The 53,399-nt window shown below is 32.3% G+C and overlaps 4 protein-coding genes across 5 annotated transcripts; 3 read left to right on the plus strand and 1 right to left on the minus strand.

Annotated features, from left to right (window-relative positions):
- Nucleotides 1–167: 167 nt before the first annotated feature.
- LOC134236163 (von Willebrand factor D and EGF domain-containing protein-like) lies at nucleotides 168–6,580 on the plus strand (the record flags this gene model as incomplete). The annotated part of the gene is made up of 13 exons (XM_062718339.1): nucleotides 168–554; nucleotides 640–725; nucleotides 1,965–2,028; nucleotides 2,141–2,326; nucleotides 2,537–2,757; nucleotides 2,928–3,183; nucleotides 3,267–3,428; nucleotides 3,514–3,682; nucleotides 3,964–4,154; nucleotides 4,361–4,600; nucleotides 4,787–4,901; nucleotides 5,521–5,656; nucleotides 5,868–6,580. Coding segments are annotated over 13 exons (2,313 nt in total), but the record flags the coding sequence as incomplete, so codon positions are not given.
- A 7,265-nt stretch (nucleotides 6,581–13,845) lies between these two features.
- LOC134236164 (cysteine dioxygenase type 1-like) lies at nucleotides 13,846–25,621 on the plus strand. The gene is made up of 3 exons (XM_062718340.1): nucleotides 13,846–14,018; nucleotides 14,614–14,864; nucleotides 25,185–25,621. Exons 1-3 carry the CDS (start codon nucleotides 13,861–13,863, stop codon nucleotides 25,373–25,375), a joined length of 600 nt encoding a protein of 199 aa, XP_062574324.1. The 5' UTR covers nucleotides 13,846–13,860; the 3' UTR covers nucleotides 25,376–25,621.
- A 3,248-nt stretch (nucleotides 25,622–28,869) lies between these two features.
- On the plus strand, nucleotides 28,870–36,349 carry LOC134236165 (cysteine dioxygenase type 1-like). Its single transcript, XM_062718341.1, has 3 exons — nucleotides 28,870–29,069; nucleotides 35,190–35,428; nucleotides 35,921–36,349. Exons 1-3 carry the CDS (start codon nucleotides 28,912–28,914, stop codon nucleotides 36,094–36,096), a joined length of 573 nt encoding a protein of 190 aa, XP_062574325.1. The 5' UTR covers nucleotides 28,870–28,911; the 3' UTR covers nucleotides 36,097–36,349.
- A 7,067-nt stretch (nucleotides 36,350–43,416) lies between these two features.
- LOC134236166 (uncharacterized) lies at nucleotides 43,417–44,646 on the minus strand. 2 transcript variants are annotated; one of them, XM_062718342.1, is made up of 2 exons: nucleotides 44,499–44,646; nucleotides 43,417–43,924 (listed from the first exon to the last, which is right to left on the minus strand). In XM_062718342.1, the coding sequence occupies exons 1-2, from the start codon at nucleotides 44,576–44,578 to the stop codon at nucleotides 43,687–43,689; spliced, it is 318 nt and encodes a 105-aa protein (XP_062574326.1). In that variant the 5' UTR covers nucleotides 44,579–44,646; the 3' UTR covers nucleotides 43,417–43,686. The 2 variants fall into 2 exon arrangements, with proteins under 2 accessions (XP_062574326.1, XP_062574327.1); XM_062718343.1 differs by having other exon boundaries at nucleotides 44,457–44,509.
- Between the last annotated feature and the right edge of the window lie 8,753 nt (nucleotides 44,647–53,399).

The following is a 53,399-nucleotide window of genomic DNA, read 5'->3' on the forward strand; positions in this document are numbered from 1 at the left end:
AAATACATGTCTAATATCAAATTATTTTGTTTTAAATTGTAGGGATAAACGAAATTTGATGATGAAAGAATGATCATTTACATATTAATCAGCAATTCATGAATCTGTATTTAAATGCCTTAAACTCGAACAAGTGCAACATTTGATCCTAATTTTCTTTTTTACAGATGAATGAAACTAAAGTTAGTCTTCCCAGGAAAGGCAAAGCTCAGATCGGTTTTTATTTGACCGTTCCGTTTGTGACACAAATAATTATTTTAAATGATACCCTTAAGGCGCTCCACCCCTTGATGATTCACAGTAACATTATTTCTATGTCAGAGAATAGCTGTAAAGGCTCTATAGGTGTTGATCAGTGTACTCTAGAAATCAAGGCGTATTCCTATGACGACAAGACCAAGTATGAATTAGATGATTGGCGAAAAACTCACTATATCACGGTCTATCACATTGACTCAGATGGATATAACTTCGACAAAACAGCGACACTTTCCTTAAAAACAAGTGAAATTCAAGATGGATTTTTTCATCATATGTCTTTAGACAATACCTCTGTAAGTAAAACCAGAAACCCTTTAGTTTATCAAAGATTTAAACATAAATATTTATCATATTGGAAAACTTTTGTTTTTTTTACAGATAGAAATTTTTGAAGCGGAAGAAAGGTGGAAAGGGAAATCTTGCGGTTCAAAAACTGATCCTCATCTATATACATTTGATGGAGTGTAAGAAATGAATCTCTTAAAGAATTTAATTGACTTTTAAATCATTTAATTTCTATAAAATACTTGATTCTGATTGGATAAAAAATTATTTTGATAACTGCATCAATAAAATCTAGAGTTCGCTTGCACTAAACAGCCGAAACTACTTTGGCAGTCTTTGCCTGTATATATTCCCGCCTCCAGATTACTTTTTGAAGGAATACCGTAATTAAATACTTTTACTTAAATAAATATTTTCCTGAATTTCGAAACTTGTCCGTTAGTTTCTGACTTATTTTCTACTTTCGTTTCTTTTTTGAATTATCCCCCTTTGCTAAACAAATCACATCGTCTGCATAACAACAATACAGTTTTGGGAGAGAAGAAATGAAATCGGCATACTTTTGTTAAATATTTGACTTTAAGATATCTGGTATGAACAACAGAACTCTGAAGAAATGTTTTTTTATGCTACCAAAGCGGGGAAGACCGTTTATCTGTTAATTCTTGGGAAACGAATGATCGCGAAAAACTACACTACATGAATGAAGAGTGGACGGAATTCTTTTAATCTTAAACAGTCGGCAGCAGACTCTTTCAGGTTTTACAGCATTTTGATACGTATCTATATGTTCGATTTGAAATTCAGGTGAAAAGATCCGCAAATGAAATCCAAAATTTCAGTGATCTAGAACCGTTAGGATATTTGAGTAGCTTCCCTTTGTTACATTCATGAACTTAGATAACTTACCGGGAAAAATATACCCATTGAGATAACACAACAGGTAAGTTTATTGTGTTAAAGAACTGTAAATTATCTCAGAGAATGCTAGTAATGACACAACATTATCTGAGAACGTTTTTTCGTTTGAGCCATTTTGAATTTCGGCAACGTCAACGTTGTTGTGATGTATTCGTGCGCACGGTTTTTGATGCGTAAATTTAACAGAAAAGTGAAAGAAAACTTCGTTTTATAGATTTAAAAACATAATTAAATGATAAGAAATGAATGTAATATTTTTTCTTTTGATCGATATATCAAAGAAAAAAATTGGACGGAAAACTTTTTTATCAATGCGCTACGCGCATTGATGAAGTTTTCCGTCCAATTTTTTCTTTGATACATTTATCAAAGGAAAAAATATCACATTCTTTTCTTAAGTCCAGGCATGGCATCTTTACATGTAACTCTACTCTTTTGGTTCCTGGATATTGTTTATATATCAAATTCATATAAGTAAATTTTACTTCAAATTTCAGGGCATTTGATAGCCACATTGCAGGAGAGTTTATCCTGTATCGTAATTGGAAATACAACCAAGAGGTAAGATATGTAGACAAATATTTGTATTTGTAAAGATTTCATTGAAAAAAAAAAAACATTAAATTTGGTGAATGGTGAATAAATATCTGAATGTTTTCTTTACTCTCTAAAGGTTCAAACTCGTCACGAGAAATGCCACGCAAAATACCCTTTCCCGCAGTGCACGTGTGCTGTTTCCATTCAGTCAGGAAAAGATGTGTTCATGATTGACATATGTGAAAACAACAATTTCATGGACTTTCTTATATGTCAAGATAACGTCATTGAAGTATACAAAATTACGGACAAAAACTATAAGGTCTGTTATCAACAGATGTATTATATCAAAACACCTTACAATGCAATATTACTGATGCTTGCGATGTTACAGTTACTTTATTAAAAATAGTTGCAATGTAAATTGTTATGTAATATGTTTGTATTTTTTATTAAAGCAAATATATTTTTATCACATGAGAAAAATGAACTCAATTAAAAGAAAGTAACAATCTTACACATGAATGTTTAGGTACTACTTCCTACTGGAACCTCTGTGTCTGTATCTTTGGTTGAATGGCCTGTTGAAGGATCATGGCAGATAGACCTAGATATCTACCCGTCCTTGGCTGATGTCAACAACACTGAGGGTCTCTGTGGAACGTTAGATGGAGATAGAGAGAACGAATTCACAAACAAAAGTGGAAGCAGTCTTAACTTGGATTATCCTGATGATTTTTCTAGATCATGGATGTAATAAATCTTTGAAAGCTTTTTATTAAGTTCTTTTTATACATTCTCTGACAAAAAAATGTTCTTTTCCATTCATAATTATGCAACGTTGAATAAATTTCATGTAAAATTACCTGACACACAAAATATGTATTTAAAATTATTAGATGCCATTTGATTTTTTGTCTCAGCGTCCAAAACCACGAAAGCATCTTAAACGGTGTACCATCAGATCGTCCTTCGATATCCAGTACTCTTGATAAAATTTGTACTTGTCCTATCAGCGGGGAGCAGTGTTCTTATCAGACATCCTCACAATGTTCCAAACCTAAAGGAAAGCAGTTCCATTGCACTCGAATAATAAATCAGGTGCAACCAACACGTAAAAAGAGGGCTGTTCAACTAAATAGTAATCTGGAATCTTCTGCTCAAGGAAATATCGCCATTGTGAGTACAATATAAAATATATTATAATTTATAGAATTATTAAATTCAAGATGATTACATATCATGTAATTAATTATTTATAGAGTCGACAAAAGCGGGAACTAACAATTTACGTGACAAACCAGACCATAGCTGAGGATGTCTGTAAATCTGCGTTTATCAGTTCAGCGCCATTCCGGACATGCGAGCAGTATGTCAGCGACATGACCAACTCCTCTCTATCGAACTGCATCATGGACGTCAGAGTAACTATCCTTTCATGGTCATTTTAGACATCGATTTATTAATGTTCTGGTGTAGAAGAATAATTTTGGTGAATTTAATTTTCAGTTGACTGGGGATGTAAACATTCCAGTTATCCATATTGAAGCAGCCTTTCAGCAGTGCATTCAATTTCTTGACCTGAACACCACACTAAAAACGGAGCAGCCTGATGTCACGTATCAACTCCAGTCTCTGTGTTCAAATAACTGTAGTGGTCATGGAGTCTGCACGGAAGGTTATACATATTTATAAATTATAACGATAATCATAACACACAGAAGCATGTAATCTGAAAAAAACAACTGTTGACTGTTGATTGTCTGAGAAAAGTATTAAGAAACATACTTTTTGTAAGCTGTGCAGTTCATGTTAATTTCTGAACCTGGTCCCAAAATGAATAAATTGAAGAATTTCATTTAGTTTTCAGCACAGTTTACAGACTGAAAGTATGTAAATCCTTGTTTGTTTGTGTCGACCTGGATAAATTTAAAATATTTAAAAACTAATACCCAACAGGTAACTGCACGTGTGATTCTGGGTTTGGAGGAAGTGACTGCTCTTTCAATGTCCGATCACCCCCCTCTATCCTTTACACTGCACCAAATAGAACTTGTGATTTATCTTCACGTACCTGTTCCGAGGTTCTCCTAGAAGGCAGATACTTCCTTGAGAATATTAAGAAAACATGTTTTATTAGAAGAGAGTTGGTAGGTACATGTATATAGAAGAACATTTTTATTAAAAGTTTTTAACTACAAATAATGTAATAATTTTTTGTTTTTAAATGCATTCCCTTCTTTCAAAAGCGAAGTAAGATGAGTCTTGAAATTTGGTTGGGAAAATACATCTTTTTTGACTTTTGAATATTTTTTTGAAATCCTAAACAATGTTACATTTTACCATTCTTATCTAGGTGCATCATAACAACACAATCGTGTATACCTCCGACACTGAAGAACCTCTAGATGACCGTACGTTATTTCAAGGAGCATGTCCTTTGCCTGAGGACAATAGGGTGACCTGGATTACGAAGTTTACATTCAAAATCTCCTACGATAGGAATCAATTCTCCCCGTCTTATTCGATATACAAATATCAATCTGAATGCCAGCAGATTTCTTATGTAAACGGTGCTGAACAGGTCAACCTTAAGGTAACCTTTATATAAATACACGTAAATATGATACAATGTTGAATACACTTCAATTTTAACTAAACACAAAAAAGAACACCTATTTATTATATAATGGTGGATGCTACATAAATAATTTATTAAAACCTATGAATTGCATTACAAGGAATAATAATAGGAACTGATTATTTCTTACCCCACATATAGGCAGATTATTGTTTTATTGACAACACATGTATAAGAAATGGAGCTTTCAAACCGGGAAACATCTGTGAGGTTTGCTATCCTTCAAGTCAGAAGTTTGAGTGGTCATTGCATGAAGGTAATTTTTTTTAAATACAAGATTGTTACTAAATTTTACATTTCATAAGAATTAAATCATATCTCATATCTGCTGTTTTCACTATCTATTGCACTATTGCATCAAAGCTGCCTTTAGGCATTAACTGGTGCGATTAAGAATTCTACTTTGATTAAAGATATCTTTATCAAACAAAAGACAAAAAAGAAAATACAATTGGTGACCACTAGTGGTGCTTAAGTAGTCATTAGATGTTTGATATCTTATTGCATGTAAATTTTGATAGCAAATTTAACAATTCAGAATTTAATCCAGCTGTTTTTTTTTATCACCCTTGACCGTTTTTGCAAAATCATTTTCCATTTTAACAATCCCTACAATGTGAATGTAAAATGAAATAAAGTATATGTTGCTTTAAGTGTTTCCTTCATGGCTGGTTTCATTTTGTATCTTTTTTTAACTTACACTGTTTTACTTTTGATTGAGTGAACTTAAATGGACCAATAAATATATATGAACTTTAATATTTTGTTTGTTTTTTTTAATAGAAACGGAAAGTTGTTCAAATAATAGATTTATAATCAAGAATCATGAACAGTTGTAGGAAATTTAGAAAATTAATTTTGAATATTATTTAAAGATTGTATTTTAACCACGTTGACGCCAACAACCAAGGATCCATTTACCAGTCTTGCTTTTATCATCACTGTTTCTGCAGCTTCCTCCATTGTTCTTGTGACATTACTTGTTGTCTTTCTTGTCTGTCGGTGTCGATCGTAAGTAATTTTTCCAATTAAACAATAAACATCAAACCTTTAATCACATGAAAAAAAAAACAAAACAAATATACACTTTTTTTATTTTAAGAAATTTTGAATAACCTTGAATACTAAGTATTACCAAACAAAAAAGTACACATTTGAAAAATATGATTTTTTAAATTTTGGACAAGATTAACCGACATTATAATTACCTTATTTACAACAGGTCTACTCGACGTGCCTTCAATGACTATGACTCGACGAGGGACATGAATGTCCCTGGGTGGAGAAGGCACCTTGACGTCGGAGAAAATTCCCAAAATTGAAACATTCCAAGAGGTCGGTGACACTCTGGTCAACGGGATTACAGGAATCGAGAAAACAATTATTAGTGCTAAGCTGACACTGAGCAGTTTTGGAGAGTTACTCAACTGTTGTCTTTCAATATTTAACATATCAACCGACATTTTTTGAAGTTCAATGTAGATCAAAGTGAAGATCCGTTGTTAAAAAATGAAAACGAAATATCATTGTAGCTATACATGACATCCTATTGTAGGTGTCAGTAAAAAAATGAAAGCATATTCAAAAGAGTGAAGTAAAGAATACCAGAACATTACAACGTGTAATAAATACATAAACGAAAAAAATTACATAAACTGTTTACACTATACTTTGCATGCTGTGATGATATTTTTTATTATTTATCTTTTTGTTGTATATTCTTATACTTTCACGATGTGCATTTTTTTTTGTTAAAGAGCATTTAATTGGCTTTGTACATGTGAAATGTATTTTTCTTAGCAATTCATGAAACCTGCATGATAATCGTAAAAATAATGCTACTTGTATTTAAAATCACATTTGTCATTATCACTCTTAAAATTTGTCATTTTATAATTTCATTGAATTGTTCGAAATAAAAAGCTTTACCATGAATGTATATTTAAAGAACCAAGTAAGCTTTTCTCATCAAAGAATGTGCAACCTCCGTATGTCTGTTCTGTTTATTCATTTTCTAAGAAAATATTTTTCATGTTGTCATGAACCATAGGGTGACAATTCAACCACATATGAAGCACCCTTGTGTTAGAAAAAGGCTTGTATATTAATATAAGCAACTTTTATAAAATTTCTAATTATTTTAAATGGACTTTTATTGTAAAGAATTCATGAAAAACATTCAACTACTTTTGAAGTTTATCTCTCAAACTTTCAGCAAGAATTTAACAAATCAAGATCAATCGAGAGCTTAGCTGAACACGTTAACACTATCATAATATTTGACTCAGCTACTCAAGTATTGGTTGTCAGTTGTTTATCTCTTCTCTTTGAATGACGACATTTCCATTTGGTTTCCAAGATCTTCCAACTCATTAGCAGCATCCCTTAAACTCCTGTCTTCTTTTAATCAGGATTTCATTTACTCATGCTGCTATGCTTCAGACTGCTAGCATCGTGTTCTTGAAATTGTTAGAGTCTAAGAACGGAAATTATTTATCTAACCCGAAGTGGTCCTGGTCATCAGTGGTTTTACGATGATCATACATCAAGATCTTCTGGCAAAGGGGAAATTAGACTGTACAAATAATATTCCTCTAGTACTAATATCTGGTAGCACTGGTCGTAAGCAGATGTGGTTTTCAATCACTTTTTCCTGTGTAGAAAATCTAGACTTTGGAGTACAAAATCTGTCGTCAGTGCATTTCTAGATAATTCAATAGCTCGTTTTATTTGCATAAATATGCACTGAACCTTTCCCAAGAAATATTTTACGGATTTCTGGTGTATATACATTAAAAGTATCATGACAGCTATTGAATAAAACAATGGATATAAATAAGACAAAGTTCTGATTCTTCGTTATGTAGAAAAAAAAGCCCAACGTTTCTTTCGACGACGCTATACGTTTTAAAAGAAAGATGCAAGACATGTCCTCTAAATTCTTATTTTTTTAAGTATTACAACTCGCAATTGACTCAACATCTTAGAATTCCGACAAACAAGTCCTTTTATAATTTTATTGTCATTATCGTCCGTGTTGCTTTCCTAAAAAAAAACATCATTTCAGGATGCTGTAGTGTTTTGAAGACACAACTGATTTTAAAGGTAAATTTTTGACTTAAATAAGACTGCGAAAAGCTATTATATAATTAATTATACACATGGTTTACATTGAGTCATACTTGATCTTCCATATTAAATAAATTTGATGAACTAAGCACTTTAAAGTTTATGGAATGTAAAGGTGATAGATTTAGTATACATTGATATCTCGCCACTGTTTATATATATATATATTTGTAACTTCTTCTTCAAACTTTTTGACAAACTTGCATACATGTAGCATGCACAGCAAGTATAATGTAGATGACATTGAATAAAGAAAGATTGGTCGATTGTATATTGTTTAACGTCCCTCTCGAGAATTTTTCACTCATATGGGAATAAATATTGCGAGATATTGCGATATTTTTAACTGTATTGCGATATGTATTGCAATATTTTCAATGTAATTTATATGGCATTTCCTTACTATATTTACTTTAATTAACATGCAGAATGTACATAACTATGATAAATAACCAACACAGAAAAAAATTCTTGTTGATTTCATTGAAGTTTTACTCTGAAATGTACCCACAAAACAACTTCTGTTTTACTGTTTGGCTTAATATCAAACTTTCATAATTCATTTTCATATTTAAGGACCCTTAATCTAAGTATATTGCCTATATATCGATATTACAAAATAGTATTGCGATACGACATTTTTTGTCATTGTATCGCAATGTATTGAAATATCGATATTATTGCCCAGCCCTACTTTTTACAATATATTTAAAAATTATGTACTGCCCAGAGACTTGAAAATTAAATTCAAGGTGCATTTAATTGGACTTAAATCAAAAATTTTGTGATTTCCTTTGGTGGAAAATTTTATGCAATAAATCTTAAAATTGCAACCATGGTCAAAAGATATCGCACAATTCTTATATTACGTACAAAATTTGGTAATAAGTTATTAAATACCTTCTATTTTTCCATAGAATGAATTGTATGTCCATTACACACAATATGAAAATCTTGAACATATGTAAGTTTCTTAATGCAAATAAAATACATTTAGTTTTCCACAGGTGTGGTAAATTATAATCATAAAATCAACAAGCCAAATTTAACACTGTTTAAAACAGTACAAAGTTTCTCTGTTATATAATCTGCATTATTATGAGAGATAAGGATATGTAGATAACGAGCATTATTCAATCTCAAAGTCCATTAAACAATACAAAATAAAAGCAGAGCAAACACGGACCTCCGAAACATCAGAGGTGGGATCAGGTGCCATGGAGGAGTGAGCATCTCCTGCTGACCGGTTACACTGGCCTGTGCTCCTTGTCGTAGTCAGGAAATAACGGAAAAATCTGTCGTCAATTCAGTGTACAAACAATAGTTTAACAATAAGTATAAAAATGTCAGTCAGCATTTGACGCAATGATAAATTGTATTTGCTGACATGGTCATTGTATCGACGATAGAACTTACAAAATGATGACTTTAAACGAGACTGCTGATATTCTTGTTTCATCAACTTGCTTGTCAATAATTTACCTCGTTTTAAAATCGTTCATAAGTAGAGCATGAGATTGCACTATTATCAGCATATAAAATAGGTTTGCAGTCAGGATCAATACTGGAAGCCATATCATTGACGTTGATTAAAAAAGGAAAAGAACCTAAAATACTGATTTTAGCGTTTATCTAAGGCTGTTCTGAAGTCATATTTATAAAAAAAGAAACTATACTCGTTGATAAATATATTCGTAGTAAATGTGGATAATTCAGATCGATATTTTTAAAGACAGGTTATGCAAATAATAATGCCGAAAACAGATTGTTATAAAAAAAGAAACTATACTCGTTGATAAATATATTCGTAGTAAATGTGGATAATGTCAGATCGATATTTTTAAAGACAGGTTATGCAAATAATGATGCCGAAAACAGATTGACACTTTTAATATGATAATGTAATTGCTCAAATATTGAATTTATTTTGTACATTCAGAATTGGTGAAAACACCAAATAAACAAGAGCAATCGCGGAAAATTCCATCAAAAATTGAACACAAGTACATGAATCAGACAGCTATTCTTTGTTAGATCTTTATGTATCCCGTCGTCTCCTTCTATATACTTCTGGGAGAGTAACCCCCTTGAGCCTGTAACACTTGTGCAAATATCTATTTAAAACAACATGAACTGCATTTTAAAGAATTTTATTTTGGCGATAAATTCAGTTTTATGTATTTTGATTTTTTTAAAATGTAAATTAAATTTTTATATTAAATTAGACTAAAATAAAGTATTTAACTGTTTCGGAAGAAAACCTTTTCGATCAATTATGTAGCATTGTTTAATTAAGAAATCAATTTTGTACAGGACGAAAATATTGCTATTTTGCTTCAACCTTAGTTTATTAAAACTTCTCTCGTTACAAATATGAACAACTCCAAATTATAAATATTCTTTATCTCTGTTTTGAAATAATTAATTAGAGTTTTGCGAAAAAAAAATTCCGACATCAAATTAAAGTTATAGCTCATATTGCTTTAACTAATAAATCCTTCTATTGAACCATTAAGCATTTGATGCAAAGAAAGCGATAATGAGGACGGAATACAAACATTCAAAGTCTTTACTTATATTTAAAAAAACAGGATTAAAATATTATTTAACATTTGAATAAAACATAATTTGATTTGAAACAACAGATTTAATAACCTAGAATTTTAAGAATGTCTTCAACATTAGAAAACTGTTTAAAATGATATGGCTGTCCTGTGTCATGAGTTTGACGATCTAAGTTTACAATGCTAAGATACATTTAACAAGCAATATAACAGTACACTGTCTCACAATATCCTACAGGTTACATGAAAATGAATTTCCATAATTACAAAAAAAAAACACAGCGCATCCTTTGACCAGTTGTTTCTGTCAGGTGACAAGTAAATGGTTTGTTTCTGAAGGTAAATTCTTTGTGTTCAAAAAGCGGAAATTTTAGTATACATGTACTGCGTTTGCTGACAACACTGTATTCATTACATTCAATGAAAAATTAATTTCATACCGATTATAATAATTTGAACTGAATATAACTTAAATTCTGTGGTCAAAACCCCCTTTACAAATGTACTTACATATAGACTTGCAAATATATTTGTTCTATATATTTTTAAAATGAGAAGACAAGATATTTAGCTGTTTATTTTATGAGTAAAATCTTCCAGTGTCAATTAATGTTTTTAAATGAAATGTCAAAGGTCAATAATATAAACTTGTATACCATGAAACTTTGGGTATATTAAATTAAACATCAATTAAAAACAATGGTACATGTATATATTTCAGTAATTTAAGTAATTCATGTTTCTCTTTTTTACTAATTACAGTGTTTACTATTAATGTATATAATTGAGGTAATTAGCAAGGTTTATAAAGTGTAAGGTCTTTTTAATTTAAGATGCATATAATGTCATATAATGGAGTAAGAATACCAAATATGTAGTCTCCATTTTAATGGATCAAAAGTTGTGGCGAAGGTTAAAGTTAACAACAGACAGATAGACAAACTTTCACCATATATTTTGAAATATGAAATATAGAGACTTTATATTTGGTATGCATATTACACTAATTAAGTTCCTTCAAATGACACAAAAGTCAATGACCTTGGCTGTGGCCTATAAGCTTAAAATAGGCTGTAGAACTTTGTTGCCGGAGGCGAGTGCACTATGTGTCAAACCCTGCCTTCTATTTAGACATAGTACATGCATAATGCAACACTATTGTTATTATTATGCTGACTGTTGTTATTATTTATGCGGCAATCCATTTGATTTTTTCCTGAAAATAATGGTGGTAACACAGCGCACTTGCAAAAACTCATTCAAAATCTTCATGCTAAAATTAGTTGCATGCTTAGTTATTTTGGTTACTAGTATTTTCTCTAAATAAGTCAGGATTTTCAATCCCAAAGATACTCATCTTTATTTTCTGTTTTGGTAGTAAAACTGATTTGTTTACAGACGTGGATTCTCATTGATAATTTTCTTATACATCCTTCAATCAAGCGCTATATAAAAAGCGTTTAATGACCCCATGATATCAATTCATCTAACGATCTGGATGTAATTAGTTTGAAACTTTGTTGTACACATTTATCTAAGATTCCTTAGAATAGATATAACTGTTTTCAAATAATATTTGTCTATTTTCTCCTTCTTCTGTCAAATGTATAAATTAAGTTTATATATTTAATAAAATTCTCCCAATCAGTGATCGCCTCTGTGGCGTAATCGATAAGGCATTTCATTTCCGACATTTCGTTATTTTATTTCCGACAATTACTCTTTTTTCCCGACATTTATTTCTTTTCATTTCCGGAATTTTTGCTAGGTACCTCTCCGGCAATTTAATGTTTAACAGGTACATGTACGTAGAAAAGGAATTTTGAAAAAAAAAAATTATTATACACAACATTTTTAATATAAAAATTTTGTATATATACAGCTGTACATGAAGCACTAAGTCTAGTTACATGTAACAGATTTTTTTCATTCATTTTGTTCCCTAAATTAAATGTCAAAGATTGCGCCGAACCTATGTCCAAGACATTTGATTTACTAAACAGTCTATAATTTATTCTTTAAAATTTTCCATTACCGAAATTTAAATCAATTGCGTTTCATGTATAGATATCAGAGATTTAAAACAATGACCGATTCTTATCGAATCGGAATTTAAATATCAGACACAGTTTTAATTCAATTAGTTTGAATTTAACTAATAGAAACGTCGGTATATTTAAGTTCAATATCGGTAAAAAATTTAATTTGAACATAAATATCAAATCTCATGTAAATCTACGCTTAATTTAGTATTTTTAATCTTTAGCTCAGATTATGATACGCCATATTTAGCTTTAAATATTCAAATAAAGACTATACGATTATACTTATTATAAAAGTAGCAGTTTTGAAGTGTACGAATGAATATTTGTTCCTTAGCATAATTTATTTAATTTAAAAACTTCAAATCTATTGATATATAAAGCTAACACATGACCATTAGGTTCACCGACCATTCGTTGACAGCGCCATCTGCCGCGGGCTCTACCTGTGGGTACCTGTCAGGTAAACAAATACGTCACACCCCATTGTTTTATTAGCTATACACACCGACAGATTTCACACCTTGAATCGTACTAATTTACACAAAGTAAATTCTAAGGAAAAAAACACTAGCACAATAATTGTGGCATTATTTTTAAAGAAATTATGGTCCTAAACTGCAATGCTCAAAGCACACTAAACGAGTAGATTCTTGTCTAGAGATACGTGTATGTTGTACAAAAAATAAAACACAATAGGGTAAACCCTTCTGATCATATAGTATAAACCGATTCTCTTTAATATCATATGTTAAAGTCAAGATTAAAACATTTTGCACCACCCGGACCTTAAAACGTAGGGGGACCTTTTCTTATACGGGCCGGACCTTTTCTTATAAAAGGCGGACCTAATATGTTATCGTATTTGGTCCGGCCGGACCTTTAAACGAGGCGGACCAAATATTATGCGACACCGGGCGCATCACAAACACATCCTGTTACAAAAGAAAAAGATCAACGAAAAGCTGTTTCCCTATCGTTCGTTACAGTATAACCAAACTAGGATGATATTGTAATGTTTGAAGAAAAAAATATTTTAAAATAATAAGCCCAACTCCCAACCTCCGAAACATGAACTAGAACACTTAATTATTTCTGTCTCCTTAACTTACATTTTGTCATGTCTAAGTATTTATTATTTCCTTTTCTCTATCTGGCTTTACTGCTTTTCAAAAACAATATTATGCTTAAATTATCAAATCAAGGAAATCAAACTTACTGAAGTACACAAGTATTTGACATTTATGTTCTTATTGTAAGATTTTAATCTTGTTGCCATGTCATAAAAGTTATTTTCCTTTTAATATAACCCGTTGTGAAACTTACAGAAAAACTTACCATCAGGTGATTTCGAAGAAAAAAATATTAATAAAATACCTCTGTGCATATATAAGGATCGGAACATCTCGTTAGTACCTTTATTGCATACAGAAATTCATTGTAGGCAGTTAAATTTCCACTTCAACAAATAACTCAAATTATGGCGCGATACGACTTGAAAGCTTTAAGATCTGATCTTTGTAAAGAGTTGGCGAACGGATTTCAGAAAGAGTCCGTAGAAATGGTAAATCAGCTACTGTCCAAGTACAAAAGTCACCCAGAGGACTGGGAGGGAATGGAAATCTGGAGCAAGGACAAGTACGTTATGGCTGTATGAGTTATTTTCATAAGTAGCATGGGTTTTTAATAAATAAAGGGGCGGTAATAAATAATTAGACACGCGTTGTATTCCCTTTCTATTTTGAACTTCCGATTTTCTTTTCAATGAACTCGAGTTCTGTTATTAAATCGCAACATAAATCTAAAATTAAAATAAGACCTGGGACATAACGCATTTTGTAAACATTTAATTCTTTTATTGTGTAGGTTATCAAATGCATTCTCTGTCTGAAACATTACTGTACATGTCATAGAACAGAATATCTCTTTAGTTAGAATTACGTTGAAGTTTCCAGAACATTTTTTACAGAATTTTTTTTAAAAATGTAATTATACAGATAAATTATTCCACCCAACGCCGGTGGAGATATCCAGATTTCTACACATATTTGGTTCGAGAAAAAAATATCTAGTTTAAAAAAAACAGATGTCTCTGCTGTGTTATAACAAAATTTAGATTTAAAAAAAAACTCCCCTCAGAAATAGATTTTGATTTGTGGATGATAAATATTTTTATTGATTAATTTGACAAAATTTCTGGGTTTTTTTCCTATAGCCAAGTTTTTTTGTATAGATATACCCGTACCTTATTAGACAAAGGGAATGGACATTACAACTTGATGATATTATTCTGGAATGCTACTCAGAAAAGCCCAATACATAATCATCTAAATTCCCACTGCTTCATGAAGACCCTAAAGGGAGAGGTGTTCGAAGAGCTGTATAAGAATCCGGATATGACGTCATGTGAAAGGTCTTGTGGATGTAAAATGGAGAAGATAAAGGACAGCATTTACAGTTTAAACGATGTGGCGCTGATCACTGGTATGTACATGTATATAAGTACACACAAGTTTGTAAAGGAAATATACCCTACATATTATGACACGTGTGAAAGGTATAAAAACGCTAAAAGGTGAAAATAAAAAAAAACTGTTCGGTGTCGAAAATTTTAAAACAAAAATATTAAGGAATGTAAAAAAGGGGGAATTCTAGAGGTACGATCAGATGCATAAGAAATGTTAAACTACTGTATTTGTGACGCGCCAAGCAAAAACCTCCCTTAAGTGAAAATTTTGACAATTTCAGTTTCTTATTGATTCTTAAAGAAACTTTTTCTTCTGATTCTAATGATATATAGCATAACATATATTTCTCAAAACGCATTAAAATAACTGTATGCTTTGACGTCAACTGCGCAAATAAAGTCTACAGAACTTTTCCTAAATGTATACTAGTATTAATGGGAAACATACTTCACTAACAATACATGTTCACTTCCTTATTTTGATTCAGTTGATTTCCGACAATAAATAATAATAATTAAAATATGAAATGGTGCAAGAAAAAAAAAGATTTTTTAAAATATACATTCTCTTTTAACAGTTTATACGTAATCGTATACATGTACAAATCACGATATTTAATATCACATGTAAGTTAACATTTCATAATAAAAGATCCTTTTAAAGGTTAATATTGTATCGCACAGGTTTTAATCAAAAGAAGTAATTTTGAACTGCCATTTTTCGTTCTTAATCGTGGGACAGGTCACATCTTTCCAAGGATTGGTTACGAAAGGTCGGATCCGGCTATAAAGGTATGCCTGCCTTTCTCGTGTCAGACCTCCTGGTGAAATCTCTGGAGGTCGTGCATCATGAGCAAAATGCCTTACATCAAACTTCAAAAGTCTCACAGGAATCTCCTCACCATCACTAGACTTTTTGCAAAGTACATACCCTGGACTGTCATGGCAAAATCGAAAGATTTGGAATCAGCGCAAATCATTGAGTGAAACAAAGTGCTCGGAGAAGAACTGCACCCAACCCGACCACATCAAAGATTCCTCCTCAGCATATACAACCGCATTGTTGGACAACGATAGATCTGTTCGAGGGAGTTGCAATCACTTCTCTTGTGGATGCGTTTAATATGTGCAAAATTTGAATCCACTAAGCATCATAAAAGATTTTTGAGTTATGTTATGAAATTATTAAAAATAATTCTGAATATAGTTCACATTCTCCAGCAGAAGTATGCCAACAAATATCGATTTTTATTTTGATCTTATGCTACAATTAAAATCAATATTATTTTTAAAGAAAAATCTTTATGATCGGATACCGGTATGAACTGAAAGATTAAGAACAGAATTACCTGCACAATTGTCCGCATGAACAATGCACTCGTTTTCACCTAATCCAAAGTTGTGTAAGCAGTGATGTAGCATTGATATTACAGCATTTAGTCCATGTGTCTTCGATCCATTTTCCCCTGAAAGTGTAATTCAACTTTATTAATTTACATAAAAAAGTAGTTTAATTTGAAAAAAAGTCTATTTTTTTATTGTGGGGTAAACGTCCATGTACATATTTTGGTATGCAAAAATAGTTGCATACCCATAGTTTCGTTTTCGTCAACCAGGTAGTTATACTGCCTTGAAAATCCATCTACTCTCACTCTGAAAAGTTAAACTTTGCGAGGAACCAGGAAGTTTAGTGGACCCATTTGTCTGGAGTGATGAGGCAAAAACATTTGCTGAGAAAAATCAAAAGTAAAGTGAACTTTAGTATAAGGCTTAGAAAATGGATCTAAAGGTCCGTATCCTCGGCCATTCATTCCTGAGTTTTAAAACATTTGCTGAGAAAAATCAAAAGTAAAGTGAACTTTAGTATAAGGCTTAGAAAATGGATCTAAAGGTCCGTATCCTCGGCCATTCATTCCTGAGTTTTAAATTTAAATCGGTCAAGTCACACAGGTTGTACATTATGTTTTTCTTTATCGTGTCATGAATAGTACAATTTTGCTTATTAATGATTGTAAATTTATCTATATTCACACACACAACAGATTAGCATTTTGTTGACATATTGTAACTGCATTAAATAAATTCTCGAAAGAATTTCATTTCTGAAGAAATTTAGAGTGAAGCCCCTTTGTTTACATTAGCAACAGCTTGGCAACAAAAGTTATTAAGATCGTTTTTATCCTGTCGAAATCAAATATTATGAATTTCATACATCCCTTTATAAACCACATTATAAAAGCATATCCACAGGAGTTCGCAATTTTATCAAACAAGTCAATAGAAATCACTCGATTGACAAAACCAGGAGCTCTGCGTAAATTATGCTTACGCAGAGCTTGTGATGAAGGCAATCAATCCTGTGCACCACTTCGATATAATGTAATGAAAATGCAAAGATTATATAATATGTATAATTTTTTGAAATATAAATACAACAATTCTCATTTGAAGTAAAAAAAAAAAGTTAAATAAATCCACACCTGCATGCATGCATGCGATCGAAAAAGTCGCATTTGCATGTACCGATATCCAATCAACATGACAGTATAGTGGTCCAACAAGTTTCTCACATATTTTTTTTCTCATTCGGATATATCTATCTTTAATTAAAAAAAATTATTAACTTAAATATTTTTTTGCGAATATATTATGGTGAAGTAAACTTCATTAAAACTCACCTGAAATTCCTCCATAACGTTTTTATTATTGCTTGAACAAGGAAGTTAAACACATGGCAGATGAGAATACAGGTTAACGTCCTAATGATACTTAGACGCGTTATGTCATAAGCAGAAGGATAAAACGTACGCTGAACTAGGACCTTAGGTCCCCTGCTCAGTTCACGACTATCGGGCCTGTTTACTCCTCTACAAAATGTAGTGCGTTGCATACGTAAAGTGAAAATAGAATAAATCGTAATACTGTGAAGCCTTTACAGTGTAAAACAAACAACTTTTTAAAAGGAATAACCATCTGATGGGTATTAGAAAAGATAGAGGGGGTGGAGGGTGGGTGCTGAGCAACATTAACTGCAATTTTATATGATATATAAGCGTTTAACATTTATGATTTACGTTAGGTGACCTGTGGTCTCCTCTATGATTTTATTCCATGTAAGGTTATAGTATCTATACTACACAGTGCCTAACCTCTGATCTTCTTACTAATGGTATGCGACTCAGAGTAAACGACATCAAGTCTCTGAATTCGCAGATCTCTAACAAGTAGGGGGAGGAGGAAGATGTTTTCCCTTACCACCCCGTACCTCTTAATTTCGCTCGGACTTTTCACCGATCCTTCAACATAATGGAATAATTATTTGTTAAATTATTTAATGTCTCCTTCTTCTTCCTTATGAGATCATGATTAAATGGGTGACCTCATCACTTTAACATTTTTTAGTAAACCTCTGATTTTATTTATTTTACAAAGAAGATGTACCCCCTGTATTTCGAAGTTTTGGGCTGCATCGAGTTCTCATCCCCTTTCCCTGGAATTAACACATCAAATTCATGAACTACATTAAAAAAAAGAAATAAAAATTTAAAAATGCACCAATCGTTATTTCTTTTCGGGATACATATACTGTATTTAAAGACAAGCAAGTTGACCAATCCTACATACATTTAGAGAACTCGGAGAAATTGTGCACTTTTTCCAATTTTCAAAAAATTAGTGTCGCAACTGTTTTTTGGAGAGGATTTAAAAAATAATTCTACACATACCCTGATTTTAAATTATTTAAATTTATTTATTTAAATGATTTTAAACTACGTACAACTTTCAGCAACATCGTAACAATGTACAAAATAAAATTACCTTTGTCTCATTCATATACTATAATTTGTGAAGTATGAAATCCTTATTGATGTACAATATAAGACTTCCGCTTGTTCCCATAATCTTTATGCTGATACCAGAGGTAACAAAAAATTAATAAGACCAGGTGTCATCTTCTGTTCTACATCATATGGGGATACAGAGGCCACCTTATATTGTACATCAGTAGGGGGACCAGAGGACACCTTAAATTGTACATCAGTAGGGGGACCAGAGGACACCTTTATATATTGTACATCAGTAGGAGGACCAGAGGACACCTAATATTGTACATCAGTAAGGGGACCAGTGTGTCACCTTATATAATACATCATTAGGTTGACCAGAAGTCACCTTATACTGTACATCAGAAGGGGACATCAGTAGGGGGACCAGAGGTCACCTTATATTGTACATCAGTAGGGGGACCAGAGGGCACCTTATACTGTACATCAGTAGGAGGACCAGAGGGAACCTTGAATTCTACATATGTAGGGGGACCAGAAGACACCTTATATTGTACATCAGTAGGGGGACCAGAGGTCACCTCATAGTGTGTATCAATAGGGGGACCAGGAGTCACCTTATATTGTACATCAGTTTGGGGACCAGAGGTAACCTTATATTGTACATTAGCTATAGTAGGGGGACCAGAGGTCACCTTATATTGTACATCAGTAGGGGGACCAGAGGACACCTTATATTGTACATCAGTAGGAGTACAAGAGGACACCTAATATTGTACATCAGTAGGGGGACTAGTGTGTCACCTTATATAAAACATCATTAGGTTGACCAGAAGTCACCTTATACTCTATATCATCAGTAGGGGGACCAGAGGGCACCTTATACTGTACATCAGTAGGGGGACCAGAGGGAACCTTATATTGTACATCAGTAGGGGGACCAGAGGACACCTTATATTGTACATCAGTAGGGGGACCAGAGGTAACCTTATATTGTACATCAGTAAGGGGACTAGGGGTCACCTTATATTATACATCAGTGGGGGGACTAGAGGACACCTTATATTGTACATCAGTAGGAGGACCAGAGGACACCTAATATTGTACATCAGTAGGGGGACCAGTGTGTCACCTTATATAAAACATCACTAGGTTGACCAGAAGTCACCTTATACTGTACATCAGAAGGGAACATCAGAAGGCGGACCAGAGGTCACCTTATATTGTACATCAGTAGGGGGACCAGAGGGAACCTTGAATTCTACATATGTAGGGGGACCAGAAGACACCTTATATTGTACATCAGTAGGGGACAACAGTAAGGGGACCAGAGAACACCTTATATTGTACATCAGTAGGAGAGGACTTATATAGGCCATGCCTGATGTCCAATCCAATAATGTAATCTTACTTTACATAATAAAATATTGATTAAATACATCAGTAGGGGGACCAGAGGTCACCTTATATTGTACATCAATAGGGGGACCAGAGGTCATCTTATATTGTACATAAGTAGTCACGTTAAATTGTACATCAGTAAGGGGACCAGGGGTCACCTTATATTGTACATCAGCAGGGGGACCAGAGGTCACCTTAAATTGTACATCAGTAGGGGAACCAGAGGTCATCTTATATTGTACATAAGTAGGGGGACCAGGGGTCACCTTATATTGTACATCAGTAGGGGAGCAGAGGTCAACTTATATTGTACTTCAGTAGGAGGACCAGAGGACACCTTATATTGTACATCAATAAGGGGACCAGAGGTCATCTTATATTGAAATCAGTAGGGGGTCCAGAGGTCATCTTATATTGTACATCAGTAGGGGGACCAGAGGTCACCTTATATTATACACCATAAGTTTACCTGAGGTCACCCTATATTGTACATCAGTAGGGGGACCAAAGGACACCTTATATAGCACTTTACATCAGAAGGTGAACAAGAGGTAGTAGTATTAGTAGTATTATACATCAGTAGGGGGACCAGTGGTCACCAGTGGTCATCTTGTTTTGTACATCAGTAGTGGGACCATGAGTCACCTTAAATTGTACATCAGTAGGGAGACCAGGGGTCACCTTATAATGTACATCAGTAGGGAGACCAGGGGTCACCTTATATTGTACATCAGTTGGGGAACTAGAGGTCACCTTATATTGTACATCAGTTTGGGTACAGAGCCTTCAGGTCAGTTTTAACGTTCTTCACTAGGTGGATCAGAGGTTAACTAATATTGTACATGAATAGGTGGACCAAAGGTCACCTTATATTTTATTTCATTATGGAGACTAAAGATCACCTTTAAATTGTATAACAGAAAAGGGACCAGAGGTCACCTTATACTGTTTCAGACTAGACGTCAGATTATATTGTACATCATAAGGGGAAACAGAGGTCACCTTCTACATCATAAGGTGGTCAGAGGTCACCCTATGTTGTAGATCATTATGGGGACCTAAGGGCACTTTATATTTTACAACACAAGGGGGGGGGGGGGGGGGGGGCAGATGTTACCTTATAATGTACATAAATAGGGACACCAGTGGTTCCCATTTTGTACATTTTTAAGGAAACCAGACATAAAATATAATTCATATGAAGGCGGACCCATCGTAACCAAGAGACATCTCAAAAGAACATTAGGATGGATCAGAGATTAGAGATAAAATGCATACTAACGGGATACCATGCAAAGGTTCTTTTATAAGAACACGACAAGAGGCCTATGGGTCTTATAGGTCATCTGAAGATCATGTAAAAACTTTAAACCGATTGAATTTGGTTTGCGCTTTGAACCAGTGGCCATGACATTCGCAATTTTGAAAAAAAGTACCATTGCGCATTATAACTATGTACTTAGCATACTTAATTTGGCTACATAATACCTATATAGAGCGTAGGGGAACAAAAAAAGTGCATTTCAAATAATCAGTAATAATTATCAATAATAAGTAGTGCCCACTGACCATAAAAACCCTCATTTTGGGGTCATACATTTCACAATTTTGGAAAAGGCACCCTTGTTCATAAAAAAAATTTGGTTTATACCAAAGAATAAATTTGAAAGCATTAATTCAATTACAGTATTTAATTAGAGCCCCCATCCCTCCATGGTACCCCTGAGCCAGGGACCTTGAAATTTATAATTATTTAATTATATCTATAATTATATCAGGTGACAGTTTAAGGTGACCTCTGGTCCCTGTAATGATGTATAAAATAAGGTGACCTCTGGTCACCATAATGATCTGCAATATAAGGTTACCTTTGATCCCTGTAAATATGTACAATATACCAGGCGATCTCTAGTCCCGGTAATTATGTACACTATATCAGGTGATCTATGGCTCCAGTTATCTTGTACAATATAAGGTGACCTCTGGTCCCAGGAATGATGTACACTATATCCGGTGATCTCTGGTTCCCGTAATGATGTACGATATAAGGTGACCTCTGGTCTCCGTAATGATATGTTATATAAAATTTACTGTGGTCCATCACTGATTACCTCTGGTCCTCCAATAATGTACAATGTAAGGTGACCTCTAGTCCCCATAATGATGTACACTTTTAGGTGAACTCTGGTCTCTGTAATGATGTACAATTCAAGATTACCTCTGGTCACTATAATGATGTACAATATAAGGTGACCTCTAGTCCCCTTTCTGGTATTAGATATAAGGTGTCCTCTGGTCCCGCTACAGGTGTACAGTACAATATTAGGTGACCACTAGTCCCCGTACAATATAAGGTGACCTGTTGTCATCCTTCTGATGTTAAATATAAGGTGACCTCTGGTCCCCCTACTGATGTACAATAAAAGGTGACCCTAGGTACCCCTGCTGATGTACATATGTGACCACTGGTCATCCTTCTAATGTTTAATAGAAGGTGACCTCTGGTCCCCCCTACTTATGTACAATATAAAGTGACCTCTGGTCCCCCTACTGATGTTCAATATAAGGTGAACTCTGTTCCTCCTACTGATGTACAATATAAGGTGACCTCAGGTCCCCCTACTGATGTACAATATCAGGTGTCCTCTGGTCCCCTACAGATGTATAGTATAAGGTGTCCTCTGGTCCTCTACTTATGTACAATATAAGATGACCTCTGGTCCCTTTACTGATGTACAGTACAATATTAGGTGACCACTAGTCCACGTATTAATGTAAAATATCGTGTGACCTCTGGTCCTCGTACTGATGTACAATATAGATGACCCCTGGTCCCCCTACCGATGTACAATATAAGGTGTCCTCTGGTCCCCCTACTGATGTACAATATAGATGACCCCTGGTCCCCCTACCGATGTACAATATAAGGTGTCAGCATTCGGTTAAATTCTTATTTTTAAGTGTCAAATATAGACTTTTTATTTATTTATTTATTTATTTATTTATTTATTTATGTTTAAAGATTTTTGACTTTAAATATTTGGTTATTTTTAATCTTCTGAAATTTCTTATGCTCTATTGTATGCAGTTTTCTCTTTTCGTGTTTTGATATCGTTTAATCATCATTTTGCAAAAATATTTTTAATTTTTAAAATGGTTATCAATACTAAATTTTATTTTCTTATGCTATTCAACAAAATTTTTATTCTTGATGTTGTATTTATGAATGTATTTTAACTATGTTGTACAGCGCTTTAGAGTAATTGTGTTTATTATATAAGGCGCTCTATAAATTTTGTATAATAATAATAATAATAATAGTCCTCTGGTCCCCCTACATAAGTATAATATAAGGTGTCCTCTGGTCCCCCTATTGATATACAAGAGATGACCTCAGGTCCTTCTGCTGTACAATATAAGATGACCTCTGGTCCTACTACTAATGTAAAATATAATGTGTCCTCTTGTCCCGCTACAGATGTACAGTACAATATTAGGTGACCACTAGTCCCCGTGCAATATAAAGTGACCTCTGGTCCTTCTGCTGATGTATAATATACGATGACTTCTGGTCCTACTACTGATGTACAATATAAGGTGACCCCTTGTCCCCCTACCGATGTACAATATAAGGTGTCCTCTGGTCCCCCCACAGATGTTTAGTATAAGGTGTCCCCTGGTCCCCCTATTGATATACAAGAGAGGACCTCAGGTCCTTCTGCTGATGTACAATATAAGATGACCTCTGGTCCTACTACTAATGTAAAATATAAGGTGTCCTCTGATCCCGCTACAGATGTACAGTACAATATTAGGTGACCACTAGTCCCCGTACAAAATAAAGTGACCTCTGGTCCTTCTGCTGATGTACAATATACGATGACTTCTGGTCCTACTACTGATGTACAATATAAGGTGACCTCTGGTCTCTCTACTAATGAACAGTACAATATTAAGTGACTACTAGTCCCCGTACTAATGTAAAATATCGGGTGACCTCTGGTCCCCGTACTGATGTACAGTATAAGGTGTCCTCTCGTCCCCCTACTGATGTACAATATAAGGTGACCTCTGCCCCCCTACTCATGTACAATATAAGGTGTCCTCTGGTCCCCCTACAGATGTATAGTATAAGGTGTCCTCTGGTCCCCCTACTGATGTACAGTACAATATAAGGTTACCTCTAGTCCCCCTACTGATGTATAATATTGGGTGACCTCTGGTCCCCCAAATGATGTACGATATAAGGTATCCCCAGGTCCCCCCTATTATGTGCAATAAAAGATTACCTTTGGACCCCTATTAATTTAAAATGTAAGGTGACCTATGATCCCTCTGATGATGTACAATATAAGGTGACCACTGGTCTCCCTAATGATGTTAAATATAAGGTGGCCTTTGGTTCCCCTACTGATGTACAGTGTGAGGTGATCTTTGGTCCCCCTATTGATGTACAATATGAGGTTACCTCTAGTCACCCTTTATTATTTTCACGTTTCTGCTAATATATATATTAGAAAGTTGATCTTTATAAAGTTATGAAAATGATTATTTTTGAGTAAGACAAAGAAAATTGTCTATCATATAAAATTCAGTTAATATATAAGGTGACCTGAGGTCTCCGTATTGATATCGATGAATTTACTTTTGTGCCTTTAATGCCTGGAGAGTTCCTAGAATGTTTTATTACTACGCAAAATGACGAACTATTTGCGGGGGACCCCAGGTCCTAGTTGAGCGTACGTTTTATCCTTCTGCATGTCATAATAGATATAAGGAAGGTTTTTGCTTGGCGCGTCACATATGTCACCAGTTTTAATCACCCTAACTATTACTGCGTTGCAAAGTATGGGATAATTCAAGTCAAACAATAACCAAAATCTGTTCTAAAATTCCAATCAACTGTTTTCTCTCGGAAATTCAAAAGTTCTACACTACATTGCATGAGGCTTTAACAAACTTTTGTCGAGATGGAGTAGCGTTTTTTTCCGTAGTACTTTGATAGCGTCCCTAGAATCATGTAGTTAAATCTAAAAATTGTTTGTATCTTAATTGGTGCTTCTATCAGCACCTTGTTACTTGTTAGGCATCTTCATGATATACTAGTATTTATAATTGTTTACTAATACGCTTGCCTTGTCTTGTATTTAGACGCAGAAGGTCTTCATAGAGTCGGGAACAAAAGTCAAACAGAAGGTGCTGTTACTTTACATCTTTATTCCCCGCCATTTGCCTCGTGTCGGACGTATGATGACGACACAGGCAAGTCAACAGAGGTCAAGATGGAGATCGACAAGGATTTCAGCCAACAATGCTGCGCAAGTTCCTGTTGTGGAGAATAATCGGCATTAAGAATGTATACTTTGAGAAAAATAACCAAAACGTACGAATTGTTATGACTATTAAATGATAATGTTACGATCTGGAATAAAGTATTTTTGAACTTATTTTAGATAACTGTGTAAATAACATGATCGGACTTTGTGTAGAATGATATCAAAACTTTGTATATTTTAGCAAGTGTGATAAATTTCATAAATTCCGCGCAGCCTTAATCTCTACGAAAGCACAGTCAGAGATAGACAGTTAATCCCTTTATTGATTTCTATTAATATATTACAAGTAGAGCTTTTCAAAAAAGCTTACCGTCTATAGCAACAATTATAAACAGTAAACAGATCTACACTTAACATGCCGTATAATTCTTTTGAATTATTTGATTTTGCATTTCTAAATTAGCTTTTTACGGGCATTAGCCCTACCACGGTTGTCGGTCGGTCATCTACGTAAACTTTGACTGGCCGAGAGCTTTCGGCAAACCTCGGCTGATTCCCATTCCTCTTCAAACAAGAATGGGGAAAAGAATAATAACAAATTGTAAAGCCTGCAAGCAATAACTATCAAATTTTATTGATAATGAAATTAAAGAGACCTTTACATTTATTGCTATAAAAAATATCATGTTATTAAGAAATAATTACTGCTGATTTTGTTGTTCGTTTTGTCATTTTTTAAAGATTGGAAATCTTGCAAAATTGTTAAGTCGTACGAAAAATAGATCATCAGAAAGTTATCTCCCTTGCCTTGAACAACATTTCAACCAATGAAATAATTGGAAATTTTCTCATCATGCAATTTCTACCAATCACAAAAGAGAGTAAGTGCATAGTCCGAAGACTGTAAAAAACTTCAACTTTACAATACCGTCTTCCAAGGCAGATGGTAGTTATTAACACTTATTCTTTCATCTGTTACAGTAATTCATTTATTTACATGCCGTTAAAATGTCACCATTCGTCCAAGAATTGATTGATACTTTATTTCTTGTCACTTTTTGTTAATCATTTTATTTGACTCTTTCCTTGTTTAGTATGTATGTTTTGTTGTAAAAATAATTATGGTCAGTTTGAATCAGACCTTCGGTGTTGATATATATACCAAACTTATGAAAAGATTATTTCATGCTAAAATGCCATATAAAACTACAAAATTTTCAATTCGTGTTTGTTTCATGAGGTTCTAAGAATCTTGGATAAACAATACCAGGAAAGCTTACGGTTGACCAATAAGTAGTATTTATTCCATTTATAACACTCTCAGTTGAGAAAAAATGCTGGAAAACGTATTTATTACATTAGTAAATTAAGCAAAACAAAATGTACAATGTATACGAAAAAGGTGTCATAACTAGACAGTTCATAAAGTTGTATTCAGGTTAATGCAAAAGACGAGAGAAAAGCCAAAGACGCTCCAATTTTCAGTATGATATCCTTAAAGCTTTATGATAGAAATAAGACCAGAGAAAGCTAATCTGATATAAAAATAAATCCTTTTATCACCGGCATGATTCCACAATACTATTAATGATTCTACAAATCAAACAATTGTTAAAATGCAAATTAAAATACCGAGTCAAAATGAAAACCGGTTTATATTAAGAAAAGAACTTAAAACAGCTTACATCAAGGACAAAAGCATCTAGGCGATATAAGTGTAACATCACGTGTAAATAAAAGTGGACTACCCAAAAGGCGGGGACGGGGCATGTTTACATTGTAAAACAAAAACTGAATCAATCTGAAGCATTTCATTCTTTTCTTAGATGTCATCGTCATATAACAGCACCTAGCTGTGCCGGCAACATTGAATGCCACGATGATTATTTGTCTGCTCGACTTGTGCTTTTTGGACCGACAACTTCCCAACAAAATCTTAAATTCAATTTACTAGAGTTTTAATTCAGGTTTTTCCAAAAGTAAAGACGTCCAATTTTTTTAACAATAAGTCTAATATTATTTGAGGAATAAAGTTAAAACTTTTACAGATTATAAATTTATTATTGATTAACAGATAGAAAGTAACCTGAAACAAATATTTCAAAAATAAATATTTAATTAATTAAATACATATTTTTAAAAAATTGTATATTTAAAACAAATGATTGCTTCACTGGAAAAAAATATCTGTTTATCAATGAAGGGCATGGGTTAAGGATGTATAAAAGCACATTTAATGTTTTTTTTGTCAGCTTATAAAACTAAGTGTTATTTAAAGAGGGGATATGAAGGAGATAATGATAGTTTAAGTTTTATGTTACACCTGGTACTTTGTACCTGTGACCTCTAAGACATGAACATTTTAAAGAGTGTTACTTTCCTCAATCTGATTGTATTAAAATTGCCGTCAAAGTGCTCACTCTTTAACAATGAGAATCACAATTATATAATCGAATATAATCAAATGAATTAATTTTTTTCAAAAACAGAATTCTGCAATGACTTATCTGTATTGCATCTGTCTCTTAATGACAATACCGGGTTAGACGGGCCTTTTGTAGATAGATACAAGTTATAGTTAACATTTTAACAAAGGCGCATAACTTCAAACAGCAATTTGAAGGAGAAGCGCCTGAATGACTTTTTATTGGTTCGTGTCAAGCTATATGGGAATTCTTATAAAGGCAGTTAAAGTAATTTTCTAGGAATTGCATTTTCCGAATAAAAAAATTAAAAATTTAATTTAAATTTAATTTGCAAGTTCAAACATTTAAAACCGACTGGGAAATGATGCAACCTTTTTTCTCCCTTTTCTGTACTGGTTTACTTTGGGAAATTTCTTTTATACATTTTTTAAGAGATACGAACAAGTCTATTTTACTCTCTCTCTCACTCTCTCTCTCTCTCTGTATGTTATTTTTATAGTTTATTTTCCGTGCTATTTATAGAGCAGAGTCCACTACGTTTATAATATCAACAAAAGTGATGGGTAAACAGCATCTTTAATTATTTAAATTTTTTCCTTTGGTGTAAATGCCTAGGTCATGAATTTTGGGAAAGAACACGGAAATATAAGAATAAATAGGTTTATATATCCCTATTTTGTGTGTAGGTATTTTACTACAGTTTGCAGTGATTAAATTTATGAAAAGAAGGCTGTAATTTTTTAAGTGACAGCATCTATAAGTAACTCAGTGGATACCGGCGAGTGATTTTTATTATTTTCATGGAAATTGTGACTCACGTGTATTTCCAATAAAGGTCTTGTTTGATCATTTTAAATGGGTATTTTGATTTACAATTTATGTTTCATATTCTCCAAAAACTGGGGGTTCTGTATTTAGATTATAGTTAATTGTTTTAACTTAATTTGAAGGTCAAAACAATGTTATCTAACTTATATTCATCATCTATGAAAAACCATATCTGAACATTCAAAGCATTTTCTAGAACAAAGTATTTTTAAAAACAAATAATCAAATAGCCCTGCTTTTCAGACTGCTATATAAGGATGTATTTTGCATAACTTGTACTTTATATTTTAATACATAAACTTGGTAGTCAGTCGGTAGTTCCAATACTTGAACAATTGGACAACGCAAATGGGCCGCTACGATCTTAAAGCTCTGCAGGAAGATTTGAAAAATGAACTGAAAAATGGAATAACAAAAGATTCCGTGGATAGGGTCAAACACCTAATGTCTCAATACAAGAGTTACCCCAAAGACTGGGAGGGGAAGGAATTCTGGAGTGATGAAAAGTAAGTTTGAATTCCATGATGAATACAATATATTTCAAAATAATAATGTTCCTCTTTTATTAATGCACGTATTCAACCATGACCTCTGCCTTGATACTTTAATCTCCTGCACTGCGTAATGCAAAAAAAAAACACACACACACACATCTTAAATCCTTGCTGTTTCTTATACCGTATACAATTTCACTTTTAACTGATATTAAAAGGGAAATTATACTTGACGATAAGAAATTTACTTTCTGAACAAAACTTAAGTTTTTATGTTCATTTTAAATTAAAGGATTTGAGAAATTAAATGTTTTAAAGTGGTATACCATATTAAAAATATACTTTGTCGATAAAAAGAATCTAAAGAAATCAAAACTGTATCATTATTCATTGTAACCAAATTTGAAATAAAACTTGGGTCTAAGTTTGTCTAAGCATTAAAGTAGTGAGACGACACTTGCTTCACTCACACACAAAAATATTTTTAAAATATGCCTTGAATCACACATGTCTATAATATGCTTTTAAAAATTAACTTTGATAATAAAAGACAGTAGTAATTGATTCATATATGAAATTTGTTAAAGTATAATCTGCTTTTTCGTTTTTTTATTTCTTGTTTTTACTTCTTCGTTTTAATATATGCAATTCTCTCCCAACCTCATACAATTATTTTGCTAAACCTGTCACACTTCCATTATTTCTTTGATTTTTTTTTTGCTTCAAGCCTTTCTTGTACATCCAACCTTTTTTTTGATATTATTAAATCAGAAGGAAAATAACTCCAATATATTTTTATTGTTTAAATGCCAAGGTAGTTTGTTCCACAATTTAGGATACTTCCAAGAAATCTGTCATTTCCTAAAATTAACTGAACTGTTGAGTTGTTTATAAATAAAGTTGTCATATCGGTAAAGTACAGGATAAAAGCTGTCCGTCACGGGGTATGAAATTTCAATTACTGAAGATACTTTGGTTTCGGTAGGTCATTAAATTTCCACCTGACGTGTTAGAATACCGTGGAATTATTTTTAAAAAGCTGAAAATTTACTTGTTTAATTCTCTATAACACTCAACAACATCGCTAACTTGCCTGTCGACATACGCTTGTTAATGAAAATTGGTACGCACAAAAAAGCCGATTAAAATAAATCATAAATATATAATTGTAATATAAAATGTATATGGAAAGGATGAAGCAATCATTAAGAAAAAAAATGGTTAACGAACGAGATGCCACTTTTATTTAGATATTCTTGTCTAGTACATGTAACTATTCATCTGCAAGAATAAAAGAGGAATTAAATGGAGGTTGAATAATTTCTCTCTGACACGATTTTTTTTCATTATTCATGATTTTTTTGGATAAGGAAATGTGGTCACTCTTTGGATCCAAATCAGAAATGTAGTAGCTATCTGCAGCAATTAGTTGCAATATTCGTCCGCTTTTATAATAGATTTATTGAATTCGAAAAAAAAGAAATATCAAGGATTATAGTTATCTTACATACGTTTGTATAACAGATAACACATAAAAATGAATAGTTGCTTTTTCTTACAAATACTTAATAACATTCACAGTTTGAAATAAATTTTTGTAACAAACGAAATGTGTTGTTGCTTCGCATTCGATCCTATTGTTCAATGATATTCAGGGAAACTGCTTGCCGGATTCGGAATTGACGTGCAGAATTAAATTCAAGCTTTTGTGTTCATTTAAAAGGGAGTGATTTGGGAAATTTAACATATTGTAAGGTGGGTATGTCATAAAAAATCGTCGATTAAAAAGGTCTGAAACATTATTATTGTATGACAATGGCCTATTTTAAATAAATGCAGATTTAAGTTTGTGTTGTTCTTTCTCTTTTGCATTGAAGAATGAGGAAGACACATGCAGCACTAAAATTAAAATACTTCCAAGAAATCTGTTATAGAAAATATGAGTGTTTCAGGGTTAAACCTCAAGTATCGTTTTCATTCCTTTTAAAAATAAAATGAACTGAATGGATGTGTTGTTTATAATTATAGGTGTTTAACATAAAGTCTGGGATTATAACTGTCACGGGTTATAACATTCTAATTACCGCAGATGATACCCTTGGTTTTTGTAGATCTTATTTCCATGGCGTGTGATTATTTTAAGGAAAAAAACTGAGGGTTTTCTTGCTCAATTCTTTACAACAAACACAACAACAACGCTACCTTACTTGTCGCCATCAGCTTGTTAATGACAATTGGTTCACTGCCTAAAAAAATTAAATATAAATAAATGTCATTTTAAATGTGTATGGGAAGGATGGAATATTCAGGAATAAATCCGACAACGGTTTTACGAACTGTATGCCGCTGTCATTCGGGTATTCATGTCTGATTACAATACTAAAGAAATTATTTTTTTAAAAAAGTTGAATAATTTCTGTGTCTGATTATTATCCCCTTGCATGCGTTTGTATAATGGACAAACAATAATGATTGCTTCTCCTAACAAATCATAATCTACAGTTTACTGTTTGCTTTAGATGACCTTTTATCTGATGTTGAAAAATATTATCTATCCTTCAGCCCTACAATTCTGTTAATTATATACATGTAGTAATAGTATTTAAGGTAGTAAAAAAACACTCCAACACAATCTGTTTTAACTTATTTCTTATACATACACTAAATAAAAAAAAGAATAATATCACTGTATTGTCAATTATCAATGATCTTTGGAAGGAAATTGGTAATTTTTGACACAATTTTAATTAAAAAGTAAAAAAAGTATCCTACATATATTGGTTAATTGAGAGCCTACATTTGTCATGTAGATGCGAAATGACAGTTTGTTATTAAATGCAAAGTAACTTTTGATCTATTTAAAATATACCTGTTATTTGAAAATATTTATTAGAAGTTTCCATTCCTTATTCATGATAAAGGTCAAGGTCATACTTAGAGGTCAAATATTGTGACATCACCTACTGATGATTAAGATCTTCCGTTCAACGGAAGGCTGTCTTATAATTCTGTTGTTTCTTTTCAACTTTTCTTATTATTATTCTTACCGATGTTGTGCAGGCGATTTCTCGTAAACGCGTCGATGGATTTTCATGAAACTTTCAGCATTGATGACAAATTAAATGAACTTGAGGTTTTTTTTTTAATTTGATGATCTCACTTCCGGTTCAGAGTTTTCTGCGATTTAGTGAGTTTTGGAGGGTCATTTTGTCCGACAGTTTTTCAATAATGGCTCAAGATAGAAACATGAAACTTTCAGGTATGATAAACCAAAGTGTATAGATATGTATAAAGTATTTCATTTTTATCGGAAGTGCCGCATGTCGGCGCTCGCTATGGTCCGAAAATAGTCGTATCCCGAATTTCAAAATTTTTAACACTTCCTTTACAATATCTTTTTAACTGGAAATATTCTGTTAAAACATATAGAATAAAAGAAGTGTAAAATTCCAAGACCTTTCAAATGATATCTTTTAAAAAGGGCTGGTCCTTACAATTAGGGGGGTAGAGGGGCCGACAGTTTTTTCTTTATAAATCAGAACGAATTGAGAATTAGTAATACGTCAAAGAAGAAAAGTTGTTCAAAATGTCATGCTTAATCTATTGAAGTCGTCAAAATACGCCCGGCGTCGTCAGTTCCAAACTGGAAGTAGATAGATATGGAGGGGGGGGGGTTATCATAATAAATATTTATATTAATTTCATTTTCATGATTTTTGCAATTCTCTGTACATATGAGGAAAAAATACCATACTTTTTTAAACTAACATAAGAACAAGATTACTTGTACATTTTTTTTATCTCCCAGAATTGTTCTTTACAAGTGTATAAATACGTTTTTTTTTAGGTTAAAAGGTCAAGGACATTGTTAAAAATGTCATAAGGCTTATTTATTTATGTTGTTTTATACACTTATCAATATATAAGTATGGCATAATCATACTAAAAGTGTTGAGAATGAAAAGTTATATTTGTGTGTCAGCAAACGGATACTAAAATTGGGGGTAGGGGTAGTAAATTCTTAATTACTGCAAAATATCCTGGTAAAAATATTTTATGTATTTTATTTTTGTATAACATTAATAAGAGTCATTTTCTATCAAAGAAATTTTTAGCCCATTCTTTTCTTTTTTTAATTAAAAAAAAGTTAAAAATTAATTGTTTTTATAAGAAATACACACTTAGCATTGAGTAACGTATTTTAATGTGGAAATTTTATTAATTGTAACTTTAAAAAAAAAGTCTTTTATTATGAAGCGTCTATGTTATTTTTCTCCATCTAACGTAAAATTAAAGTCTGAAAGTGAGTTTATTTCACAGAATTCCTTTTCTGGTATAACACACTCTTCACTGTTTCCGACAGTGGGGGTATGATTTGAAAATTCTACTTTTTTATGATATGTCTGGACAAAACTTTATGTAACTTTGGAATCAAAGCCTCAAAACACTAAAGATAAGGAAATATAAAGTAAAATTTCATTCTTCAACAATGCTTGTTATACATCTAATACCTTAATTTTGTATTAATTAACATAGCTTTAGAGGATTCAAACCATTTTTAGGCGTTATTTCTCATTTTTGTTAAAAATTAAAGCTACTTCCGGTCAAACATGACGGAAGACCTACTCGTTGCTTCGCAACGATCTCTGCTCTAGTCAATCTTATTTTTCTGTATTGAATATTTATTTACACAGTCAAAATTCCTTAATCTATCGGTTCAATATTCTTCATTTTAGCACATCTTAATCCAGGTTCTATATCAACCATTCTGTTGTTTCTTTGGTGAAAATTTAATTATACTTTTCTCTGTAATAAAGTAGTGTTGGATACTTGAACGTAAATTATCGATTCCTTGTCTAACTAGGTTCTATTCTTAACATTTAAAAAAATGTACCGGCATCACTGTAATTTAGGATAACATAAGGAGGTATTTATAAAATGCATTAAAAGCGGTAATTTTCAAAATGTAAAAATGCATATTCTGAAGTGCTGTGTCTGATTTCATAGTCTTCTTACAGGAGTCTTATAGGCCATGTTTCAAACCATGTTGGCAAAAGAATGTGCGAATTAATTTTCTTCAATATATATATATATATATATATATATATATATATATATATATATATATATATATATATATATATATATATATATTTATATATATATATATAAATATATATATAAAGCACATTTTACAACAACTCTTAAACTAACATAACTGCCCTAAGTGAAGAAATATTAATATAGAAAGCACAAAGAAATTCACTTTTACATGGATACCCACTTCCGCCCCAGCCCGGGGTTGAACTCTCGACCTTCGGAATCTGTCTCCTAGCAGTGCAGGAACAGCGCGCTAGACCGCTCGGCTATCTAGGCAAGTCAAAAAAACTTGCTTTCGATGCCGATGGAATTCTCGCGGCGCTGCCCTACACTACACAGTCATTGAGAATAGAAGTGAGATACAGTTATTTGGACATTAGTTTTAACAGAGGATTGTTACCAATACATGTTGTAATGAAATTAATTATTATCTATAAAGCACATTTTACAACAACTCTTAAACTAACATAACTGCCCTAAGTGAAGAAATATTAATATAGAAAGCACAAAGAAATTCACTTTTACATGGATACCCACTTCCGCCCCAGCCCGGGGTTGAACTCTCGACCTTCGGAATCTGTCTCCTAGCAGTGCAGGAACAGCGCGCTAGACCGCTCGGCTATCTAGGCAAGTAAAAAAAAACTTGCTTTCGATGCCGATGGAATTCTCGCGGCGCTGCCCTACACTACACAGTCATTGAGAATAGAAGTGAGATACAGTTATTTGGACATTAGTTTTAACAGAGGATTGTTACCAATACATGTTGTAATGAAATTAATTATGGTATCCATGTAAAAGTGAATTTCTTTGTGCTTTCTATATATATATATATATATATATATATATAAACTATATATAAACTTTTTTTTCAAAATACACATTAAGAGAAATTTAGTAAACTACAACAAAATTTCAAAGTTTTAAAAAAATTGACTTAGAGGAAAATTTGGCCTATCTATTTTGCATCATCTTATTTGATTTGAAAGAGTTGAGACAACCTTAATTTTTTTTATAAATTCATTTGCTGATCAGATACACAAGGACTTTGTTGGACAAAGGGAATGGACTGTACAACCTTATGATACTGTGTTGGAACAAAAACCAGAAAAGCCCCATACATAATCACGCCAACTCTCACTGCTTTATGAAGACACTGAAGGGTGAGGTATATGAGGAGATGTATAAACATCCGGATGTGACGTCATGTGGATGTAAAATGGAGAAGATAGCGGATAACGTATACAAAGTCAACGATGTAGCCCATATCACTGGCAAGTATTTTGATAACCAAGTCTTGGATTTGTGTAAGGTTTTCGGACTATTAGATGAAAAATGTTAAAGATAACGAACGCAGTTCGGCGAAAAAAAAATAATCGTAAACGCCTGGATTCAACGCATTTCTTGGCAAGGAATTACTGTAAACCAACTTTTATTCGCGTGCGAGTAATGTTCGCAAGAGCCTTTTTCTAATATTTCTTGCCGTGAACTTATGTCTCTATTTAGAGATCTAAGAAAAACTTCGTAGCGAAAATAAATTGTCACGACTTTGTTTTCCCCTGTAAATAGCGAAATAAACTGGCCGCTAATAAAAGTTGGTTTACAGTATAGCGAGCGAAGAAGTAAGGTCTTCTGACAATACCTTGAAAAAAAGAAAAGAAATCGCTAACTTAAAAACAAATCCCACGGGAAACATCTGTACATATAATTTTCATTCTAACATTGTTTTTTCTTATTTCAATGACAAGTACCATCTCTTCTCTTAGACGCAGACGGTCTTCATCGCGTTGGAAACAGAAGTCACGTGGAAGGCGCAGTGACCCTTCACCTTTATTTTCAACCCTTTTCTACCTGCCGTAAATACGAGGACAACACGGGCAGATACACAGAGGTGGCTATGAAGTTTGACCAGGATTTTAGCGACCAGTTTAGCTTTATATAAACTATGTTTGTGTTTTGCAAATCGTGATATTATTCTATTGACATTTCTTTTAAATGACATTATTCAGAAAATAAAACTGTGATGATATTTCATAAGATTACAGCGATCTTTTCGTATGAGTGCAGGTATAATTTATGTGACTTATAAATATCTGAAATTGTGTTTATATTTGCTTCTGAATGGAATTTGTTTTACGTAAAGCTGGATATCATTACAGTATACTGGGTTCATATTTTCTTGTTTAATATTATTTTATCCCATTTAATATTGCCTTAAAGTTTCTTCTTAAATAAAAAAAACATTTTGTCCATGTGTAGAATTGTTCTGACAAACGGTGGCATTAAAGCTTTTTTTTTAACTCTATTGGTCAAATAAAAATTTTCCCGTTGTACCTCCATACACATTCCATTCTCACAGTGTGATACCAGAGGTCATGAATTTACAAACCGTAAATGAACGAGATGACGCATGCTCAAATCATCATAAATAGTATCATAGAAAAAAAAATGATCCTGCGACACCAAGATTTCTGCATTGAATTTCAAGAAATTGAAAGCAGCAACTTCTTAACAGTCTTTTTATTTCTGGCAAAGTACGAATCTTGGCCTGTCTTGAGTTATAGTCTGGAAATGTTACAGTTCTAAAAGAAAGTAGAAGAATTCCTTTCAATCTGACCATATCAGTGTTTCCTCCTCCTATAAAGAACTGCGTTGTTCATATATCAGGATTTGCCTACGATGAAACGTAAATCTGCTTTACTCCTTTAATCTACACTCCTATGCATACGCTGGATGTTAGCTAAGTAAGAGTAAACTAGACATTCAAAGAGTTCATTAGTATCCATTTGTGTTAGAGAATAAATGAGAAATTCGTTGAATAATGGCATGATCTGGAATCTGCTCCAGAAGGGTAATCTGGTGATGTATTTCGAATAGAATATCCAGCAAAGTATTCTAACACATACCAATTCTTGTTCTGAAGAGTTTTATACCCGATACTGAGTACCATCACCATGTCTCAGTCATTTCTAGAGGTGAACGATACGCCTCTTTCATGATACAGTAAACTCATTCTTCGAAACCGCAGTAAAATGTGTGACAGAAGGGCTAAATTTTACAAGTTGTTAGAATTGTTTTTTTTTACATGTACGTGGGGCTATCAAAAATTATATGAAAATCATAAAATTAAAACCGCTTTAGGTACATGAATGAATTTTAAAATATCTAGTTTTCATCATCTTTTCTATCTATAGAATAAATTACAAATAATGAATTTTATTTTTCAATAAATTAGTAATGATTTTGTAAGCAATGGTATGTCCATGCGGCGCAACCCCGAAAATGACGTTTTTTTTCGATCTAAGTAGCAACTAAGAAAAACCATTGTGATATCCACATTTGACATCCCAAAATCCCGTTTATTAAGGTATGTGTTGGGACACTTTTGTTCCATAAAATATTAAATTTTTACCTCATTCTGGAATTTCTATGAAATTTTATCGTAAGTTTTACATGGAGTATCCAAACAAAAATTGCCTTGAAAATGACGTCAAAAGAGGGGAGAGGCTTCCTTTACCAACATTCTATAAAGTTTTGCACATAGAAAAAGTGATAAACACCCAGGAAATGTTTAAACTGGCTAAAAAGAAATAATCTGCATCCAGATTACTTGTTTTTAATGCCAAAATATATTCGAGAGAGAAAAGGAATGCACAGTTTACGTCGATTTGTAGTCAAGGTGTGAAAAATCAATCACGTCAAAAAATGACGTTGATAATGTGTTGTAAATATTGAACTCCAAAAAGCAAAATATGCTGGCACAATCAAGCGAGGATCTCTGCCATTATATAAATCCATTTGCAATAGTATTTGCATTGAAAGCCGCTGTTCGTGGCATTTTAAAGTCATATAAACAATACGAACTGAAGTCCTTACTCAGCTCCAGGAGATCTAATCAAAATAAGTGTATGAGGTAGAAGAAGCAGACATTGAAAAACAATAACGTTGTCGGAAGGCATTAAACTAAACGGCGACGGCGCCGGGTGCTGATATAATGTCGTTTTTAGTTTATAATAACTTGGGGAATGATGAACGTATCAAACTAAAATTTTCAACATTAATTTATTTTTTGTTGTTTTATGCTCCATATAAATTTTGTAAGCTCAGACTACATGGTACTAATTTTAAAGCCTCAGTACACGAACTTTTTGATAACCCCTCGTATACTGATAAAGTCACTTCACTTTCCTCTTGCAGAAAAATATTATTGAAAGATAATCCAAGATGTAGGAAAAGGGATACAATGTACAGTTTAATAAAATAAGCATGTTTTATGTACGGTAACTTGGTGTGATTGAAATTAAAGTAATTAAGCTACGAATTTTAAAACAAAACATAAAATCTGATGAAGTATTATGTTTGATGTATGTTCAATAGCGTTTGAATTTTGACTTAGTTATTATAAATCTGCTGTGTTACTGTAATACGCATGTCTACTAATTACAAAAATGGAATAAGCCAAAGTTGTATTAGTTCTTTACTTTAGACTCTTAGAAGAAGTAATCATGCAAGTAACATAGACACCAAATTCAGGATAACTGAATACAAACAAAATCAAAGAATTGTGGTCCCCCGCTTTTGATGTCTTTGTGGGTGAATTGTGATTTATAGTTTATGACATATTGTGTCTAATATGAACACCCTTTCATATGTCATTTATTTAGAAATTATCATTGAACTCCAAGGTCAAGATCAAAGGGTAAAAATTCTTGGTATCCAATAAAAAGTCTTTTCACAGGGATTACATATGTGAAGTATGAAAGCCCTAGCCCTTACCATTCAAAAGTTATGGTAAAAGTTAAAGTTATTTATAAGTATGAGAAATCTCCAAGGTCAAGGCCAAAAGGTCAAGGTTGTTGATATCATATGAGGTCTTGCCACAAAGAGTATATATGTGAAATATGAAAGTCCTCGTATCTACTGTTCAAAAGTTGTGGCCAAGGTCAAAGAATTTGAAAATTATGTCAAGTTCCAAGGTCAAGGTTAAAGGGTCAAAAGTTCTTGGTATCCAATGAAAGGCCTTCTCACAAGAATTATATATATGAAGTATGAAAACCCTACCCCTTACCGTTCAAAAGTTATGGTCAAGGTTATTTTTTTTGATAAGTACGGAAATCTCCAAGGTCAAAAGGTCAAAGTTGTCGCTATCAAATGAAAGGTCTTTCCACAAAGAATACATAGGTGAAATATGAAAGTCCTAGTGTCTAATGTTCAAAAGTTATTATTGTTCAAATATTGTACAAAAAATAACAGTCACTGGTATTTACTAGTAATCCACTAACTTTGATTTTATTTCCATAATATTACAGAATCTTAGTTATCAAATTTATAAAAGAGTTTTAAACTTTGGACTTTTGGGTGACAATCGGGGTCCTAGCACTTTTGTAACCGAGCGGAAAGGCTCCTAGCCTTCATCCTTTCTGGTTGGCCAAAAGTAAAGTCAAAATGTTTTGTCTTTGATCACAAAATTGAGAAGAAGTTCTTCTTCCTAGACTTATTTAATGTAAAAAAAAAAGTTACCGGGTATGCATCTTTTCAAAACTCTTAGAAAAAGGTTGAGGGATGATATAAGAGAAAAAAAACATCCAATGTGATTAGAAAACTGTACAATGTTAAATAAAGTTTTGATCTCTAAATATGGACTGTTTAATTCAATCAATCAGTGTGTGAGAATCAGAAGGCTAGATGACAAGAAAAACTAATGAAAAAACTTATGCTAAAATTGATATCTAGAACTAAAATAGAAGTGCTGGAAGAAAAGAACTTGGTAAACAAAACACGAGCTTATATGTTAGTTTTATAATGTCCATGAACAATTACCTGTGCTACATAACGCTCTGGCACAACTGTTGTGTCACTGCATACAGTGACAACCACAAATTGTCCTGCACTGTGATAAATTCAATAGTGATTAAAATAATTGAATGTGAAAACTTTAGAGAAAACCTAACTCAGTACCACTTGATGCTTACCTATATACTGATGCCAAGTGTTCATCAATCATCCCTGAATCTGTCAAAATGATTTTTAAAAAGATATATATAGTAAAATTTTTGTGTGTACATGTAAGATGTCATTTGATTGGATACAAAATTAATCTTACATGGTATACCCATAAGTTCCCTAACATCACTATGAGTTACGTAAAACCATTGCTGTATACAAGGAAATTTTCGCCCCCGTTTTTTTTTTCACCCTATTCTCATTTGGGCGAGAGAAACTAAGAGCAGCGAATTCAAAGAATACACTATAATTTCTTAAATAAAACTATAGCTGGGCAGATTTAACACAAGGTGTAGAGGCAAAAATAACATGGGGGGAAAATAATATTGTATACAGTATTCCGCTTAACGTTACTTTTGAAATATGCTGATTTGAAGTCATTTTTTGGAGGAAAAAATTGTCTTATTTTCTACACTGAAATTAAATTATAAGGAATCAAGCCTTATGTTAACCTATGTTATACAATTATAATATAACTTTGGCATTTCGAGACTTTTTAAATTAAATTAAAAAGTTGTCCTTCCTTATATCGGAGTCCCATCAGTTTACTGATGGCTACTACTTTTTATTAACACGTTTTTCATCCATGGCACAATTTAAATAAAAAAAATATACACAGCTTGAATACAAAGATTTATGTATCACACACTTTAAAAAAATCTGAAGTACTTTCAATATAAAAAAACAATTAATTTATAATAACAGCATTAAAATCTCCATGGAATGTGTGAAAATAAACCTTTAAAATTTCACAGCACTTAAACCTTTCAAATACTAGTGGATTGGGGGTAGTGGCCAACTTTTTCAAGGCCAAGTTACTTTCACTTCCAATTTTTCCTACAATTCCTTCATATAAATATTTCGTAAAAAGTGTGTGTGTGTGGGGGGGGGGGGGGGGGGGCAACCAACCATTCAATTAAAATTTTATATAGTTAAGGTAATGTTGGGGGAAAAATGGGGGGGGGCAGCCCTGGTCCCCCTGTTGATACGCCTAGCAATATAAAAAGAGTAGCACTTTTTAACTCACACTTAATTCAAATGAAGTATTCCTTAAATATAGATATTTTTAAAGCTCATTCTACTAGAGGAGCTAGTACGTCTAAAGCAAACTCCGTCTAAATCATGGAGAAGCAAACTGGAAATTAGCAAGTACTTTCGTTACTTTCTACAATAAACCTGTCCAAAATGATTCAGGATTCTCAGATTCTGTGTTAAGATTGAAGTAAATAATATCAAACCAAAACTAAAACATTTGGCTTAAAACATACATCATTATACCTTACTTCAGTTTTATGAAATAAAATTAAAAATTTTATAAGTGCGCTTTAGCGCATGCAATGAAATTAAAATTTTATGAATAAAACTCAAGTAAGGTTGTGGACCCTACCCTCCACATCCTAGGGGCTTATACACTTACCTGCATGAATGTTTTAGTCTTGTTTTATGGGTACATGTGTACATATACGTATTATTATACATTTGATGTTTATTTCAGTTTGTGAATTACATTTCAGATTCAACATATATTTTTATGTTTTGTAGAGCTCCAACCTTTGGCGGCAAAAAGAGTAGAGTCCTGAGCCGTGAACAACTTAGTACTTTGTACCTTCACTAACTTGATGAAAAAAAAAAAAAAAAAAAAAAAAAAAAAAAAAAAAAATCTTATTTTATTTGTGCATTTATCAATTTACTGCAATGAAATTAAAGTTTTATGAATGTTATATTGTATTTCCTAAAAATTATCTTTTACCAACTCAGCCAAAAGTCAGAAGGAAAATCTCGCAGATCTCTTTCTTTAAATAGGCCAGGGAGAATACTTCATTATACCTTACTTCAGTTTTATTCATAAAATTTTAATTTCATTGCATGCGCTAAAGCACACTTATAAATTTTTTTAATTTTCCCCCCAAAGTTAATATAACTTAAGTATTTCCACAAGCTAAAAATCATAGAAAACACTTAAAAAAAATGAATTTTATTTCTGAATTGAAGTGAAATATGTTTATGCATATTTCATGTATTTATAAGAACATTTTAAAATTAGGGAAATTACAAATTAAAAAAATGACATTGTTTTTGAATTTTCAAGTTTTAAATATAATTAAATATTTTTAAATATAAAGAATCCGAAATAAGGAGAGAAATATATTATTAAAATAAGGTGAGAGGGAATTCTTGTGTAACCCATTTATTTACCTTATATTAATCATAATTTAATTATTTTAATGATCTTCAGACATAAATATTACTAGTTTCCAATACTGAAATTTACTTACATGTACGGAATATTTTGTCTTAATCTGGAAATATAAAATTGGACTCTTTAACAGTGTTACTGATCAACAAGGGATGATTATGTATGGACAACAGATACCGCTTCCCACAACCCAATGTCTAATGGTTAAATTATACCACTTAAAATTCTCACATCCCATGACTAATACCACTTCTTACAACCATTGTTAAATTACACAAGTCATGTAAACAAGTATACATGCACCACATCTCAAATCACATGCTTAAGTAATTCCACTTCTTACAATTCACCCATGATTAAGAATACCACTTCTCACAATGCAATTAATTAAAACCCTTTCCAACATCCTATGATTAAGTTATACCACTTCTCACAACCCATTATTAATAAGTAATACCATTTCTTGAAGTCCTTGACTAATTAATACCACTTCTCTCAACCCATGATTATGTTATACCACTTCTCACAACCAACTATTAGTAATGCCATTTCTCGAAGTCCTTGATTAATTAATACCACTTCTCACCACCAACAAATAAGTAAAATACTTTTCAACATCCCATGAATTAGCATGTTTAGTGACACATACCACTCCTCACAGTCCTTGATTAAAAGTCTATTACATTATATGTACATTAAGTTATACCTGTTCTCATCGCTGTTCATTATTTATCACCACTTCCCACCACCCTGTCCCATAGCTATACCATTTCTCACAGTCATTGATTAATTAATACCACTTCTAACAATCCATGATTGAGTTATACCACTTCTCAAAACCAAAAGGTTAGTAATACCACTTCCTACAGTCTATTAATTATTAATTTATTCCACGTCTCACACCGTGATTTGAATGATTTGAAGACTGCTTTCAAAATCCATATTGTCACGATATCAAAGTGAATTGCAAAAATCCATATTGTCACGATATCAAAGTGAATTGCTTACATAGAATATGATTTTGAATGATAATGAATGCAAGACTTTAGTTCTTTTCATTTATTATTAACAGAAATATTACTGTGCAATCTATAAAACTCACAACAATTATACCGATACATTTATACATCAAATAAATGCATTCAACAATATATACATGCATGATAAACATCTGAAACATATACACTTATGATTCAGTGTTTTCACTTCTAAACTCTCATGATCCTCATTTATTGCATTTAGTCACTGCACACCATCCTTCCGAGTGCAATAGACCCCCTATCACACCTGAATGACTATCCTCCCCCCAGTCTTATTGTAGTAGACCTCCCGTCACACTTCCGTCTCCTGATTTGTCCCTAACACTTCCTCTTCAGCTTTTCGCCATTTGTTCCGAGCATTCAGAGGATTGAATTTCCCGCGCATTTCTTTGGGCAGTTTTTCATAAGCTGGACAGGGCACCTGCCCGGCTACAACACAAATACAATGTCTCCCGTAACTGGGACCGAATAGTTCTGGACGCCTTGTTTTTATGTCGACTCCATATAATTGTTGGTTTCTGATCTTTGTCCTGTCAAAAAATATATTTTCATATACATTGTACCAGAAAATGCATTTGCTACATATTTGCTTTAGGAACCTTTGTTCTCTATGACACTGATTTTGTAAATGTAAAATGAAAATCAATAAAAATTTCTATGTAGTACAAACAAAAAAACAACTGTAAGTAAGTCAGAGTTAGCACTGGACTTTTATGAGGAGCCTGACTTTTACAGTTGACGCTTACTTTAACACTCATGGCTATGTACGGTAGCTCTTTTATGATATAAATATTTAGCTCAACATTTAAGTAACGAAAATAACGGGTTATTTCAATGCATATATCAGTTGTCCTTTACGAAAACGACAACCACTCTACTCTCAACGCCCGGTCTTCACATGTTAGTACCCCTAACACCATACCTATGACCACTAGAAAGGTTTTCTTATGCATTATCAATTCTGTGCTTCCGTACATGATACAAGTTTAAATGTCCAAGTAAACCGTCAACTGTAGAAGTCAGTGCTTCTCGTAAAAGTCCATTGGTCAGTACAATACCTACATCATTTCTATATCTGTGACTGTGTGTATTTACAATACCTACATCATTTCTATATCTGTGTAACAAAATGTCTGAAGGAATTCATCATGGACATCTTCTTTACTTTGTTGGTAGCAGTCCATTGCTATGGATTCTCCATGTGCTAATAAATAGACACCAAAAAGAAGCTTCAACTAAGGTCATATCAAAATACATATACTACATGTATGGTTAATACAGTATAAACATTATGCCCAGCCACCCATCCCTCCCCCATGACATGCATGAAAAGAAATGAAGAATATATTACATACTATAACTGATAAGTCAGTAGAAAACATAGAATCAAAATTTATGAAGATCTGCAACGGAGTATATGTTGGATTGAGCAAAATAAATTAAGTATAAATTTGTCTAAAACTCAGTGTATGCTTGTTGGAACGTCACAAAGACTATCTACGGTAAATGTCGAAAACTAAATTTAGTTGTAAATAACTAGGGATGGGTATCGCCAAAAATTTCGTATCGCGATATATCACAATTTTTTCCCCACAATATCATGATAATATTATGATATTTTTAAAAGCAGATTTTACAATGATTTTACAAAAAAGTCATTATTTTGCTAAAAATATGCTAGAAATTAAAACAAAAGTTTACTTTCTTGAAATTTTTATGTATATAAAATCAATTATGTTTGGATGGTAAGATGCCGTTCTTTTCACTTTTAACAACATTTTTTATACTTTCTGTAATTGTAATTTCAAAGACTGAACAAATAAATAAATAATTTCTGGACTTTATAACATGTACCTAAAGACCGGTATTCAGGTCTCCATATCACGATACGTATCACGCAACAAAAAATCGCGATATATCGGTATACCGATAAAATCGCACATCCCTATAAATAACCATGTAATAGAATGTGTACAAGAGTCAAAAGTAAAGTGTCTGGCATTTTGGTCCCTCAACATTAATTTTTTGCACAGTTATTTATGTTTTTCATACTCTTACGCTCAGGTGATATTGAAACAAATCCAGGTCCAAATGTTGAAAATTCTCTTGATATTTTACATCTCAATATCAGAAGTATAAGAAATAAGATTGATTCCCTCATGTATTTAGTACATGATTTTGACATATTGTGTTTTAGTGAAACTCACTTGGACCCAAGTATAACAGATGAAAACTTATTTATACAAGGTTTTAGGAGTATTTTTAGAAAAGATAGAAACTCCCATGGTGGAGGTGTAATGATTTTTGTCTCCAATTTTATTAAGGCAAGTCGTAGAATAGATTTAGAACCAATTGATACAGAAATATTATGGATAGAAATACCCCAATCAAAGGGAAACCTTCTTATATGCTGTATTTATCGCCCACCGCATACTAGTAGTACATTTTGGCAAAAGTTCTCTTGGTCTATTGAAAAAGCCAGTGATATCTCGAATAATATTGTAATACTTGGTGACCTTAATGTTGATTTCTTAAAACTAAATACATCACATGAAGTAAATACAATTTTGGAAAGCTGCAGATTAACAAACATTATACTTGAACCAACAAGAATCACTTGTAACACAGGCACTCTTATAGATCCTATAATTATTAGTGAAAATATACATGTACATGATTCTGGCACCTTAAATGTTGCTCATACACTTAGTGATCATAGGGCTACTTACATATATATTCATCAGAACAACAGCATTAATATGGCATACAAACGCAAAGTATGGGATTACAAGCATGCAGATATAGAACTTCTAAATACACTTATATTACAAAGTGACTGGAATAGAATTATTGATGACACAGAAAACATGGAATCTGCTACAAAAAACTTTACAGAAGAGTTTAATTCTATAATTCACCAATGCATACCCGAAAAAACAATAACCATAAGACCAAACGATAAACCATGGATGGATTCTCTTTTAAAGAAAACTATTCGTGATCGCAATAGACTTAGGAAAAAAGCACAAAAAACTAAACAGAATCTGATCGCAACAATTATCGTAAACTACGAAATAAGGTTAATAACATGAAAAAACATGCCATAACTAATTACTACGATAACATTGATTCTCATCTAAAAGATGCTAATAAGAATAATCAAAAATTATACTGGAAATTATTGAAAGACTTTTTTCACACTAAATCGACTATTGAAATACCACCAATTCAGTATATAAATGACACTAACACAGATAAATTTGCAATACTAGACTCCGACAAGATTGAACTCTTGAATAAGTATTTTACATCTATCACTTTTTTAGACGACAGTGACCATGAACTTCCAAATATAGAAATTAGATGTAATGATAGATTTCCAGAAATACAAATTCAAGAATATGAGATTACAGACATAATCTCAGTAATTCCTATCAATAAAGCAGTGGGTCCAGACTGCATCAGTCACAAAATGTTAAAGTCTTGTAAAAATACTATATCAAAACCACTGTGTATTTTATTTAATAAATCATTAATACTAAAAACATTTCCTGAATGTTGGAAATTGGCATATGTTCTTCCACTATTTAAGAAGGATGACCCCTCTATAACTTCAAATTATAGACCTGTCTCTTTGTTGAGTTGTGTAAGTAAAATATTTGAAAGGATTATTTTCAAACATGTGTACAATTACCTACATTCAAAAAATCTTTTTTATAAATATCAGTCAGGTTTTTTACCGGGGCACTCTACTGTATATCAACTTCTAGAAATATACCATTCTATTGTGAAAAGTATTGATGAAGGTAAATTCTGCTGTATGGTGTTCTGTGATTTATCCAAAGCATTTGATAGAGTATGGCATAAAGGCTTAATTCATAAACTTCAAATGTACGGAATTAATGGTAAAATGCTAAAATGGTTTGAAAGTTATTTAAGCAATAGAACACAACAAGTCAAGTACAGAAATCTGCTCTCTTCCATTGGTTATGTAAAAGCTGGAGTTCCTCAGGGATCTGTACTTGGACCACTCTTATTTTTGATATATGTAAATGATGTTGCTCAAAATATGATATCTGTTTGTAGATTATATGCTGATGATAATTCTTTACAACAATGTTCAGATAATATTTATCATATTGAACAAAATCTTAATCATGATCTTAAAGTATTACATGAATGGTCGAAAAAATGGCTGTTGAAATTCAACCCACAGAAAACAAAAGCTGTATTCATTTGAAAGCTGTGCAACAATTTCCAAATCTAATTTTTGATAACTGTCAAATAGAATATGTCACACAACATACACATCTTGGGATACTTCTGTCTTCAAATATGGGATGGTCTGATCATATTGATATCATTGTAAAGAAGGCTTACAAAAAACTTGGTTTACTGAAAAAACTAAAATTTAATGTGTCATGGGATATTTTGTCCCAGATGTATATTTCTTTTATCAGACCACAACTGGAATATGCAGTTGAAGTTTGGTCGGGGTGTACAAAGGCAGACATAGAAAAGCTTGAGAAAGTTCAACTATTTGCTGCTAGAATTGTAACAGGTCTTACACTTATTGCTTCTAAAAATTCACTTTATCTGGAAACTGGATGGGAACCATTGGAAAATAGAAGAAATCGAACAAATCTAGTAACAATGTACAAAATACACAATAACTTAGTACCTACTTATATTCAAAATATAGTACCTGATATTAGAGGAAACATTTCACAATACTCTACAAGAAATTCCTCCAATTATTCTTTGCCAAAATGCAGATTAGAATTATTCAATAAATCCTTTATTCCAGATACTGTTAGAAAGTGGAATGCAATTAAAATTAACATAAGGGAGGCAACTTCTATGAAAAAGTTTTAAAAGATGCTTGTCAAGCAATATTGTAAAACCTCCAAAGTATTTTTCTTTTGGTAAAAGATTTTGGAATATTATTCACACAAGGTTAAGACATAATTGTATTTTAAATTCTGACCTATTTCGCTGTAATTTAATTGACAGTCCGAATTGCTCATGTGGACAAATAGAGGATTCCTATCATTTGTTTTTTGTTTGTAGAAAATATGCAACAGCAAGATATTCTCTAATGAATAAGTTATTATCATTCAACAATTTGTACATTATAGATGTCCATTTGATGTTATGGGGTGTTGATTCATTCTCTGATCAACAAAATGTAGAAATTTTTAAAGTTATTCATACCTTTTTAAAAGAGTGTGGTCGATTCTTTGAAAAATCTTAATTTTTTGTATATATAGTATTGTGTTCTGTTATCAAGAGTCTACTGTCTTTGACACTACTAATTGTTTCTGAAAATAATTGTTCTTTATTTTGGCAATATTATAAAAATTTTGTATGAGGAGAAGACTATCTAAGTTGTTCCAGAACTTGTGTCTTATCCTTTTGGCTTTAATTGTCAATAAAATATGTTCAATTCAATTCACAATAAACATTGAATTATTTATATTGTATGAATATTTAGATTCTGCATTTCTATGAGATTAACCTGTAGGAATTGTTCGTTCAAAGCTTGTATAAGATTGTTTTAAGGTGGCGCTTAACAATAACAAAAAGTTCTTATTGGAGTCAATGAAACTATGTAATTTGATTTATATTTAGACTGTTTCATTCAGGTTCAACATAGGGTACCTGTTTTAATCCTGCAAGAAAAACGTTCAAAGACAAGAGACTACGTGAAAAGAAACACCGTTGTTTACATACGTTTGAAAAAATAATCGAAATAATGAATTCATTTACTTATTTTTGATTTAATACGAGAGTTGTTCGAAAAGTTCGTGGACGATGTCCATCTTCGTTATACTTCTCACTGGAAATTCAAAACAAGCACATTATAATATGTAAAAATATTTGTTTTGTTGGTGTGTGAAGTTTCATTCTATTCGAATTAACACAAATAAATTTACTTCATTTTCAAATCAACATGTTCTGTACCCGCGGAGCACACAAAACGGCAATGTAACGTCAAAACATAGCATCGAAAATTTATAATAGATACTATACCTATACATTTCACACAGAATATTCCAATATACATTCATTAAATTCTTTTTCTTATACTTGACAATTTTTTTTTAGAATTAATCTCATTGTATAATTTTCGTTGTTAAGGTTTTAATTTCTTTTAGCACTTAACTCTGCTTTCACAGGATAAGCAACTCTGAAGCGCCTTTGTCTTTCATTTACGTTTCAAATTTTAAAGTTTTGTTTAGATGTTTACAGTAAAACCGTTTCTTCACAGGTCATCCTTGTGTTAAGGTTCAGGTGGTCCCATAAAGCTTTTACTAGCCTGTAGATACAACATAAGAATGGCGTCGGTTCCATGCTTTTTAATTCTGTCTTCCTTCACATAATTGATGACGTAATACACAAAAGGGGTCAATTCAAAACATATAAATGATACAATCCTCATCCGATACAGTTACACTTAAATATTGTCTGTACTATTTGTACACACAGACACAAATCGCTTGTGACATATTTTCTTGATTCCTTCAACATTTTTAGAGTTTATTCAGGATTTTCCTGAGAAAAACACAAAATTGCTTCGGTATCTGCTTCTACGTGACGTTCTAAAACGTTATCGTTTTTGTCATTTTCAAAAAGTACTACTAATCTTCTCAAGTTGATTTCCTTTCAACAAAGCAAAATATAAAACCATAATTTTGTACACATATTGATGTAACAATTCTTAATTTGAATTTCTAGGTAGTTTTCGATTTTCCTACATTTTACAGAGAATATGACTATAAACATTATTTATTGTATTTTCTGTAACTTACTAAATTTTGACCTGCTCCGCGATCCGATTTTACGTGTTTTAATGCGATCATCAATTCAATATTTAACTTTATGAATGACATTTCCTTCCTTTTACATGTAGAACAATAAACAAAAAAAAATTGTTTAAAAGATTAAATTTCCGAAAAATCTTTTAAAAATGAAATGAGCACGCACAGGATTAAAACTGCGAACGATTAAACCTGCTACACGTACGATCTCTCATCTTATATGAATGATCACGCACGTTTTACTCTATTGCTTTGTCATCAAAAAAGTTGAATGGATTGTAATAATTAGGTGAAAAACCCTCCGAAACAACAAATAATTATTTCTTATCCATTAAATCATGCAGTTATGAACAGAAAATATCAGTATAATAATAAAAAAACATATTTTTATTTACGTTTTGTAAGACGAATACTAAAAACTCATATAATCACTTTTAAAACGCACATACTCTATTTCAGCATTGCTTTAAAGTGTATATATTTTTTGCATAACAAAACATAAAGATGTCGGTAAAAAGAAAAGAAGCCATGCAGGTTACTTACGGTTAAACAAATGTAGAGGTTCCTCATCTTGTCCCTTGGATTTGAGACTAGCTCGCTTAGAATTGCTGTATATATATACCCGGTCCTATACATAAAAAAAAAGAAAAAAGGACCATTTTGAAAATTTCTGGGAAGTTTGTTGAAAGAATAAATGATGCATAATGTTTGTAAAAAAAGTGGACATGGATCACTAAATGGTTTACTCTTTCCAAATACGGAACATCTGTTTCGTGTAGATTAAAAACACATTTCAAAAATAGCATTTCTGCCCTGTTCATCGAAAAAAGGAAAAAGTACCATTTCATTATACATTATATTTAGAAATTTCTGAGAATGGAAGTTTCTTATAAGAATAAATGATGTTTAATGTTTGTAAAAAACAGTGGACATCGTCACTAAGTGGTTTTATCTTTCCAAATACGAAACATCTGTTTCGTGAAGATTACAAACACATTTCAAAAATAGCATTTCTTCCCTGTTTATCGAAAAAAGGAAAAAGTACCATTTCATTTTATGTGTATTTGGAAAATTTCTGAGAATGAGAGTTTGTTAAAAGAATAAATGATGTAAAATTTTTGTAAACGACAGTGGGCATCGTAACTAAGTGGTTTAACTTTTCCAAATACGAAACATCTGTTTCGTGTAGATTAAAAACACATTACAAAAATAGCATTTCACGACAAATTAGTCTTCATTACATTACAACAGATGGAAAATGTGTCCATTTTGTAATCCACGTGAAATACAAAGGAAAAGAACTACTATCAAAGACACTCTTCTTAAACAAGAAAAAGGAACCAGGTGTCATAGGGAAGTAAGCATACACAATTGAACTATCATATCCACAGGGAGTTCATTGTCTTTATCTAGTATTGAACTATCATATCCACAGGGAGTTCATTGTCTTTATCTAGTATTGAACTATCATATCCACAGGGAGTTCTTTGTCTTTATCTAGTATTGAACTATCATATCCACAGGGAGTTCTTTGTCTTTATCTAGTATTGAACTATCATATCCACAGGGAGTTCATTGTCTTTATCTAGTATTGAACTATCATATCCACAGGGAGTTCATTGTCTTTATCTAGTATTGAACTATCATATCCACAGGGAGTTCATTGTCTTTATCTAGTATTGAAAAATCATATCCACAGGGAGTTCATTGTCATTGTCTATCATATCCACAGGGAGTTCATTGTCTTTATCTAGTATTGAACTATCATATCCACAGGGAGTCCATTGTCTTTATCTAGTATTGAACTATCATATCCACAGGGAGTTCATTGTCTTTATCTAGTATTGAACCATCATATCCACAGGGAGTTCATTGTCTTTATCTAGTATTGAACTATCATATCCACAGGGAGTTCATTGTCTTTATCTAGTATTGAACTATCATATCCACAGGGAGTACATTGTCTTTATCTAGTATTGAACTATCATATCCACAGGGAGTCCATTGTCTTTATCTAGTATTGAATTATCATATCCACAGGGAGTTCATTGTCTTTATCTAGTATTGAACCATCATATCCACAGGGAGTTCATTGTCTTTATCTAGTATTGAACCATCATATCCACAGGGAGTTCATTGTCTTTATCTAGTATTGAACCATCATATCCACAGGGAGTTCATTGTCTTTATCTAGTATTGAACTATCATATCCACAGGGAGTTCATTGTCTTTATCTAGTATTGAACTATCATATCCACAGGGAGTTTTTGTCTTTATTATATTAACCATCATATCCACAGGGAGTTCTTGTCTTTATCTGATTGAACTATCATATAAAAAGGGAGTTCATTGTCTTTATCTAGTATTAACTATCATATCCACAGGGAGTCCTTGTCTTTATCTAGTATTGAACTATCATATCACAGGGGGTCCCTTGTTTTAAACTAGTATTGAACTATCATATCCACAGGGAGTTCATTGTCTTTATCTAGTATTGAACTATCATATCCACAGGGGGTTCATTTTCTTTATCTAGTATTGAACTATCATATCCACAGGGGTTCATTGTCTTTATCTAGTATTGAACTATCATTCACAGGGGTTCATTGTCTTTATCTATATTGAACTATCATATCCCCAGGGAGTTCATTGTCTTTATCTAGTATTGAATTATCATATCCACAGTGAGTTCATTGTCTTTATCTAGTATTGAAATATCATATCAACAGGGAGTTCATTGTCTTTATCTAGTATTGAACTATCATATCCCCAGGGAGTTCATTGTCTTTATCTAGTATTAACTATCATATCCACAGGGAGTTCATTGTCTTTATCTAGTAAGAATAATAAAAAAAAGATTCATTTTTTTCCAATTTGAACTTTATATAAAGGGGAGTTAAGCCTTAAAATATAAGAACTATCCTTCCACAGATTTCATTGTCTTACAGATTGAAAAATTATTATAACCCCAGGGAAAAAATTCATTGGGTTTTAACTAAATTGAAAATATTATTATTCAAAATAAATTTTCTTTAAGTAAATTATTTCATTTTTTTCAAAAAGTCTTTTTTAAAAACCCCCGTTGAAAATTTTAATTCACAGGATTTTTTGTCCCTTTCCCGTTTAAAATTTTTTAATTTTTTTTACAGGATTTTTTATTGTTTAAATCCCGTAATGAAAAAAA

The sequence above is a fragment of the Saccostrea cucullata genome, unplaced genomic scaffold, assembly GCF_032062105.1.
Source record: "Saccostrea cucullata isolate Sc308-1 unplaced genomic scaffold, CSIRO_AGI_Scuc_v1 ctg3290, whole genome shotgun sequence".
Taxonomy (NCBI): Eukaryota; Metazoa; Mollusca; class Bivalvia; order Ostreida; family Ostreidae; genus Saccostrea; species Saccostrea cuccullata.

What these genes read in the sequence shown, in the direction of transcription:
- LOC134236164 (XM_062718340.1), top strand. Translation starts at nt 13,861, where the DNA reads ATGGCGCGATACGACTTGAAAGCTTTAAGATCTGATCTTTGTAAAGAG. An exon ending in GAAATCTGGAGCAAGGACAA is followed by an intron (nt 14,019 to 14,613) that starts GTACGTTATGGC and finishes TTTTTTGTATAG; the next exon opens with ATATACCCGTACCTTATTAG. An exon ending in CGATGTGGCGCTGATCACTG is followed by an intron (nt 14,865 to 25,184) that starts GTATGTACATGT and finishes TCTTGTATTTAG; the next exon opens with ACGCAGAAGGTCTTCATAGA.
- LOC134236165 (XM_062718341.1), top strand. Translation starts at nt 28,912, where the DNA reads ATGGGCCGCTACGATCTTAAAGCTCTGCAGGAAGATTTGAAAAATGAA. An exon ending in GAATTCTGGAGTGATGAAAA is followed by an intron (nt 29,070 to 35,189) that starts GTAAGTTTGAAT and finishes TTTGCTGATCAG; the next exon opens with ATACACAAGGACTTTGTTGG. An exon ending in CGATGTAGCCCATATCACTG is followed by an intron (nt 35,429 to 35,920) that starts GCAAGTATTTTG and finishes CTCTTCTCTTAG; the next exon opens with ACGCAGACGGTCTTCATCGC.
- LOC134236166 (XM_062718342.1), bottom strand. Translation starts at nt 44,578, where the DNA reads ATGGACTGCTACCAACAAAGTAAAGAAGATGTCCATGATGAATTCCTT. An exon ending in TACACAGATATAGAAATGAT is followed by an intron (nt 43,925 to 44,498) that starts GTAGGTATTGTA and finishes ATTTTTTGACAG; the next exon opens with GACAAAGATCAGAAACCAAC.